This window comes from Osmerus eperlanus, unplaced genomic scaffold, assembly GCF_963692335.1.
Source record: "Osmerus eperlanus unplaced genomic scaffold, fOsmEpe2.1 SCAFFOLD_84, whole genome shotgun sequence".
Taxonomy (NCBI): Eukaryota; Metazoa; Chordata; class Actinopteri; order Osmeriformes; family Osmeridae; genus Osmerus; species Osmerus eperlanus.
Window position 1 is genome coordinate 2,267 of NW_026911817.1, and position 67,509 is coordinate 69,775.

The 67,509-nt window shown below is 49.2% G+C and overlaps 8 protein-coding genes across 14 annotated transcripts in view; 1 reads left to right on the plus strand and 7 right to left on the minus strand.

Annotated features, from left to right (window-relative positions):
* Positions 1-2,174: 2,174 nt before the first annotated feature.
* s100t (S100 calcium binding protein T) lies at positions 2,175-2,736 on the minus strand. Its single transcript, XM_062455975.1, has 2 exons — positions 2,552-2,736; positions 2,175-2,365 (listed from the first exon to the last, which is right to left on the minus strand). The coding sequence occupies exons 1-2, from the start codon at positions 2,711-2,713 to the stop codon at positions 2,204-2,206; spliced, it is 324 nt and encodes a 107-aa protein (XP_062311959.1). The 5' UTR covers positions 2,714-2,736; the 3' UTR covers positions 2,175-2,203.
* Positions 2,737-5,653: 2,917 nt separating this feature from the next.
* On the minus strand, positions 5,654-10,705 carry si:ch211-105c13.3 (uncharacterized protein LOC325758 homolog). Of its 2 annotated transcripts, none has more exons than XM_062455981.1 (4): positions 10,545-10,705; positions 9,400-9,474; positions 7,229-7,350; positions 5,654-6,391 (listed from the first exon to the last, which is right to left on the minus strand). In XM_062455981.1, exons 2-4 carry the CDS (start codon positions 9,422-9,424, stop codon positions 6,233-6,235), a joined length of 306 nt encoding a protein of 101 aa, XP_062311965.1. In that variant the 5' UTR covers positions 9,425-9,474; positions 10,545-10,705; the 3' UTR covers positions 5,654-6,232. The 2 variants fall into 2 exon arrangements, with proteins under 2 accessions (XP_062311965.1, XP_062311966.1); XM_062455982.1 differs by having other exon boundaries at positions 10,540-10,678.
* A 321-nt stretch (positions 10,706-11,026) lies between these two features.
* On the minus strand, positions 11,027-12,702 carry LOC134016633 (protein S100-A13-like). The gene is made up of 2 exons (XM_062455983.1): positions 12,558-12,702; positions 11,027-11,856 (listed from the first exon to the last, which is right to left on the minus strand). The coding sequence occupies exons 1-2, from the start codon at positions 12,687-12,689 to the stop codon at positions 11,722-11,724; spliced, it is 267 nt and encodes an 88-aa protein (XP_062311967.1). The 5' UTR covers positions 12,690-12,702; the 3' UTR covers positions 11,027-11,721.
* Positions 12,703-13,994: 1,292 nt separating this feature from the next.
* Positions 13,995-20,368, minus strand: LOC134016629 (toll-like receptor 12). The gene is made up of 14 exons (XM_062455976.1): positions 20,353-20,368; positions 20,020-20,244; positions 19,692-19,839; positions 18,965-19,290; positions 18,549-18,881; positions 17,854-18,070; positions 17,576-17,743; positions 17,045-17,353; positions 16,629-16,889; positions 16,203-16,391; positions 15,597-16,016; positions 15,300-15,508; positions 15,101-15,218; positions 13,995-14,676 (listed from the first exon to the last, which is right to left on the minus strand). The coding sequence occupies exons 1-14, from the start codon at positions 20,358-20,360 to the stop codon at positions 14,659-14,661; spliced, it is 2,949 nt and encodes a 982-aa protein (XP_062311960.1). The 5' UTR covers positions 20,361-20,368; the 3' UTR covers positions 13,995-14,658.
* Positions 20,369-20,761: 393 nt separating this feature from the next.
* On the minus strand, positions 20,762-31,607 carry pbxip1b (pre-B-cell leukemia homeobox interacting protein 1b). 4 transcript variants are annotated; one of them, XM_062455974.1, is made up of 12 exons: positions 31,453-31,607; positions 28,839-28,918; positions 28,300-28,387; positions 28,134-28,198; positions 27,471-28,035; positions 27,179-27,253; positions 26,270-26,506; positions 25,401-25,424; positions 24,501-24,553; positions 24,266-24,379; positions 24,040-24,130; positions 20,762-23,569 (listed from the first exon to the last, which is right to left on the minus strand). In XM_062455974.1, the coding sequence occupies exons 2-12, from the start codon at positions 28,890-28,892 to the stop codon at positions 22,146-22,148; spliced, it is 2,790 nt and encodes a 929-aa protein (XP_062311958.1). In that variant the 5' UTR covers positions 28,893-28,918; positions 31,453-31,607; the 3' UTR covers positions 20,762-22,145. The 4 variants fall into 4 exon arrangements, with proteins under 4 accessions (XP_062311958.1, XP_062311955.1, XP_062311957.1 ...); XM_062455971.1 differs by having other exon boundaries at positions 23,896-24,130; XM_062455973.1 differs by lacking the exon at positions 27,179-27,253 and having other exon boundaries at positions 23,896-24,130.
* A 700-nt stretch (positions 31,608-32,307) lies between these two features.
* Positions 32,308-33,300, minus strand: lenep (lens epithelial protein). Its single transcript, XM_062455969.1, has one exon. It carries the CDS (start codon positions 33,274-33,276, stop codon positions 32,632-32,634), a length of 645 nt encoding a protein of 214 aa, XP_062311953.1. The 5' UTR covers positions 33,277-33,300; the 3' UTR covers positions 32,308-32,631.
* Positions 33,301-36,086: 2,786 nt separating this feature from the next.
* On the minus strand, positions 36,087-45,978 carry shc1 (SHC (Src homology 2 domain containing) transforming protein 1). Its single transcript, XM_062455968.1, has 11 exons — positions 45,330-45,978; positions 44,715-44,785; positions 44,252-44,315; positions 42,662-42,781; positions 41,059-41,112; positions 40,029-40,080; positions 39,580-39,872; positions 37,984-38,041; positions 37,063-37,182; positions 36,603-36,877; positions 36,087-36,346 (listed from the first exon to the last, which is right to left on the minus strand). Exons 1-11 carry the CDS (start codon positions 45,870-45,872, stop codon positions 36,218-36,220), a joined length of 1,779 nt encoding a protein of 592 aa, XP_062311952.1. The 5' UTR covers positions 45,873-45,978; the 3' UTR covers positions 36,087-36,217.
* A 15,107-nt stretch (positions 45,979-61,085) lies between these two features.
* The window catches only part of flad1 (flavin adenine dinucleotide synthetase 1), a 6,455-nt gene continuing 31 nt past the window's right edge, over positions 61,086-67,509 (plus strand). The window contains exons 1-10 of one of the 3 annotated variants that reach the window (XM_062455978.1): positions 61,086-61,162; positions 61,784-61,963; positions 62,065-62,442; positions 62,749-62,862; positions 62,961-63,228; positions 63,525-63,672; positions 63,977-64,075; positions 65,082-65,271; positions 65,696-65,769; positions 67,030-67,509. The exon at positions 67,030-67,509 is cut by the window's right edge and continues 31 nt beyond it. In XM_062455978.1, coding sequence (XP_062311962.1) covers positions 61,790-61,963; positions 62,065-62,442; positions 62,749-62,862; positions 62,961-63,228; positions 63,525-63,672; positions 63,977-64,075; positions 65,082-65,271; positions 65,696-65,769; positions 67,030-67,165 — 1,581 coding nt within the window. In that variant the 5' untranslated portion in view covers positions 61,086-61,162; positions 61,784-61,789 and the 3' untranslated portion in view covers positions 67,166-67,509. Of the gene's footprint in view, positions 61,163-61,247; positions 61,400-61,783; positions 61,964-62,064; positions 62,443-62,748; positions 62,863-62,960; positions 63,229-63,524; positions 63,673-63,976; positions 64,076-65,081; positions 65,272-65,695; positions 65,770-67,029 lie in introns of those variants that run through there. The other 2 variants (XM_062455977.1, XM_062455980.1) reach the window with 2 other exon arrangements.

Consider the following 67,509-nt stretch of genomic DNA (forward strand, 5'->3'; position numbering starts at 1 on the left):
CCCCTCCAGATGAGAAGTAAGAGTGATCTCGCTCCAGTTCTGCTCTGCTCCATCCTGATCTGGGGCCGCTTCGTTCGTTTGTGGATTTCCCCTCTGGTGGTCTGAAGCCTGGCTGGGGGCTGGGGGCAGGGAGCAGGGGGCTGGGGGCAGGGGGCAGGGGGCTGGGGGCAGGGGGCTGGGGGCAGGGAGCAGGGGGCTGGGGGCAGGGAGCAGGGGGCTGTGGGCAGGGAGCAGGGGGCTGGGGGCTGGGGTAGGATGAGTCAGGCTCACCCAGGATCCCCTGGAGATCCCAGCTGGTGTGAGAAGCCCATCACAGACCTGAGAAACTGACAAGTGCAAGAGGGTTGTTGGTTGTTGGTTTGTTTCTCTTGCACCTATTCGCTATCCTGGACCCCCCTCCCCCTTCTCTCCCCCTATCCTGGACCCCCCTCCCCCTTCTCTCCCCCTATCCTGGACCCCCCTTCTCTCCCCCTATCCTGGACCCCCCTCCCCCTTCTCTCCCCCTATCCTGGACCCCACTCTGTTCCCATGAACATCTCATCCAGTCCAATAAAGGTTGTAGGTTCCGTTCAAGATTGTTTCTGCTGTGTTCTTCTGAAACAAACACACATACATGCATATTCTACACACACACACACACACACACACACACACACACACACACACACACACGCACACACACACACATGCATACACACATACACACACTCTCATTCTTTGTATTAGTTGGCATTGCACAGACTCCTCATTAAACCTCAGGAAAGAAAGAAACATTTCCTGTCTTTCTAATATTAATGCTGCTTAAATTCCCACACATTCCGCACTGTTAGTCTCTCCACAAAACAAACAGTTATGCAGCTCATACAGCTCATACAGCAGTCCAAGGTCAATTTTCTTCCACATTTCCAAGCTTTAAAGTCAACAGCCTGCAAAGGTTATCAGAAACCACCATGGCTGGCATTGTTTTGATTATTGTATATAGTTCCATTTTGGCTGTTCGTTGCATATTTTCTTATACAGAATTACTTTTTTTGTAGTAAAGCTTTCAGTAATAGTTATTTGGATAATATATATTAAAATTTGAATACATTTCACTGACAGTATTTAAAATCATTGGTTTATGTTTGGAGGATTAAGGATTAAGGATTAAAATATTTTAACTTAAAAAAACATGACAGTTCAAAGTAGGCCACTTAACAATAGGTGTAATAGGTGTTGACGACTACAGCAGCATAATAGCGACCAATCCCTGCACAGCCTCACTGATTCAAACCTGAGAGATGTGTCTGGCCGTTACTGCAAGGTAATGACCAGGTAATGTGAACATTTTGAATATCTTATATCCCTTTTTTTCTTTCATCATATATTTTTGTTCCCGGATAAAAAGTCCCGACCATGAAGACAGGAAGGTTTTTCCACAGTTTTCCTGGCAGTAATGCAGAGCTGTCGACCTCACGTCATCGTGTCTCTGTTCAGCGCCATCTAGTGGCCGAAGTATGTACTGTCAGCAGGGAACTTTAAAACACCTACGACAGTACAAGTGTCACTTGATCACTGGTCCGTCCCGAGTCTGACGTGCACTCAGGATGAGACAGTGGATAAGCAGCTGATCCTGGATCTGAACACGAGACCAACCAGGACACCAGCTCAGCGGTGCGCTCAGACCAGACACACCAGATCAAAACAGTCCTCAAACCAACGCTTGATTAAACGTCGTTTATTTTATCGAGGAGGAACAGTTTAACCACAAATGAAGAAAAAGAAGCTACAAAATGAATGAAAAGCAAGAGAGACATATTTTATATCGTATATTCACATGTTCAACAATGACTGTTATTGATGTTGATGTCAACTCCATATTTTCACTCTGGAATAATGACAGTTTGGTTTGATAAGACAGCCCACACAAATACACTACACACTAGTGTACTCTCCTCAGGTGTGTGTGTGAGTGTGCGTGTGAGTGAGTGTGTGTGTGTGGTGTTAGCAAGCCAAGGCAGGGCTCAAGGACAATATACTTCTCTCCATCTCACCCTCTCAACTTCTTCCATCGATGTGTTCAATATCGTGTGTGTGTGTGTGTTTGTGCTTGCTAGTGTGAGTGTGTGTGTTTGTGTGTGCTAGTGTGAGTGTGTGTGTGTGTGTGTGTGTGCTTGCTAGTATGTGTGTGTGTGTGTGTGCTTGCTAGTGTGAGTGTGTGTGTTCACTTCTTTGGTGCCTTATCGTTGTACTCTAGGAAGAAGTCGTTGCAGGCTACGGTCAGCGCTCCGACCAGGATGATGAACTCAGTGAAGTCCACCTCACCATCGTTGTTTGAGTCCAAGTCTCCCATCACCTTGTCCACTGCCTCTTTATCCTGGGCATTCTGTACACACACACACACACACACACCGTGCGTTAAGAGCTCATAACAGTATCAAATCTATCTTGTTTGTACTGCATGTGTGTGTGTGAAAAAGAGAGAGAAAGGGAAGGGGCGAGTGTGGGGACACGCGTGTGCATGTGTGTGTCGGTACGCGTGACTCAGATGAGCCAGGAGACGGCTGCTCACCCCGAGGTAGTTCCCCAGCTCCTGGGTCAGCATCTCCTTCAGCTCGGCTCGGCTCAGCGTGTATTTGTCCCCCTCGTTGCCGGAGTACTTGTGGAACGTCTGGATCATCAGCTGCATGGCGTTCTCCAGGGTGGACGTGTTCTCAGAGTTGGGCATCGACATGCTGCAGAACAGAAGAGACCATCACACACTAGCTGCTGTTATCTGTGTTGGCAGTGTGCAGGTGTATCTGGCCACTGCTCAGTCAACCTGCCCTCACACACACACCCTCACACACACATCCTCACACACACACACACACACACACACACACACACACACACACACACACACACACACACACACACACACACACACACCCTCACACACACACCCTCACACACACACACCCTCACACACACATACAGACACACAAACAGACACACATACATCCATGCACTAAGCTGTCTCCCAGTAAGAGTGTCTCCCAGTCACCGACACAAGGTCACCTCCTCATTCATCCACTAATGTTTCAGATGAGTAAGTTTGGTGGTGAAGCTGACCCCAGACCTGCTCTCCGCAGGGAAACAGGAGCAGACAGGATATGTGAGCTGATAAGACTGAAACTCTAAACTGGTGAAACCTCCAGACCAGTTCAGGGTGAGCTGGGAGGAGGAGGAGGAAGGGGAGGAGGGGGAGGAGGGGGAGGGGGGGAGGAGGAGGAGGGGGGGGGGAGGGGGAGGAGGAGGAAGGGGAGGAGGGGGAAAGGGCAACCCGAGCTGGCTTCTCCTGCTCCTCCCGGATGGACAGGAGACAGGTGTAACCCAGGAGACAGGTGTAACCCAGGAGACAGGTGTAACCCAGGAGACAGGTGTAACCCAGGAGAAAGGTGTAACCCCCTCCTCCCTCCTACCCCCCCGTCCACCTGCCTCATCTTGTCAGCAAGGTCTAGTCTCATTCTGTCTGATCACAGGAAGTCTCTGGAGGATCACAGTTAGAGGGTCACCGTGAACCTCCAGGAGGACCTCTGGATCTTCTGAGCAGGAGGAGAGAGGGGCGTGTAGGACAGAGGGACGTGGAGGAGAGAGGGGCGTGGAGGACAGAGGGATGTGGAGGAGAGAGGGGCGTGGAGGACAGAGAACTGAACGGGAGACATAAAGGCAGAGTGCAAAGAGCTGGAACATGCAGCTAAACAGACAACCTCCACACAGACAGAAAAATCAACAATCTTCTTGTAGCTCTAGAGAACCCACATCTGCGTAAAAGCTTCCGTTTGCTACAATTAGCAGCCATGGTGCTGTTTCTTTCATTCAGAGTAAGTCCAGCTCTGGATCTGATCAACATTCCACTACCCCCCCTCACCCTCCATCCCTCTGTCATCCTCTCTTTCTTACCTGAGCGGAGGACGAGTGCTGGTTGGCTGGGCTGCTAGGACAGAGAAACGACTAACAAAGACTGGTGCGGAGGACGAGACGAACAGCATCTTAAATACTTCTCTCTCTCCACCCACTCCCTCTCTCCCCTCCTCCTCCTCTCAGCATCCCTCCCTCTTTCCACCTGTTACTCCTCACCTCCCTCCCATCCCCCCCATCTCCTCTCCTCCATATCTGTTTACGCTGTGGACTTCTGCAACCCAGTTGACACCTCACCAACCCCCTCCCCCCCTCCCCCTCCGCACCAACGCTAACAATACTGGAACCTTGGTACAGGCCCTCCTAACTTGTTATTCACTTTTACAGTAGATGTGACAGAACAGTGTTTTAAAAGTCAACAAAGAGGAGATAGAGAGAAAATTAGATAATATATCAATTTCTTATTTAGGAGATATACCTTGGCTTTTGAGATAGAGGCACTCTCTGGTTTGGCAGGTTTGGCAATGTGTAAAATCCAGACTGTTCAGAATCATGGGTTCTAAAGTTGCCATGGAGCTCCTTAGCAACAAACAGGGAGAGGAGCTGAAAGAGGGGAGAGTCAAAGGGTCATTTTCTGTCCACCTATAAAGTTCACACTCTCGTTTGCAAGGCTTGTCCTGGCTACAACAGAGCACTGGTGCGTAGAACGTATCACTTACTCCGTCACACTGGAGCAGCCTGGCAGGACTGGGGCTGTATGTAGCATGTGTCAAAACACAGGAGAGGACGAGATCTGAGATGAACAGCAGGACACACATAGAACCTCCATGCATGCAGTGTTTGCCTGAATGTGCACGTGTGTGTGTGTCTGTGTTTGACCCTGTGAAAGGTAGGATCATACCTGATACAGTGTCACAGGGATTAGTGTTGGATTATCTGGATGAAGTCAACACGCACACACACACGCACACACGCGCACACACGCACACACACACACACACGCACGTCAGGCAAGCTCTCTTTCTCTCTCCCACACACACACACTAAATACAAACAGATAAAATAAGGAAACTGTTGGACAGAAGGAAAAACTACAACAAAAACATGGTAATAGGAAGGCAACACGGAAGCCGTCCTGCATGACAGACACAGACACACTGGCTGTGTCACATGACGCCTCTGTTAAGATGTACACAGTAACAGTATACAGTTATCTGCCAATACACCCAAGGAAGTTCTGAGTGCATCCCCTTGTTCATCTGCCCGGGGCTGGATATAGAGTATCAGTGTGGTGGTGTGTGTGTGTGTGTGTGTGTGTGTGTGGAGGGAGCCATGTGTATACTGTGTGTGTGTGTGTGTGTGTGTAGCATTGCAGTCGGCAGGTTCCAACAGAATGGGGAGTGTATGCATCAGTGTCTGGTTTCAATATGCTGATGTGTCCGAGTGATGTGGAGGGTGACCGTGGCACATGACCATATTCAGAGGCTCTGCTGGGAGGCCCTGGATACAGGGATCAGAGGGGGGGGGGGGGGGGGGGGGGCAGGTAGATGACAGGCTGGTTCACTCCTCCCAGGCCTGGCCTAGTCCTGAACTCAAAACAAGCCAATGGCTTAAAGGCTCTTAAGACAGAGATGTAATTTTGGAACCCGTTCAGTCAACTCTCTCCTCTAAGAACAAATCTTGAACTGGAAGAGAAAAATGTTACCTAATTTAAAGACCCTTTATCAATTTTTCATGTGTATGCTGTATAGAAATGGTCAAAACAGGTGGATCCGTTTTGTATATAAAAACTTTATTGTTCAATGTTTTTGAACAGTGACTGGTCTGCATACTGGTTGTATTGTGCTTCTTAGTGTAGACATTAGTGTGTCATGGATGACCCAGAACACACCTGCACAGGGATCAGAACACAATGGCTCTCCAAAGATGGCATGTTTGTGTAATACATGTGTTTTACAGGAAGTATATGAATATTATGTGTAGTGTATGTGTTTTACAGGAAGTGTATGAATATTATGTGTAGTGTATGTGTTTTACAGGAAGTGTATGAATATTCTGTGTAGTGTATGTGTTTTACAGGAAGTGTATGAATATTATGTGTAGTGTATGTGTTTTACAGGAAGTGTATGAATATTATGTGTAGTGTATGTGTTTTACAGGAAGTATATGAATATTATGTGTAGTGTATGTGTTTTACAGGAAGTGTATGAATATTATGTGTAGTGTATGTGTTTTACAGGAAGTATATGAATATTATGTGTAGTGTACTGAGCATTGGTTAGTTAGGCAGAGACTGACATGCACAGCAGGAGGGCTGTCTGACTCCACAGTGATGGATCCCCAAGACGGTCTAGGAAGCCACGTTGGCATTGTCTCCCATCCTTTGCTGGCTTAAGGTTTGGGCCAGGTAGCCAATCAGAGTGAGGTATTCCTTGAAGCTGACCTTCCCGTCACTGTTTTCGTCCAATCCCATTCGCATTTCCTTCAAAGCAGAGGAACTATTTGTACCCTGGGAGAAGAAGAGGGAGGGGAAGAGAGACAGAGATCAAACATGCAGCATCGATCTATAATATATGTTGTGTGAGGGATGTGTGAGGGATGTGAGAGGGATGTGAGCAGGGATGTGAGCAGGGATGTGAGCAGGGATGTGAGAAGGAATGTGATCAGGGATGTGAGCAGGGATGTGAGAAGGGATGTGAGCAGAGATGTGAGCAGGGATGTGAGAGGGGATGTGAGCAGGGATGTGAGAAGGAATGTGTGAGGGATGTGAGAGGGATGTGTGAGGGATGTGAGAAGGGATGTGAGCAGGGATGTGAGCAGGGATGTGAGCATGGATGTGAGAAGGGATGTGAGCAGGGATGTGAGAGGGATGTGAGAAGGGATGTGAGAAGGGATGTGAGAGGGATGTGAGCAGGGATGTGAGAAGGAATGTGAGAAGGGTTGTGAGCAGGGATGTGAGCAGGGATGTGAGAAGGGATGTGAGAAGGGATGTGAGCAGGGATGTGAGCAGGGATGTGAGCAGGGATGTGAGCAGGGATGTGATCAGGGATGTCAGAAGGGATGCGAGCAGGGATGTGATCAGGGATGTGAGCAGGGATGTGAGCAGGGATGTGAGCAGAGATGCGAGCAGGGATGCGAGCAGGGATGCGAGCAGGGATGCGAGCAGGGATGCGAGCAGGGATGTGAGCATGCATGATTATGATGTGAAAGACTTTCAGAACTCCAGAGCCACAGAAACCAGAGCACTTCTGAGGAGCAGGGAGGAGAGTGGGGCGAGAGAGGGAGGAGAGAGGGAGGAGAGAGGGGGAGAGAGCGGGGGGGAGAGAGGGGAGAGAGTGAGGCTCACAGCTAATATCTGGCCCAGCTGTTTCTTCACCAGGCCATCGAAGGCTTTGCCCCCCAGGGTGGCCTTTCCCCCGGTGGACTTAGCGAACGTGCCCACCACGGTCCTGATGGCTGACTCCATTTCTGCCGGAGGGAAAAGAGAGGTGGACCTCAGATGCTGCTAACCATTAATTAAGGACAGGTACAGTCGACGTCCAGAAAAACTCAAACTGAGGAGATCCCTCAGGGGAGGAGGGGATGATGTCGGAGGAGACCTAGCCCAAATGGACAGTAAGATAAACAGAGGGATGATGGAGGGATGAGGGAGGGTGTTTAAGGTAAACTGATGGAGGGATGGAGAGAGGAGGCCGGGGGAGACTGAGGGAAACACAATGGAATCTGTGACCTCTGGCGGGGGTTAGGGTTAGGGTTAGGGTAACCTAACCCTCTGTGGGAAGTAGAGAGCCAGGAGGTCCGGTTACCACGGCCACCACCTGCCTGTCACACTCTCTCAGCATGGTCAGGACACACAACAATAAAGCTGTGAGGTGACCATGTTAGTGCCCCTGGACATCCCAGCCCTCTGTTAATACGTGTCGTATATGGTGTCGAGTTTTAATAATAATCATTTATTTCTGTAGGAGGGACTTTTCAATTTACTGAGGATAATTTGAACCTGTGATCTCCTGATTTAGCACTGAGCTATACCCATCCCTGTTTCACAACAATGCTATGTTTGGTTTAGTTCTGGGTGAAGCCCTAATGATAAACAGTGAGCCTGTAGTTAACATGTGGGTGTGTCTTGCTGTTCTGGACGAGGTCAGGGTCACAATGAGGATGACGTATGGTGATGTCAAGGTAATTTTAGAGTAAGGTAAATCTCCCATCTGACACGAAGGCCAAACCTCAGTAGTCTCTCTCTCTCTCTCTCTCTCTCTCTCTCTCTCTCTCTCTCTCTCTCTCTCTCTCTCTCTCTCTCTCTCTCTCTCTCTCTCTCTCTCTCTCTCTCTCTCTCTCTCTCTCTCTCTCTCTCTCTCTCTCTCTCTCTCTCTCTCTCTCTCTCTCTCTCTCTCTCTCTCTCTCTCTCTCTCTCTCTCTCTCTCTCTCTCTCTCTCTCTCTCTCTCTCTCTCTCTCTCTCTCTCGCTCTCTCTCTCACACACACACGCCCCATTAGCACAGGTCTTGCATTAACCTAATTACTGGACATGCAGGAGCTGTGAGCCACGGATTCAGTTTCATATATAGCCCCCCCCTGTAACACACACATGTACACATGTAGAGAAGCAGACCCCCCCCTGTAACACACACATGTACACATGTAGAGAAGCAGACCCCCCCCTGTAACACACACATGTACACATGTAGAGAAGCAGACCCCCCCTGTAACACACACATGTACACATGTAGAGAAGCAGACCCCCCCCTACACACACACACACACACACGCCCTTTAAAAACAACACCTCATACACAGCACCTGTCATCATCAAGGTTCTCATGATTATTTGATGGGAAACACGACAGGTGTGTGTGTCAGGGTGTGGCCTTGTGGTACTACCGACAGGTGTGTGTGTCAGGGTGTGGCCTTGCTGGTACTACATCTAAATGATTGACAGTGACATGACTTCATTACTGTCTGTGCTGGTGACTGTGGAGATAAACAGGGGCTGTAATTAGCAGGAGGTGAAACCAAACCAGGCTTAGCTAAAACCAGGACAAGCCCACAGGCCACAAGGGGGCTTCCAGACAGAACCAGGACAGGAAGGAGGAGAGCTGAACTTTTGTCAAGGCTTAGGAGTCGTGAATTACTGTTGCATATAGAAAGCTTGGCTTTCGAGAAACAGAGAATATGTGAGTAGAGACCTAACAAGCATAGAGTCATCCATACCTAGAATGTTATTCAGGTACCAGTGGGTTTATGCAGAGTGCGAATTATACAATGACATTCGGGGGGTCAACTTCTTCTCCAGGGTGTGTATCAACCCCCCCTGACCTTTTACCTCTTTTGGGGGGGTCCAAGTCTTAATTAGGGGGGTCAGACCCCCCCAAACCCCCCCCCCCCCGTAATTCACACCCTGGGTTTTGTAAACCAGATAAATGAACAGTTAACCGTGTCCTATAGAACTTAATCAGGGGTTCAGTTGATCATGTGACCACAGGGAGCAGGTGGATGTGTGGAATTTGCATTTCACCTGTGGGTTTATTTTCAGCTGCCATGATCTCTTCACTGAACTGGAACACGTGGTCTTCTCCTGGGTAGTCTCTGCCTGCAAATACAAAGAACACAAAATAAGCATGAAATCGACTATTGGCAAAGCTGCCTATTTATATAAGACATATAATGATCTGCTACAGCTTTGTCAATGTCGACTTCCATTTAAAATGTGCCTCCATGACAGGGCCTTGATCGCACCTCGTCTTCAGGATACCACTCTTGGAATATGACCGCTATCCGGAGTAGGCCTAAGACAAATGTCAGTTGTGTTGCACTTCAGAGTCTTTGCCTCTCCTCTCCTACCGGGAATAATCTTGTTTCTCTGCTCACCTGGCCCACATATTATATCCAAGACTAATTTTTTGAAGGGGGCCCCTAGGGTCTAGCGGTGGAATGGTGAACTTCCAATCCTGCACTAGGTGTGACTGCCTCGCTTCCTCACTCTGCACCATCGTGCTCTAAAACCAACATATCTGTCATCGCCTGGAACAGCCGGGACAAGTCATTTCTCTCCCGTGCCATTAAATACACCTGGGCTGCCATTCGACTCGCGCTACCGGAGTCTTATCATGACTTTAATAATACATGCTGATAAGAGCGGTGAACGAGTCGCTGTACCGATTCCCGTGTTTTGACGCTAGCGGATTACCCTGAACGACTACCGGACTGCCTGCTGTGTTTCTTGTGTGAATGTGATCGGCGGGGGGGCGCGCCTGCGTCTCCTGGGTTTACATTTAGCCTAACTAATCCGTACGATTTGTAGAGTGGTCCCGAGGTAAGGCTGACATGGAGAACATTAATAAGTAAACGCGAGGACTCTGGTGTCTCCTGAAGTGTAAAGGGATTGAGGATTGGGTTACCGACAAGGACAACACGATACCTGCGACCAAAAGGCTAGGTAATCACAATAGAGTCGCCCGCAAGTTAGGCCTATTTAAAATTAATGACCTTTAGGAAGAAACTACCTATAACTGACACACATGCATATTAGTTTTGCAAAAAGAGCCATTTGTATCCATCACTACAAAGTTAGCAAATAAACTCAAGTGCGAGAGAAGAGAAGGTAGATCATTACACGAGTTGAGAACAATTGTTTTAAAAAAAAGTGGACAGTTACCTCACCTTAGTTAATAATAAAAAGTCACTAGTGTGCACAATATCAGCTTTCGTAGTAGATTTCTCCTCTCCCTTAAGAGCGCAGACTTGATAAACCAGCAAAATGATCTCGCTTCCGCTATTCGATTTCCTTCAGACAACTTTTTTTTGTCGTAGGGCGTGTGCGAGGGAAAGGAGGGGGGATGAACAACGTCTCTGGAATGGAGGCGCTGGCACCAGGGAAGTGTTTCAGCGACGTTACCAAAACTGCTCTGTTGTTGAGGAGTAAAAGACACACTTTACATGAATTAATGTCAAGACGGTGTCTGTTTTGTTTCTGTTGAGACAGCAGAAGAACGCAACATGCTACATTGCCCAGCATAGCCGAGTCGTCTAGTCTATCCACAGTGCTAGTGTAGGAGTGCCCTAACGGACAGGTGTCAACAAGTTTTAAGGTGTGTATGCATACAGGACACAAAGAGAGCATATTTAGCAGACTATCTCAGCCACACCCTGTTTATTCAAATAAAAACCATTCCAATCCTGGTTGGTACTCATGCCAACTGATTAATATAACAGGAGAGGCATGTTTCATACAAAGACATGTTAGTAAGAGTATCGACAGGTAAGAATTGAGTAACTTGATGAGAACACATCACACACAGGGACACACTGATCATACATGGACGTCTCTCCCACCATGCATGTTTCCAGCTCACAGCTCTCCTTCCACAGCCTCTTACAACACAAGCAGCCTGCTTTCCACTGGAGCCCAGAATACCTTCAGCTTACATACCAAGATTCTCTCTTTACACAGACAATGTTGTCAGTCCAACATTACACAACACTGGTCTTGTTAGTGTGTACCTGTGTGTGTGTGTGTTGTGAAATAGGATTAGTTCTAGTCTGGCTGGTTCGGTACAACGACAGTATTGTGTAAAGACAATTATTCTGTCAAAACAGGGAGGTAATTCTTGCTGAGAAGGAAAATGAGAAATGGTAGAAAAGAGAGAGAAAGCAAGACGAAGGGCGAGCGAGGACATTTAAACAGAGATCACAGCTTGACGATCCATCACACAGGATCCACCAGCATCTACAATGATTGTGAAAACCCCTTGTCGCTAATTAAGATGGTAATTAATCATCTAGAAAGGCACACAGCAAAGTGGAAACAAACGAAACAGAACGTGACCCTTCAGAGTGGTTATCTGCTGAAGCCTCCGTGCTGATTGGCTAGACGGCCAACGAGCTGCCAGAACTCCAGGAAGGTGAGTTCTCCATCATCGTTCTGATCCAGGGAGCTCATGAGCTGCTCGATCACGGCCGGGTCTCCAGAGTTCTGAGGAGGAGGAGAGACACACGGGCTGCATTTCAATACTCTATCACCGCTTCCTTCCTGCTGACTAACACCTACCACCAGAAGTAATGGTGGAGGTCAGTCAAGGTGAGTTACCACATGGCTAGAATCAGCTGGAGACAGTTGTCAGCTATTATGGTAATTATGTAAGAAAAGGAGGGCGCTTCACACTTGACAACCAAACCCAGGTAAGAGACTTTGGCAAGCAGAATGTGACATGGAGAAATACCGCTGTCATACATCTGTCTCCATCTAGTGTCCATGTTGAGGACTACAGCTTGACAGGCAAAACAACAGTTTGCAAACAGTTTGATGGGGAAACTGTAGCCTTCCGGCTTGGTCAGTGTGTCTAATACATTTACATTTAGTCATTTAGCAGACGCTCTTATCCAGAGCGACTTACAGTAAGTACAGGGACATTCCCCCAAGGCAAGTAGGGTGAAGTGCCTTGCCCAAGGACACAACGTCATTTGGCAGAGCCGGGAATCGAACCGGTAACCTTCAGATTACTAGCCCGACTCCCTAACCGCTCAGCCACCTGACTCCCTATATACGTTTACAGATGTATAGATTTAAGTGTAATTTGCTGGAGTCCCTACTGCCCGACACCCTCTGCCATGCACAGCAGCTAGCACTGCGTGCTTCCCTTCTAACTTAGCATCTCACTGTTTGTGGGTACTTACCTTGACCAAGTTGGGCAGCTGTGATGTGATAAGATTCTGTAGCTCTCCCTTGCTGAGGGTGTCTGTGGAGCCATCAGAGCCCCCGGCGAAGGCCTTGAACTGGGCCACAAGCACCGCAATGGCAGCCTCCATCTCAGAGACACACGACCAGGAGCAGGACCAGGAGCAGGACTAGGAGCAGGACCAGGAGCAGGACTAGGAGCAGGACCAGGGGAAGACCAGGAGCAGGACCAGGAGCAGGACCAGGGGAAGAGCAGGAGCAGGACCAGGGGAAGACCAGGGGAAGACCAGGAGCAGGACCGGAAGCAGGACCAGGAGCAGGACCAGGGGAAGACCAGAGGAAGACCAGGAGCAGGACAAGGACCAGGGGAAGACCAGGAGCAGGACCAGGGGAAGAGCAGGAGCAGGACCAGGGGAAGAGCAGGAGCAGGACCAGGGGAAGAGCAGGACCAGGGGAAGAGCAGGAGCAGGACCAGGGGAAGAGCAGGAGCAGGAGCAGGACAAGGACCAGGGGAAGAGCAGGAGCAGGACAAGGACCAGGGGAAGAGCAGGAGCAGGACAAGGACCAGGGGAAGAGCAGGAGCAGGACCAGGGGAAGAGCAGGAGCAGGACCAGGGGAAGACCAGGGGAAGACCAGGAGCAGGACCGGAAGCAGGACTAGGAGCAGGACCAGAGGAAGACCAGGAGCAGGACAAGGACCAGGGGAAGAGCAGGAGCAGGACCAGGGGAAGAGCAGGCACAACTGGAGCTGCTAGGAGGAACTACAGAAACACAACAGCATGTTACAGTTTTCACAAAGCATTTGAACTCCTGCTACTGTAGATACAACTTGCAGAGGGTGCTAGCATAGTAGGTCAGTGGTGGGATCATGTTCCTATTTCCAAAAGGGATGGAAGGATCCTGACCAGAGAAGACGAAGAAGAGCTCTAGGGAAGCATGGTTCTCACCTGGATGCTGTCTGAGAAGGGGACAATGTGGTGGGTCAGCTGGTCAGTCTCTCTCGTCCTTCACTCTCCCTTTCTTCTCTTATACCCTCCGTGTCCTCTCCGGCAGTGTGGAGGAGGGAGAGGAACGGAATCAATCATTCACCCCTTTTCTTCCTGTGTGCTCACTTTGAGCTTTTCAATGTTTCCTTGTCTGTTGTCATTTCCATGGTTAAGCTGGTGACAGTGTAAGCTAAGTTACCCTACTGAGAGAAACATTCAGACACGCACCAGTTGTTGTTCCATCATGTGATCCCTCTTTCTGAGGTTAAACTTAATTCTAACTTTCCTTCATAAAACATTTATTAATAGTTTGCAGTTAACTAAATCATTTTAAAACATTTATAAACATGCATTCATTGAAATAAAGATATTTACATAACCACAGTTTGAGATTCAAATCAAATTCCATCACTTGCAAAAAGTGACATGACAAAAAGACATGATAAGGCATGAAATTCTGCTTTAATGTTTGATACAGAAAACCTACCATTGAAATACTTGTTAAGATTTGCATAGGAAAAAAAACTAATGTCATCAGTCATATATTTTGCCCTTCAAAATCAAGCAGACTACAAAAATGTACAGAAGCTCAAGTAACACATCATCAGCAGCATGATAATGTGAGCTATAAGACTGAGTGGCTTATCCCCATCCTAATATTTCTCACACACACACGCGCGCGCACACACACCACGACTTTGCTGAATCCCTAAAGGCACAGCAGGCAGCGTTCCTGCCTCTCGCGTTCACACTCATAACTGTAAGCCATTATTCACACCAAACTGTGAGAATTAGGAAATATATATATTGCATTTAGAACCATTCTTAAATCACACAGAAATCTACCAAAACTAACAATTTTCTAACCAACACAATTTATTTCAAGTAGTAGCCAATAGTAGATTTGCAAGCACAACTGTTGTATGAGAGAAGCTTTGCCATGGGAAACATGGATGTGTTTCTGCAAGCGTGTGACTGAGTCAGAACCTTGTATAGCTGCACGTACTCTGCCCTGCCCACATGCAGAAGGTGATTTCTCAGGCCTAGAACAACATGTCGGATCTCTGAGAAACCATCTTCAGTTAACTGCAGATGACGTCAGTCAGGATGTGAGTTCAGGAGTGCGGCTGGTGCTGAAAAACAAACACGCGCTGTTCAAGACAACCAGATGAAAGCCTAAAACACAGTGAAACACAAATCAAATCGCAATGAACCAGGTAAATCCTAAAAAAGTCCTGTTTTGTGTTACGACATGACCTGTAGTACGCGGCGTTAGGTGCAGTGCTGTGTGCTTTGGATTTAAGCATGTCCCACAGTTACTCATTACATGGAAGTGGTGAGAGTGTGGAAAGATACAGTAGATGTCGGACAAATAAAGTATTGGAGGGAAGATATTTCCAGCCCTTGTCTTAAAGTTCTAGTAATAAATTTGCTCACATTAAATTTAGATAATGACACCGCAGTGGACTGAAAAGAGGAAACCTTAAATGGTCTCTTCCTCTTTTTGTTTCAAGAATATTTTACTAAGAAAAGGTGAGTCATCTGCCTGTGGCTCACCTTTTCATCAGAATCTCTCTCCGAGATGTTTCGGCGTAAGCGCTCCCAGAAGGTCACCCTCTCCATCTCATCTTCAGGCCAGTCCAGATATGTTCTGGTCCTCACCAGCTTGGCCAGTCTGCACCCAAAAACATGGAACAAAACCTGTAAACGTGGCAGTGTTTTAAATGTGTGTGTGAGTTTGGGGTGTGTGGCTCGCCTGTGGAAAGCAGAGAGCTCGAAGGGGGAGATGTGCTCCAGGAAGATGAGGATGAGCTTGTGGCTGTGCTCGGAGAGCAGGCGATGCGTGGCCATCTTCATCTCCAGGCTGCACCAATCGCTGCGCAGGTAGCGCCTGCTTAGCACGCACACCGTCCGCCTGCTGCTGTAGATGCTCTCAGCTATGTTGTCCACGATGCCCTTTCCCACCTGCGTGCAGCCGTGGAAGAGAGTGGTTATGTCTTTGAGAAATCTTAGAAGAGGACTCTTCCCCCTAAGAAGACACACTGGAGCTCACCTCAAAGTCTCGGTTGTGCAGACACAGTCGGATCTGGGGTTCTCCATCTCGCTCCAGCCTGGGGGCCATCTGTCCCATCACCCAGGCCTCATCCAAACTGCTGAAGGACACAAAGGCATCGTAGCGAACCTCCTCCTCCTCCACCCTCTCCTCTATTCCCCCTCGGTTCCCCCTCCTCTTCTTCCACCACCTCCGTCCCAGACGGCGCTCCACCCATCCTCGCAGGCGGAATAACAGAAGCATGCATGGCCAGCGGAGGAAGCGGTATCCAAACGCCAAAAGCAGGAAGATGACCGTGGCCATCGCCGTGGAGCTGTAAAACAGGAAGTCAACGTTGGTCTGGCAGAGGCGCTCCATAGTGGACAGGAAGTTGAGTCGCTGGTAGTGCCAGATACAGAGCTGGTGCTGCAGGGACACAACCTGTTAAAGGAATCAATCAGTCAAATAGAACCAGGACTACCTTACACACCTCACCTTACACAATTACCACCTGACAGTCAGTCAGAGATGGCAAAAAACAGAAACCTTTTTGTGTCGTGTCTTGAAAAATGTTTGTGAAAACCTTTTTTCTAAATGTTTTGTGAAAACCAGATGTGTTGAAAGTACCTGTACATGGGGGGATGTTTCAGCCCACTCCAGCAACCAGTTATTGGAGCATTCACAGCGGAAGTCAACGTAATCGAAGACAAGCGTGGAGAGAGAGACCAGCGGCTGGAAGGCGTCCTCCAGCAGAATCAGAGGACTCTCACTGTACAGCCTCAGCAGACGCAGAGACAACAGGTCCATAAACATGCTCTGGAGGAGGACAAGGAAGACAGGAAGCTTAGATGGAAAAATGGGTGGATGAGTGGAAGGTGGATGAGTGGAAGGTGGATGAGTGGAAGGTGGATGAGTGGAAGGTGGATGAGTGGATGAATGGAAGGTGGATGAATGGAAGGTGGGTGAATGGAAGGATTGATAGGTAGAGTGGATAGGCCAACAGACAGAAAGGACAGATGTCTTTTTTTTTTTTTTTTTTTTTTTTTGACATGCCTTGGTGAGGAAGTTGAATCTGCAGTTGATCAGTACAAGACTCCTGAGCTGGGTCAGGTTCCTGAAGATCCTGCTGGAGTCTGTGTGGTTGTTGAAGTTCAGGTTGGTCAGTTTGAGCCTCTTAAGCTTCCACAGCTGATTGATGGTAGAGTAGTTGATGAAAAACCTCTCAGGGTTTGCAGAGTAAACAAAAGACTCCAGGTTAGGGAAGTAGGGTGCCAGGAATTCATTAAGGCAGAGGAAGGTTGCTCCATCGCCCACCTTCATGGGAAGGACAATTAATTGATGACTAGAAGGGCACAATCAGTGGGCAAAAAACACAAACTATACAATAAAGTCCAAAGTGAAGGCAGTAGGCACACGTGACTTTTCTGTAAAGGCTGGATCTAAACCTTCAGGAAGAGGTGTGGACCCACCGTTAGCTCTCGGACTAAGGGGAACAAGTTGTTGGTACAGGTGCTAGAATGGACCTTCAGTTCCTTGCCTCGCAGCTCCAGGACCATGGGTACTTCCGGGGCAGTGATGTTGTTGACGTGCAGGTTGGTCCCTGGCCCTGCGTCGATGACGAGCCTGCGGAGCCTGGGTGGATAGGAGTAGAAGAGCATGCTGAGGTACACCTCGTAGATGATGTCGATCCTCCCCAGGGTCAGTTCCTGGAGGTGAGACTGCTTCTTGAACACTCCTTCCTCTATGGCCTCGAACTTGTTGTCCTCCAGATAAAGTACCTAGTCGCCACAAGAATCCACAGTAACACATTAGCTTTGGGGATGCAATAGAACAAGTGAACAGACTTGAGGGTTTAGGTTGGTTGAGGGGCAGTTCTATGGGCATATGTGAAGCCCTCTGTGACATGCTTGCATGTAAAAAGGGCTATACAAATACATTTGATTTGATTTGAACAGACAAGCACACATCCACACACAGACACAGGCCTTCTAATCCTTCACCTCCAGAGCAGGGAGTTCTTCAAAGTCATGTGGTCCCAGCTGGGTAAGCTTGTTGTCAGCCAGGCTGAGGAACCTGAGGCTGGGGATGCCGTTGAAGGCCCGCGGGGGCAGAGAGGTGATGCGGTTTTGGGTCAGGTCCAGTTTCTCCAAGAAAGGCATGCAGGAGAACTGGATATACATTCAGAAAGCGTTGATAAACAATAAATGATAAAACATTCAGTAAAACACGTACTGAAGTTCAGCTGAGCGGTGACATGGTTGGACGCGTGGAGGGTCACCTGTTCCGGACTGATCGCAGTCAGGTGGTTGTGTGATAGGATGAGAGAGGTGAGGTTCCACACAGCACCCCCACCGGCAGCGCAGAACGAGGCGTTGCTCAGCTTGATCAGTCTCAGAGTCAGGCCTTGGAGGTCTGCTGCTGAGGTCCAGAAGTCCAGATCCAGGTCTTGGACAGTGGAGGAGCTCACGGACAACTCTCTCAGCCCAGACCAGCACCTCCACACCCAAGATGAGCAGGGGACAATATGAGTCAGGATGCTAAGAACATTAGCCTGGATGCTAAGAACATTAGCCTGAATGCTAAGAACATTAGCCTGGATGCTAAGAACATTAGCCTGAATGCTAAGAACATTAGCCTGGATGCTAAGAACATTATCCTGGATGCTAAGAACATTATCCTGGATGCTAAGAACATTAGCCTGGATGCTAAGAACATTAGCCTGGATGCTAAGAACATTAGCCTGAATGCTAAGAACATTAGCCTGGATGCTAAGAACATTATCCTGGATGCTAAGAACATTATCCTGGATGCTAAGAACATTAGCCTGGATGCTAAGAACATTAACCTGTATGAACCATCTGCTCTTTACTAGCAGAAGCACAAATTGATGTACATCTTGTCATTTTGGTTTAAGGATGAAGATTGATCTACAGGGGATGTTTCTGAACATGTACATGTGTGTGGAACACCAACCTGCTCATGGCGTTGGCAGTGACGCCTGTGAATGTGACCCTGCCTACTTCTACAGACTCCACTCTGTGATGAGACACCTGTGAACACAGCTCAGCTAGGCTGAAGGAGAAGCTGGTGGCATCATCGTGGCTAAATAGCATCATCTTCTGCACCCTCCCAACACCAGACTTGCTGAGAAGCTCCAGGCCTCGGGTCTTTAAGCTCACAGAAAAACAGGACAGATTCTGGAACATCTCCAGCGGATTCGTTCCCACGTAGTCAACAGGGTTGTCCGTCAGATCTAGAGTGCGAATCCTGCTCAGGATCTCCATGGGCCAAGGATCTGATTTAGAGCTAGAGAAAGTGGGAGAGGGCTGCTTACATTGGCTGATTACAGTGACCACTGCAGTGACCACTGCATCACATCTTAACCTTACCTGGTTTCACAACCTTTGTACTGAATGTCTTTCACATTGTTGTATTGCAGAGATATCTTTTCCAGGTCCATCATCCCAGGGGGAAGCAGACAGAAGACGTCTCCCAGCTGAGTCACTCCCGCGTTGGAAACCTGCAGGCTCTGGAGCCCCAGCAGGGGACTCAGCAGGTCTGGGGGGGCCGAGGACAAACACACCTTCTTCAGGACAAGCTCCTCCAGACTGGCCAGGCCCTGGAAGAGCCCCTTCTCCAGGTTGGCATTCAGACAATCCCATGTGGAGGAGGCGTAAAAGTGCAGGATGCGGAGTTTGGACAGGCCAGAGAAGGCCTCCGCAGACACCTGAGGACATGCACCGTGATGCTCTGAATCTGGACATGCACCGTGATGCTCTGAATCTGGACATGCACCGTGATGCTCTGAATCTGGACATGCACCGTGATGCTCTGAATCTGGACATGCACCGTAATGCTCTGAATCTGGACATGCACCGTGATGCTCTGAATCTGGACATGCACCGTAATGCTCTGAATCTGGACATGCACCGTGATGCTCTGAATCTGGACATGCACCGTGATGCTCTGAATCTGGACATGCACCGTGATGCTCTGAATCTGGACATGCCTACACAACATCATCTAAAGGATGGAATGTAGCCAGTAGAACATGCATGTGAGCCATGTAGAGTGCTTGTGATGTGCAGTAGTTCTGGTGGAGCACACAGGAGAGGCTCCAGGAGTTACCTGTACCAGGTGATCACTGTCCACCTTCAGCATCACCAGGGAAGGGAGATGAGAGAAGGTGTTGGCAGGAAGGGATTTGGACATACTGTCCACACACAGCGAGCGTGTGTCTGGGAACACCTCTTTCAAATCTGACCTGAAGACACATACAGCAAATATAAAAACCATTATAAAAACGAATTATATATATTTTCTTACAAAGTGACAAAGAAAATGATTCAGGTTACTGAAGTCTTAATGGGTCTGAGACATACAGAGGCCATCCTACTACATACCCTTTTTCCCCTCGAACAAACGTAGGGGAACTTGTACCCACCTGAAGTCTGTGACACCGCTACACTCAGTATAGGAGCCCAGTCCTGGCTCCTGGTGACAAGATAAGGTCTTGACTTTGTCAGGCTGTACGTACACATCCTCCTCGTACGTGTCGCAGTGCTTACTGATCAGCGCCTCCGCACCCCGGCCCACACACACGGACAGCAACACACACACACTTACACACGGCCAGGGCACCCAACAAACACCAGCCATAGTAAGGGGCCTACATCACACACACAAGGACATTAAAAGAGTCGTTACTATTCGTCATCGCTTTGACACTATAATACTGATGCTCAACATCTGTTTGGATGATTGTGTGAGGACTCACCTCTTCATGTCTCTGTGACTCTGGCTGGATCTGTGTCTGGTCTGTGTGCATGAACATCCCCATACAAGCTGTAAATAGTACCCACCTCTCTCTAACACACTCACACAAATAGCTGAGGTCTAGATGACAACAGTAATGAACTAGCCGGAGGTGCTCGGTGGTCATTGGGATAAGGGGAACTGAGAACATGTGTTTATCATCTGCTCACCCAAGTGTTCAGCGGTACGATTAAAATAACTGATGCAGCCGGCCTGAGTAACAGTCAACAGGGTCGTTGGTGTCAACTTTCATATGTACAGCATGAAATAGTGTGTTTAGTTAAAACAAGATTCAAGACATAATATAAAGCAAATTCATTCTGAGACAAAGAATCTACTAAGAAAAAACTAAATGCAACACAAATTCCTCATCGGGACCAGCTGTATTTATTGAATTATTTGCATCATAAACATACTGAAATGAAACTCACCCAACATACAGTGTCATCTACACTCCTGCCACTACACCCATACTTAAATCAGCTTCAATGCCCTTTGAAGTAGTTTTCTATGTGGCCTTTTAAGGACTTTTCATATCAACCAGGCTTTAGGGTACTTTACCGACAAACATGCATGCGCAAATGTCTTGCATATGTGCCATGATGATCTTCTACATTAATGTTTGACATTTTAGTGTTTCATCAAATTCAGACAAAAAAAAAAATACACAAATGACAAATTATATTTCTAACAAACCAAACAATACAAAAAAATATTGTACCTTCACAGACATTTCTATATCTTTAAAGTACCGGTAATAAGTTAGCTACATTTCTTGTGTGTGGAGTTTCAGTGCACTACGTACACTGGAAACCTTTACAGTGCATGGATATAAAGACCTACCCTCATTATAAACATTTTATTAGCTCAATCTTTTCAGTAATAGTGACTCCTCTAGTACTGGGCTCCTTAAGTACAACAGACCATTAATGACAAACCACCTCTCGTCTAAACAACTTTAAGGATAAATAGGTTAACATGAGTCAAGCTAGAGAATGGTAAGCCTTGCTTGGTTAAGTAATGCAGTGCATGGTATCAAACTGAGGAAAAACACACTTTTTAATTGTACGTACCAGATGGAGAGATGTGTCTCCCAAGCCCATCTGGTCTCAGGCCCTGTCAGAAGTTCTTCTATGAAGAACCAGAACTTGACCATACAAGGTATAACTAAGGTTGAGGAAAACTGTTCTTCTATTCATGGGTTCATGACTTCAATGTGTGTGTGTGCATGTGTGTAACATGTAACATTACTAAAGCATCTGCTATACTGGCAACACGTGAAGAATGTTCCCTATTTGCCTACATCTAGTATACAAATGGCAGTGGTTATGGGAGTGGGCATGTGTGTAAGGACTTGTGTCAGGTCCCTAACAGGATGAATACGTTTCAGCTCTCACCTCTTCTCTGGTCCTGAACACTTCCCTAAGCCCTCCTGACTGGGCAGGTCTGTGAAGCTCCCTCAGAACAAACACACGTGAGCCTCTCCACTTCTCTCCTCCTGACTTCCCTAAGCCCTTCTGGAAGCCAGAATAAGACGTGTATTCTCCTTTAAGACATTCAAGCCTTCAAATGTAAATCTGCCTGCTGTGGTACCTGAGCTAATATGAAGCATGATGAAAAGAGAGGAGGAGAGGGAAGAAATAAGCAAAACAGTGTAGAGAAAGAATGGTGTGTGTGTGTGTGTAATCTGCATGTTCCCTCTGAGCGATGCGTCTCCTCCATCCTTCCTCCACACTTCCTGTTTCTCTCCATCCATCACCCGTGACCTCTTCCAGCCTCCTTCATCCTCTCGCCTCTCTTTTTCTCCACTTTCTCTCCTCCACCTGGCACTGCAAACTTCTTCATAGCCTCATCATCAAACCCATCCATCTCTTCCTCTATCCCCCCCTCTTCTTCATCCTCATCCTCATCCTCATCCTCCTCTCCATCCACCATATCTTCCAAGATTTCTCCCAGATCCTCCACAAAATCCCGGAAGCTCATCTGGTCGTGGGCGAACACTCCGTCCTTGAAGAATTCCGTGGCCAGCTTCCTCAGCTCTTCTCTCCTGGAGGCCTCCACCCCCACCCTCTCTGCCTTGGCCAGGTAACCCAGGAGAAGGGCCTCAAACTCTGGCAAGGGAACCGGGAGCAGCCCCTCAGCCTGGGCGCAGGTCTCCACTGAGGTGCACTTGGCTTGAGGGCTGGGGTTGTGCTGAAGGCGTTCTCGCTGCAGGAGCCAGTAGTTGGGTTGCTCCAGGGGGGGTCTGCGGTGGGTGGGAGGCGGGCTTTTCTCCCCAGGGCCGTGCCACAGCTCCTTCTTCCCTCCCTCTCTCTCTGTGAAGCCATGGTGGCTCTTCTCATGCTTGTCGTGTTTGTGCTCGTCTTTGCCTCTGTGGTGACTTCCTCCCTCCTGTCTCCAGGTCTCCCCCCGTCTCTCCTTCTTCCTGTCTCCCTCTCTGGACCCCTCCATCTCTTTCCCTTGCCAAGGTCTCGTCTCCTCACCCTTCCATTCTCTCCCGCCGTCTTTCTTTTTCCAATCTTTGTCGCCCTTCCACTGTTTTCTCTCTCCTTTGTCCTTGTGTCTTTTCCCCCAGTCCTTCTCGTGTCTCCACTCTTCCCCTCCCTTCCCCTCGTTCCCGTCAACATACCGTTTCCCTCCTTTCTTTTCTTTTTTCTCACTTTTGCCCTTCCACTCCTTCCCCTCACCCATGTTCTCGCCCTTCTTCCAGTCTTTTCTCTCACTCTTTCCTCTCCCTTCCTTCCTCTCCTCCCTGTTCTTCCATGGCTTCCCCTCATCCCCTCTGCTTTCTCTCTCTTTCTTCCACTCCCCTGTTTTCTCTTCTTTCCCTTTCCACTCTTTCTTCTCCATTTTCTTCCCGCCCTGACCGTCACTCTCCTTATCACGCTTTCCTTTTTTCCACTCATTTTCGGGTTTCCAGTCTTTTTTCCCACCTTCCCTCAGTTTTTTCTCCCCCTGCTCCTTCCATCCTTCCTTTCCTCGTTTTCCCTGCCCAGGCTCTTCCTTCTTCCACTCATTTCCTGCCATCCAGTCTTTCTTCTTCTTCTCCTTCCCCTCTCCCTCCCTCAAGGTCCTGACCTCCTCGTCTGCAGGCCTGTCTGTGTTCAGGCTGCTGTCCTCCACCGGGCCAGGGGAGGGCGCTGCAGCAGGAGAGCCTGGCGGTGAGGTGGTGTCACTGGCTGTGGAAGGAGAAGAGAACATCACTTACTCCAGAAAGAACCCATTGACAGAATGACTAAGAGAAAAGTAGGAAAGTGAGAGAGAAATGTTCCTTGTCAAGCTAACCCTTCATGCACTTTCCCACCACAGAAAATTCCTTGTTTGTGTGAACTTACATGGTGAATAAAGCCCTTTCTGATTGTCTTTCGTAACTATATAATCTCCCCTTTAAAAATCCATGGTTTCTCATGCAGTATTCCTGGTCTAGGCCACCGCACCATCAGTCCTCATCACTCCTCCTCCTCCTCCTCCCCTCCCTACCTCCTCCTCCTCCCTCTCTCAGTACCTGGGATGTTTTTTAGTTCAGTCACTGTGGCTCTGAGTCTTTCTACTTCTCTCTGTAGGGCGGGAACAGAGGCCAGGTCTCTCTTCATCTTCTCGTTCTCTTTCAGAAGCACAGGGAGAGACGACGTGTCTTTCTTCAGCCTACCATTCTCCTTCTCCACCTCCTCCCTCCTCACGCGCTCCTTCGCTCCCTCGGCTGCTTGTCCCTGGGCTACTTTTAGCTCCTCTTTCTGTGCCTGATTAAAAAGAACAGAGAGGACCCTGTGAGAATACTGCACATCCCCAGCGACATGCAGCGGACACACACACACACGCACACACACACGCACGCCTAAGCCCCATCAGCTATGCCCCTCTCTCCCTCGGGCTACCTGAAGTTGGGCTTGCAGCACGGACACGTGCAAGTTCTCTTCAGATGGTTTATTCAGGAGCTCTGGGTTGTCAACATCTACAGGCGGAGGAGGGACCTCAGGGTTCAACCATTCCTGTGATGACGACACACACACACACACACACACACACGTGTTGAGGGCGCAAAGGGAGGGGGAGGGAGGTAAGGGGACCAGACAGAAACAGGGTTAAAGGGGGAGGAGGGGAGCATCTTACATGTTTTCCGGTGACGTCTGCGTCTCTCATCTCTCTGACATCATACTCTCCCTCTGGGTGGAAAATCAGAAATTCATGTCACAGTACATCATCACAGTCTAGCCCTGGTTAGGGATCAACACAGACAAGCACCATTACACCCAATGAGGACCAAGCTAGACAACACAGGACACAGCTAGACAACACAGGACACATGTGGCAGGCTTGGTAGGACTTCACAGAAAATCCTTGGGCATCACATTCTGACACCCTGTCAGGACTTCCTGCTAAAAGCCCTTCTCACACATGCCTAAACTGTTTAAGCCACTTCAACACACACCCAACACCTGCACAAGGACACACCTCCACACACCACACACACCCAACACCTGCACAAGGACACACCTCCACACACCCAACACACACCCAACACCTGCACAAGGACACACCTCCACACACCAACACACACCCAACACCTGCACAAGGACACACCTCCACACACCAACACACACCCAACACCTGCACAAGGACACACCTCCACACACCACACACACACCACACACACCCAACACACACACCCAACACCTGCACAAGGACACACCTCCACACACCAACACACACCTCCACACACCCAATACCTGCACAAGGACACACCTCCACACACCAACACACACCCAACACCTGCACAAGGACACACCTTCACACACCAACAGAGCTAGAACGGGTGACAGAATCACAACCAAGTACAGAAGAAGAGTTGTGTTTGAGGTTTGCTGTCAAAGTGCAAAGTCACATCCAGAAGTGATCGGCATCAGTATCAGGCAGTATCAAACGCAAAACATCCTCATATGAGCGCACACACACACACATGCATGCAAATAGCTAGTAAAACACACACACACACACACACACACTACCTACCCTCATCCAGGTCCATGAAGACACCTGTAGGCATAATACACCTCAGTCTCAGACACGCCTTTATCTGGGACACCAAAAAACAGTGTTATCTAAACCTAACTCCCCATGCTGGAGTAATGCGTGCATCTATTCCATAAACCAGGTCAACAACTTCTGCTAGCTAGCAGTTACTTTAGTTCTCTTACACAAAATGTCGTTTTTTAAAATTTTTATAAGGTTTGTGTGATTTTCCCCAAAAAACAATTGGCTATGCACACAACAGTGATCCACCTTGACAGACTATTGCAAATAGATTACTTATTTTGATCAATCGGATTCCAGACCTAATATAGGCTATATGCACACCACAGTGTGTATTTCCAGATAAAATATAGGCTAGGTCTAGAACTTATGGTGAACTTAGAAACGTGACTTTTATTAACCAGAACAGGTTATGTTAACCCTTAGCTATTGCCCTCTTAGCCCTACACTTAGATTGTTCCGGCTTCTTGCTCTTTTTAAGTCGACAAACAACGTCAGACTATATTTTATCCGGAAATACATATCACTGTCGTGTGCTAATAGCCAATTTTAGGTCTGAAATCCGATGAATCAAAATAATAAATTTGCAATAGTCTGTCAAGGTTTACTGTCAGAGACACGTGGACACAGGTGAGCACAGGAGAGCACAGGTGAGCACAGGAGAGCACAGGAGAGCACAGGAGAGCACAGGAGAGCACAGGAGAGCACAGGAGAGCACAGGAGAGCACAGGAGAGCACAGGAGAGCACAGGAGAGCACAGGAGAGCACAGGTCATACAAGGGGCCACGCCCCATAGATACAGGAAGACATGGGGTTGACATGACGACTGTAACCGAGGCGTGGTCTACCTGAGAAGAAGATAGTTCCGAGACCTAGCAAGATGATGGCTCCCAGGATGCACTTGTTCAGAGAGAAGCCTGTCTCCTCCTCCTCCCTCTGAGGGAGACGGAGGTCTTCCTCCTCCTCTTCCTCATCCCTCCGTCCGATCCGCTCCAGGGCTGCCAGCAGAGAGCCCCTCCTCCTCCTCCTCACCTCAGACTCCTCCCTCCCGTCACCTGCCCACTCCTCCCAGACTCCAGATGGTACTGGGGGATCAAGAGGAAGAGTGAGAATCAGAGTTAAGGTATAACCGCCACCCCTCCTTCTCTCTCTTGCTCTTTAAAGGGATAGTTCACCCGTACTGAGAGGGCAGGGACTGGGTCGTAGTTCACCCGTACTGAGAGGGCAGGGACTAGGTCGTAGTTCACCCGTACTGAGAGGGCAGGGAATGGGTTGTTTAAAACTAAACATTCCGTCCTGTGTCTGGTTTTCATGTATTCATAAACCCAGTTAGAGGTGAAGTATCCCTTTGTCATGAACATCGAGACACACACACACACTTGCGGCTGTGTGTGTGGAGAGGGTGTATTAGCTGCAGTAGCTTTAGCAGTCCAGCTGACCTGGCCAGCACCTGTAGCACCTGACCTGGCCTCCACAAGCGCCACTCAACCAATAGAGAAAGGAGACGTCTAAACGAGCGCTAACCACTAACATTGGAGTCCGTCAGAACCCCCCCCCCCCAAAAACGGCCCTATCGGAGTATTTGGGAGCCCCCCTTTCCTGTGTTTAGTAAGGCTGGCCGCGATCGCAACACAGGTAAGAGAACACAAGCACCAACAGGCTAGAGGTCAAAGGTCGTCCTGTCAGCAGGAAGGACCCCCTCATCAGCAGGATACATGCAGCTTTACGCTTGTCACATCGTGCTGACATGCTCGTACCGGACACAGCCTGTCCTGCCAACTTCCTGGCCCAGATATGGAACAAGTCCCTGACCAGCTGGTCCACCAACTTCACTTCAAACACAAACATACACACCATTTAGTCTTCGACCACACACACACACACACACACACACACACACACACACACACACACACACACACAGTGTTATCCTGAGACTTGGGGAGCTTAAGAGGCACATACTGTACGATTAAAGGTGCTGTCCCTTCAGTGTGCCATACACACACATCACTCAGCTGTAACAGGGATGATTTGGTGTGATCTTCTCACCTGCCTGTTTCCCGTCCTCAGTCACCCTCTGAGACAGCTCAGACTCTTCCTCTTCCTGCCCAAGCTCCTCCCCGTTAAGCTGATGGACAGCTTCTCCTTCCTGTATGAGCTCCGCCTCTTCCTCTGCTCCCAGGGTCTCAGTGAGCAGGAATCCAGAGCCCTCTTCCGCAGACGGGCTGATATGGGTGTAGGATTCAGAGAACGAATCAGGGTCAGGGCTGGGAGGGGCTTGGCTCTCAGAGGAGCCTGCTAATTGGCTGGCAGTGTCGAGATCAGGGTTGGAGGGGACAGGGATTTCTAATGAGGAGGGAAGGTGGTCGTTGGTGACAGAGGTTGGGTCAGGGGTCATGTGGGAGTCGTGGGCAGGGTCAGGGTTTGTTACTTCTACAGAGGAAGAGGAGGGCACATCACCGACAGGGTTAGGGGTCAGGTTGGGGTCGTGGGCAGGGTCAGGGGCCAGGTTGGGGTCGTGGGCAGGGTCAGAGGTGTTGTGCTGCACATGAGAGATAGTATCCTCCACTCTCTCAAGATCTACTTCCTGTGATCCTGTCACTTCCTGTGGTGCCTGGACAAAGACAGGAAACGGGTATTATTCAGAATAGTTTTTTTTCTAGAAAAGCTATTCTAGACTGGGTGTGATTACAGGAAGTAGTGGTGCAGTACCTGCCAGCTCTCCTCAGACCTCTCCCTCTCCGCAGGCACAGCACCCTTCCCATCTCCCATCTCTCCTACGCACACACACACACAACACACAACACACACACACACACGCTGAAGATATACGCTTCCTGACAGCTGAGCTCACTGTGAGAGTTGTGGAGGTACATACCTGTAAGCTCCAATGTAGCAGGACCAAGTATGTCTGTATGGTTCTCTATTCCCTCTGCTACAGGCCTCAGGGTTTCAGCAACATTCTCCTAACACACACACACGGATGTAACCAATAATCAGGCAGAAATGTATACAAAAATAGGCTTATACAGGTACACTCTTGCACTTTTTGAGTTTCATGTTGTTTAATTGTAACTTGTTTAACTGCATGCTCTTATGGTTCTTCCCTTTGGCACTTATTTGGTTTTTCACAATGTATGCTTCATGTTTTGGCTGCTCGCAATGTTTGGGGCTATCTCGTTATGATCAGTGACCTATGCTCTTTTGTAAAGCTCTCTCTTGGAAGTCGCTTTGGATAAAAGCGTCTGCTAAATGCATAAATGTAAATGTTATACCTGCTTCTTATTTTGATTGGACTTAAAAAAAAAAAAAAAAAAAAAAAAGGTAGCATCACTTTAGAATTGAACTAGCTAGCCTCATGATGTCACTATCTAAGTTTGAGTTTTGCTTTGTTCTTGCTCATCCCCCAGACATTACCTCTGTTGCAAGGAGGGTCCAGCTGTTGCTGTTGGCACTGCTGCTGTCAGACATCGCCCCCTAGTGGCTCTGTCCAGCACCTGCAACACAGCAGCATTAACCTGGGTCTAAACACCCCACATCCAGACCCTGCTCCTGGTGGCGCCTCCAGAAAACCTGCAATCTGATTGGCTGAGAGAAGTGTTGGTAAGCATGGTGGACTAGGGGATCTTAACACTAATTTCACAGGAAGTAACAAATGGACACCAATAACTCACTGCTTCCAGGATGAGTATAGAGGTTACAGTGCAGGGGTGATTCAGCACAGGCCTATTGTACAGTGTCGTTTATCTCCATGTGCTACAGTCCTAGTCCTCATTCAGCCGTTCCAAGAAATGTACGTGCCCTGTTTGCACAGGCACTGCATTTGAATAGGCTTGTCTAGGACAGGCTTTCGCTGCTCACTAAGGTAAAACACGAGTGTGACTGTGTGTGTGTGTGTGTGTGTATGTGTGTGTGAGGGAGATACAGAAGATGCCTGCTGTGTGTGTGTGTGTACAGGAAGTAAACGTCCCCCGTGAGCATTCAGTCCTTCATTAGTAGTTGGGGTGTGTTTGTGGCCTGAGGCCACTCTGGTTCTTGACTGGCTGGGAAATGTTTTGGCAGAAACAGGGGTAACTAAGGCTGTACCCATTCTAGATCCAGAAGAGTTAGAGAGAATATTCTGCTAATAAGGGTTCTGGTTGGTAGGTAGGCTTACGGTTAGGGTTAGTTATGGTATTCCTGTTGAATGTATCGTAGATGAACTGACGCTAGTCACGTTAAGTCTTTGAAAAAACATTGAGTGTTGTACACCAACGATAATGTCTACTTATGCTGCGTTGCAACTCTACGAACCGGATGAAACACTAATGACCAGTGTCCCTTCTACCCAGTGTCCCTTCTACCCAGTGTCCCTTCTACCCAGTGTCCCTTCTACCCAGTGTCCCTTCTACCCAGTGTCCCTTCTACCCAGTGTCCCTTCTACCCAGTTTACGGCTGGAGCTGTGGTGCCAAAGGGTTCATGTCTAACTCACTGAAGCAACAAGAGACTAACAGAGCAGAGACTAACAGAGCAGAGACTAACAGAGCAGAGACTAACAGACCAGAGACTAACAGACCAGAGACTAACAGACCAGAGACTAACAGACCAGAGACTAACAGACCAGAGACTAACAGAGCAGAGACTAACAGACCAGAGACTAACAGACCAGAGACTAACAGACCAGAGACTAACAGAGCAGACACTAACAGAGCAGACACTAACAGAGCAGACACTAACAGAGCAGAGACTAACAGACCAGAGACTAACAGACCAGAGCCTGGTCCCTCACCTGACGCAACACACACACAAAGCATAAAGACTCCACATACTGAAAAACAATAAACTTCATCTGGATAAATGGATCTCTAACGTAGTTTGAAGTTAATCTACAAGACAGTGTGCACTAGCTTCTGTCCAATGAGAGTTGAGCTAACCATTACTTTCATGCCACTTCTGAAGTGTGGCTGTATAATGACACACTTCACTCCATAAACTAAATTCTCTTCCAGAACAGCAATTTAGGTCTTCTAAACGTGTTCTTCCCAGCGGAGGGCTGCTGTAATGTAGCCCTGGGCCCAAGGAGCATTGTGGAGTATATAGTGGAATGACTTAAAAATAGATACTAGCTATATATAGCACAGATGAGAAGACTAAGAGAGAGAAAGAGAGAGAAAGAGAGAGATGGTGTGCCAAGGCCTAATGGAACAGAAAATACGCAGACGTATTATAAACACAACTTTTAAGATGGCTTATAGACTACATAAGAAGTGAACCGCACAGTCACTGAACACACTAAAAGTAAGTCTTCCTTGCTTGAGAACATTTCTGGACTAAAAAGTAGGCTCGAGTTTATCCTACCTACTTCCATTAGTTTTGGCAGCCATACCGAGAAACTCACTGTTGACCTCTCAGCTCCACGAGCTGACAAATGTTCCACAGACAACCGCGAAGGTAGAACCCTTTTATTGTTCCTAATAAGTAACGATGGGCAATGTTCTTCTCAACTTGTATAAACTGCATTATACCGTAACGTGGTCATCGGTTTGTCATTTGTGCTTGAAGTCTACAATCTCTTTTTCTTCGAAGAGAAAATGACCTAAATTGGTCAGGATGGCGACTACAATGATGTCAGTATAGGCCTTTCTGTGTGAACTGAACTTCAAACTATATAATCACGGCTCATCACCTAATATGCATACTGTCTCAATATAACCCCTAGCCGGTATATACATGTTCCATGTTGACCAAAGAGGCGTGCGGCTGTTATCAGGATCTGAACTGTCATAACATCACACTACAATGGAAAAAATACAAACGGATGGAACAGCCTAAAACTGGAGAAAACCAGAAGCACAATACTGTCTAATTTTAAAACGGTATTTTAAGAAGGAAAAACCTGATAGTTTAGCCTACTTTTTGTAAACTAACGTCGCTTTGACCGGAAATAAGGAGAGTTTATGTCCAAGCGTGAGAAAACAACGAAGAAAGCGTTCAATGTGTCGTTATATTTGATGGCTTTGTTGCTACGTTGTAATGATGTGTAAAACTTACCTGAAGTTGCGTCTTTTCCTTCACGAATTCGCGATTGTTTGTCAACCACTTATCGCCAATTAAATGGATCTTTCCATTCCAGTCGCTTTCAATTCACACTAACAGCACGACCCACGCTCTCACTTCCAGCCTCGCGTCACTCACAGAGGTCCCGCCTCACTACGACTATCTCCACCAATACAAATGCGGTCCCGTGTTATTCAATTAAAACCTGCTGAATGAGTGACACACGCAGGTGACAGAGGTATGTATGTATGTATGTATATAGCCTATGTATATGGCCTATATGCCTACATAGGCAATGGGTTTCATGACAGAGTGACTTCAGCGATAGTTAACACTCAATTCCATAAGAAAATGCTGATTCAACCCATGCTGTAACGCAGTACGGGTTGAAGAGATCATATCACCAGCGGAAATACTTTTACACACAAATCGGTGGTCAGAGTCGAAGTTACTTTTACTGAACATAAGATTCACATGGTTATCATTATACACATTCTCACTTGAACGAAAAATTGCAATCAATTTAGTTATGAGAGCTCAATGCAACATGGAACATATTCAAACGTCAAACTTTTTTTTTATTGTTGTACCATAACAACCAGCTTTCAACTCATATTCTTCCTTGCTGATCTCAGATCTTTCCATCTCCACACCTCTTCTACCCAGTCAGCTGTGCAGTGCATCACAGCCAGGCCTGTTTGTCATTTGCACAGGTCTGGAACAGCAGAGAAGCCTGGAGAGATGCTGCTGGTCTCAGAAGGACTGTTCCTAGTTCAGTTCACTAAGTATACGTTGGGTAAACAGCCATCTCAGTACACAGAGAGCAGAGCTGAGCGTAGCTGGGTAAACAGCCGTCTCAGTACACAGAGAGCAGAGCTGAGCGTAGCTGGGTAAACAGCCGTCTCAGTACAGCTGTCAGTGCACTCTTCCTTCTCTAACCTCCAGATGACAGATGGGCAGCAGAGGTGAGGAGATGGTAAATCAAGGCTGAGCGCCCGCAGTGTCTTTCCGCAACGTCCATCAGTCCTCCGTCTTCAGTCCGAGAGGTGGAGCACTAACCTCAGCCTCCACACCGCCGGACAAACACGCCATGCCCACTGGGAGAAAAACAGGCCAAGCAGACTAGCAGAGTAACAAGTTGAAGGAGAACGCCCCTCTCTCTTCTCTCCTCTCTCAGTCCAGGATCTCTCTGATGCACCAGCAGCAGAGGAGGAAGTACAGGCACTCCTTGAAGGATTGGATGAAGCCGTAGGCGATGTTCCCTCCCAGGAAGTTCTTGCCTCGGCCGAGGCCCATGGCCATGTCACGAAGGTTCTGCCCGAACGAGGAGGGCATGGCCTGGGGGAGAGGGCGCTGGGGGTGCATGGTTCCGCTGGAGGACAGCTGGGAGATGGAGGGATGAGGAGAAGGTAGGGGCAGGTGTACAGGAGGAAGAGGAGAAGCAGGTATACTTGTTAGGAGAGGAAGTTCCAGATGAGATGGCTGGTGGAGAGGTGAAGGTCGGGGCTGGACTGGGTCTGTGCTCAGAGGAGGGCTCGTCCATTTATAACCTCCTATACAGGCACCATCACCATCACCAGGGGCTTCTCTCCACACTGCTGTTTCTCCAACCTTCTGCCCCCCCCACCCCTGTTCCTCTCTCAGGTGCTCAGAACCCCCAAGTTCCACCAGGTCATCAATCCTTCCACACAGATCTCCGGCCCTGCCGCTTGTTCCACTGCGGTCCCTTACTGGCTTTAACCCTCCAGCAGAACACACTAGTCCAGGCCTCCGTGTGTCTGTCTCAGGGGGTGAAAACATCCCCCCTCCCACTAGCATCCCTCCGCTATTGAAGCAGGAATGATCCAGTCCCGCTACTGGACACAGATGACGTTCAGCAGCAACACGGACGCTCCTCCCTACAGCACTGACATCACACGTGACTTACAGCTGGAGTTCTCTTTGTCCTGGTCCCTCTATTGTTGCTGTCTTCTGGTAAATCTGTTTGATGTGCTGCAGTGACCCTAACACAATCACGTGAACCTGTCTGCACTGGGCTGTGAGAGAAGTATGTTCTGTTTGGTATTAAAGAAGGTCAACTGAACCAATAAAACACAGGAGACCATAGTCAGATACAGAAACTGTATTTAAAACCAAACTCACCAACGTATTTATATAATGCAATCTTATATTTTCAGATACAGGTGTAAACAGACATATTTTCCCCATAAGAACAGAGTAGTCAAATAGAAACATAAAAAGTAAAAAGCAATATTTGTGCTAATTTAAAACAACCTTTGGCTTCAAAAACACAAATTAAAAAGTACAACAGCATCAACAACAACAATATAGAACATTTTAGAAAGGATTTCCATGCAACAAAGGCAACTGTGATGAACAATGATAATGCTAGAATGCTTTACTAATGATGTTGAGTCCAGCTGGGTCCTTTCATTTACACACACACATACAGATCACCTGAACTGAGTGTCTAATCAACCCAACTGTCCTTATAATGAGTGTGGACATGGGTGTGTGTGTACACAGATTATGGCATGAGGGTACCCATGTGTGTGAGATAAACCTGGTTGAGATTAAGGTTTAGGTTAACATATCCCTTGTTTTGACAGTTTGGTTTGAATTCTAAGCACACTGACGAGACCTGTTGGCTTTAGTTCCTACAATAATTTTCTATAATTTAGTTTTCTGGCTTTCACCATAGTGTCTGAAAAACAACTTTGACCTGAATTCCAGAAAACAAGAACCAAAATGAACCAATTGGGTTGGATGTTATTTACAGGTGGTGTGGATGACATCGAGCAACAAGGTAAGAATGTGCATCCGAGGAGCAGATTGCCATCACTGGACCGAGGTGAGAAGGTCCTTTTTGCAGAGTCTTTGTTGAGCTGAGAAGGTGTGTAAAGGTCCTGTTTGTCCACTGCATTTTTCTATATAAGTACATAAGGTGACTGCATCCAAGAAACAAGGCACAGTTAAAAGATTTAGAGAAAACAAACATCAAACAGTAGAGGAAGCAGGTGTGAAGGAGAGAGACCGACCCTCCAGCAGGAGAGAGCACATCACCTGTTGATGAGAGTTCGCTCAAACGCTTCATTCACACAACCAAAGCTCCCTGTCATCAATGTGTCCACACTTTCCATCCGTCTCTCTCTTTCCTGTTCTTAGAAAGTGGGTAGCCTTTCCCTGGGTGATCAGAACATACTATATTACGACTATACACATCACTATGACATACTGGGCAGCGCATTCTGGAGAGAATCCACTGCTTTGACTGATAACACACTTTAAAATATTTTCAGCTGGTCTCTGAGTGGGGTGTCCATCTTTCCTAGATGTCTCCTCACTTCCTCCTAACAGTCCATGCAGGGACAAGGCCATAGATTGTCAATGCAGAACCTTCTAGATACAACAGCCACTGAAAAGCGATAGAACGTTCTATCTAGATTGGTGTGTACGCGTTGGAAGTCAGCTGCGCTTTAAGATGACATCATTTTTGTATCAGCTTGGAACTCTAAGATGACATTGCACCACCACCCCCCTCCAGGAACCTCTCTAGTTACCCCCCACCCCTTAGTACGCAAGTGTACAGCATAGTCCTATTGTAAGCACATATTAATATAGATAAACAGATGTACAGTTGGCATTAACATTTGTCATTTCCAAGGCTTCCTCTGCCCCTGATAATCAAGTCCACCATCTTTGGCATGATGAGAGGAGCAGGAAGGGGGTGTAGGAGGGCAGGGGAGGGGTGGTGTGGTGTAGGAGGGGAGGGTGGGGGTGTAGGAGGGGAGGGTGGGGGTGTGTAGATGAGGAGGGATACAGCTCTCCAGCTGAGAGCACAGTCCTGATCCTGAGTGTCCAGTGAGAGCACGGGCTCATGCTACCTGGCAGACGACAGCTCCCTCCAGCACCTGCCTCTTGGGCGACAGGAGATAATGGTCATTGGCAAAGAACCTCCTGTTTTGCATACAGTGTCCTCCTTGACATTACCGGGTATCATTCCAGAGGTTAAAGTTCAAAAGGGGATTAGAGAGGAGGGACTGGAGGGGTAAAATTGCTCCTGATTGGATTAGATACAAAAAACATTTGTGCATATTCAACAGGAGGCCTGACCTCAAGAGTCGCGATTGGCCGTTGCTATTGTCCGATGACATCAAGTCTTTAAGATGAAGATCTCTTTGTTGTTCTTGTGATTGTGATCTGGCTTTGCTTTTTGGAGTGCTTCTGGGAAAGGAGAGCAGTGCTTCAGAGAACCAGTCCTTCTCCCAGTGTGGATCTTCTCCAGATCTCTGGTGAAGCTCTGCCACCTCTCTCCTGCTTGCATCGCTTCACAACGCAGATATTGGCATGATTTCATTAACAACAGTACTGAACTTTTTATTTTTTAACACGTAAAAAAATGTCATTGTGTTCCGTCTCCTCCCTGGTTCAGAGACAGAAGGAGAGATGAGGGATGGAGGATCACAGTGTGGCACAGGGGGGAGGTTAAGCAACAGCAACAAGCAGGTGATTTGGCAAAGAGACACGTGTATTTTGGCTTTCTCTGCAGTGGTGTGTGTGTGCGTGTGTGCGCGTGTGTGCGTGTGTGTGCGTGTGTGTGTGTGCGTGTGTGTGTGTGGTGTGTGTGTGTGTGTGTGTGCGTGTGTGTGGTGTGTGTGTGTGTGCGTGTGCGTGTGTGTGTGCGTGTGTGTGTGTGTGCGTGCGTGCGTGCGTGCGCGTGTGTGTGTGTGTGCGTGTGTGTGCGTGTGTGTGTGTGTGTTCAGGCCATGTGCTCCACAGGCTGTTGCAGACACACTTCACTCCCTGCTGACACGATGGGCAGTCTGTTGTCCATGTGGTAGCTGATCAGGTGGCTCACACTCTCAAAACGATGGTCTTTGGTACGAACCTGAGAGAGAGAGAGACAGAGAGAGGGAGAGAGAGAGGGAGAGAGAGAGAGAGGGAGAGAGAGAGAGAGACCGAGAGAGAAAGAGAGAGACAGAGATTAGTGTGTGAGAAAAAATGGTGAGAGAGAAAGAAAGTTAACACATACATGCACATACAGCTGACCAGTAACAAGAGCCTCGTTTATGAGTCATGTTCATAACCTACTGACTGAACTTCATCACCCCCTAACCTCCATCACCCCCTCAATTGTTACTCACCACTCCCTCAGGGTCCACCAGCAGCAGGTGTTTGGGCTGCCCCCCCTGCTGGCCGGTGAGGACGTACTGCCCCGGGGTGGTCCCTGACTCCCTCACCAGGAAGTCCCCGTCACGTCCCAGCAGCCTCTCTGCCTGCCGACGGCTCAGGCTCCCGTGGAACCAGGCCTCGTACTGAAGCTGCTCCACCAGAGGGGGCGCTGCAGACACGCAGCCTGCCACGCAGCCCGCCGCAGGGGCCCCGGGGCCCGCCACACCCAGGGCGTCGTCAAACGGCTCTGAGAGACACTTATACTTATTAGAGCAGAAATCATGTACATCAACAACAACAGAGCAGCTCAACATGAGGACAGACCTGAACATAGCACCTCCATGCTCTACATGTTACAAGGTACAGCACCCCCCACACAAAATAGGCGCTGGTTAGTATCACTATGGTAACCATCACCAGTGGAGAACTCACTCATGTCAAAAGCGTCTCTGTGAGCGTTCCCATTGGCTGCAGCTGCTAGGGGGCGGGGTTTGTCCACGTTGACGTACGAGGGATCGTCAAAAAGGTCCCTCCCTCCCTCCTTAGCTCCCACTGGAGGTCAGAGACAACAGTTTTACCACAACCTCCCCACACCACTCACACTGTCAGACAACAGCTTTAACACAACCTCTCCACACCACTCACACTGTCAGACAACAGCTTTAACACAACCTCTCCACACCACTCACACTGTCAGACAACAGCTTTAACACAACCTCTCCACACCACTCACACTGTCAGACAACAGCTTTAACACAACCTCCCCACACCACTCACACTGTCAGACAACAGCTTTAACACAACCTCTCCACACCACTCACACTGTCAGACAACAGCTTTAACACAACCTCTCCACACCCCTCACACTGTCAGACAACAGCTTTAACACAACCTCTCCACACCCCTCACAGACGCAGCAGCATCACGACAAACACGACTATGACATTTGCCTGCCAGTCCTGTCAGATTGTCTGATCAGTGAGATGTCGGGTGACAGACTGTTGATGATGAAGCTGACCTCAAACACCCCCGAGTTTGTTTCCTCAACACAATGCAGAGTAAGTGTGTGTGCGTGTGTGCGTGTGTGTGCGCGTGTTTCAGAGAGAACATTTCAAGGAGGCATCTGGCTCACTGAAGATTATGGATTTAGATGAGGGGGGATCTCAAATACATCCAAAGGCAGAGTAGAGGCAGTGTTGACTTGAAATAACCCTCACCTACACACTTACACAGACACACACAGTGTCAGAAGGGGAGACTCGATTGACAGACGAGGCAACAGACTATGAATCATCATGATTCATAGTCTGTGTGTGTGTGTGTGTGTGTGAGTGTGTGGAGGGAATGACTCACCTGGTAAGGGAGGCAGAGGCTGCTTGTGGATATCATTCTGACCTGGCTGTCCATAGGGCTGCAGAAACACACACACACACAGACAACTTGAGTGTAACTTAGTGTAACACACACAAAGTCCCTCATATATGGCCATGGGTGATCAATCTCTATATGTCTCTATTCTCAGTCCACATCGCTATCCCCCTTTGTCTCATCCATAACGTACCCTTTTCTCAAAACCTTTTTTCCCCACACACACAGTGAAAGGAGAACAGAGAAGCCCAAAACAGAGTAGATTAAAGCAGAGTACAATTGAGTACAGTAGAGTCCTCATCAAGTTCTCATCAATGATGCAACCTTTTTTATTTTAATTCTTAAAAAAAAAAAAAAAATCACATCCGGTGGAGTGAAACTTTTTTTCCAAAAGTATATTTGAAAAACTGATTAGACCAAAATCTTTCAAAAGGCTAATTTTTTTTCCGACAAACATTATGTCACTGATATGCTTCCATAGATGCTTTTTTTTTTTTTACCTTTTGAAAGATTTTGGTCTAAACTTTTTTAGAGGATCTGAATTTTACTGTTCAAATTTGAGCAACCTGAATTTCCGAACCTACATTTTTGGATCTGAAATTTTATTTTTTTACATTGAAATAAATTCATATTTTTAATTTTAAAGAGGTGAATTCAAAACCAACAATTGAATTTTAAATTTCAATATTAGGTATTCAATGCTTTTTTGAATTCAGAACAGGATGTCACTGACGATGTCTCTGTTCTCCTCTCTCCTCTCTCTGTGTGAAAATAACATCTACTTAAGTACAGTAACAAAGTATTTGTACTTTAACTGTACTTAAGTAACTGTAACTGGCTGGTTAGCAATGTCCCAGGATCAGAAGGAAGTGAGGTAACACTGTCCCAGGATCAGAAGGAAGTGAGGTAACACTGTCCCAGGATCAGAAGGAAGTGAGGTAACACTGTACCAGGATCAGAAGGAAGTGAGGTAACACTGTCCCAGGATCAGAAGGAAGTGAGGTAACACTGTCCCAGGATCAGAAGGAAGTGAGGTAACACTGTACCAGGATCAGAAGGAAGTGAGGTAACACTGTCCCAGGATCAGAAGGAAGTGAGGTAACACTGTCCCAGGATCAGAAGGAAGTGAGGTAACTGTACCAAGATCAGAAGGAAGTGAGGTAACACTGTACCAGGATCAGAAGGAAGTGAGGTAACACTGTACCAGGATCAGAAGGAAGTGAGGTAACACTGTACCAGGATCATAAGGAAGTGAGAAAACACTGTACCAGGATCAAAAGGAAGTGAGGTAACACTGTACCAGGATGAGAAGGAAGTGAGGTAACACTGTACCAGGATCACAACGAAGTGAAGTAACACTGTACCAGGATCACAACGAAGTGAAGTAACACTGTACCAGGATCAGAAGGAAGTGAGGTAGCACTGTCCGTGGATCACAAGGAAGTGAGGTGGGATTATAGACACAAAGGAGCTTTGATCAGCTCCATGGAGTTCCTGTCCTGTCATGTCTAAGATGAAGTGGCCCGTGTATCCTCTCTCACCCTGACCCTGTGTGTGTGTGTGTGTGTGTGCTTGTCTCACCAGCGTGGCCACTGGGCGGGTCCTCATGTCCACCAGCCCCCCTGGAGGCGGCTGCTTCCCAGGGAAGTTATTATAGTATGGCACCTCGGGGGGCTGGGGCACCTCGGGGGGCTGGGCCCCCTCCTCCTCCTCCTCCTCCCAAGCGGAGCCGTCGAACGGGGCCATCCGGTCGTGGGGGGTCACTAGTTTGGGGGGGTTCTTCAGGTACTGTTTGAAGCGCAGTTCGAAGGCCTGGCCGATGGTGCTAATGACCTCCTGGGCCAAGCCCTCGGGGCACTCCAAGATGTGACATGCTGGGGGACAGGAAGTAGGAAGTGGAGAGGGGGATAGACAACAGGGAGTGTTGAAAGTTGGAACCCCACTTTTACACCTTTTGGAAAATATTACAAAACGACTTAAATGATAAAAACACAGTGACGAAGAGAGAATGAAAGGCTGTTGAATGTCACCTCTCTGGTTGACAGGATCCTTGGCCACGTATGCTACGTACTCTGCTGTGTCCTGAGGGAGTGGGAGGAGAGAGGGAGGAGAGAGGGAGGAGAGAGGGAGGGAGGAGGAGGAGAGAGAGGAGGAGGGGGAGGAGAGAGGGAGGAGGGGGAGGAGAGAGAGAGAAGGGGGATGAGACAGGGAGGAGGGGGAGCAGAGAGGGAGGAGGGGGATGAGACAGGGAGGAAGGGGAGGAGAGAGGGAGGAGGGGGAGGAGAGAGAGGAGAGAGAGGAGAGAGGGAGGAGGGGAGGAGAAAAGGAGGAGGGGGAGGAGAGAGGGAGGAGGGGGAGGAGAGAGGGAGGAGGGGGATGAGAAAGGGAGGAGGGGGAGCAGAGAGGGAGGAAGGGGAGGAGAGAGGAAGGAGGGGGAGGAGAGAGAGGAGAGAGGGAGGAGGGGAGGAGAAAAGGAGGGGGAGGAGAGAGGGAGGAGGGGGAGGAGAGAGAGGAGAGAGGGGAGAGAGGGAGGAGGGGAGGAGAGAGGGGGAGGAGAGAGGGAGGAGGGGGAGGAGAGAGGGAGGAGGGGAGGAGAGAGGGAGGAGGGGGAGCAGAGAGGGAGGAGGGGAGGAGAGAGGGAGGAGGGGAGGAGAGAGGGAGGAGGGGGAGGAGAGAGGGAGGAGAGAGGGGAGGAGAGAGGGAGGAAAGTTCCCGGGAGTGGACACATGATGAAGGATGAAGGGAAAGGAGGTTGAAGTTGAAAGGGTGGGGGAGGAGAAGAGGAGGAAGGCGTTTAGTCAGAGGTCAGATCAGCCCATGATGAACGATGAGAGGAAGGAAAGGGAGAGCTGGGGAGGGGAACAAGCCAGGGATAGATGTGCTCACTCTGATAAGCACTGATAATGACAGGCTGAAGGACAGATCAGGCAGGGAGGAGAGAGGGCGGACCCAACACGGAGGCATTTTGATGGATGAGAGAGAGACGGAAAGACAGAGACAGAGAGAGAGAGAAAGAGAAGGAGGGAGGGAGAGACACGAGTTGTGTTGTGGGTGACTCACAGGGTCTCCTCCAGAGGCAAAAGATATGGACTGCATGTGATGATTGGCGATGATCTGTGGAGAGAGAAAGAGCGAAAGGATGAGAGAGAGAGGATGAGAGAGAGAGAGAGAGGATGAGAGAGAGAGAGAGAGATAGAGGATGAGAGAGAGAGAGGATGAGAGAGAGGTGTCAGCATGTGAGAGAGAGGATGGATAGCAGAGTTGAGATGGAGGGAGGAGGAGAGACCAGACACAGAGTGAGTTAACACACTGTTCTCCCTGCTGGGCAGCAGAGTTAAGCAGCTTGGACTTCCTCCACTGACAAAAAAACTACTAATGAGGGCAGCTGTAACACCAGTTTAGGAGTCTGCAATAACAAGCCAGGTTCAGATCGATAACATTAGCATTTGTTCAGGCTACTTGCACTGTGTGTGTGTGTGTAAACAGTCAGTCACAGGAGTCAGGTGGCTGAGCGGTGAGGGAGTCGGGCTAGTAATCTGAAGGTTGCCAGTTCGATTCCCGGCCAAATGACGTTGTGTCCTTGGGCAAGGCACTTAACCCTACTTGCCTCGGGGAGAATGCTAAATGACTAAATGTAAATGTAAACAGTGTGTTTGTGTGTTTATCTTCCCACAGTAATCAGTAGGCAATTAAGGTCAACTGGCTAAAGGCCGATATATGCTTCTGCGTTTTTCGAAAAACAGACACATGGGAACGCCCTCGTCTCCGTGGAACGCCCTCTATGAGCTCTCCGTCAGCCCTCGGAGAGCCCCGGAGAGCTCGACGTGCACCTCCTGAATTTTCTAACTATCCGTCGTAATTTCGGAGAGCGACGGAGAGCTACGGAGACCCCCTTGGCTGTGATTGGTCAGTATTAAGAACCGCTTGCGTCAGGGGCGGGGTTGCCGTGATAAACAGGACTAACAGAATCCTTTGACCGCCATTGCTGTAAGTTTTCACAATTCATATTTCAGCTAAACAGTACATGTAAATCAGCATCTGAATTAAAATGTGACGAGAAATGGGCTGTGTAGTTGCTGAAAATGTGCATATTTTATTGATGAAACGGCTCATTTGTAAATTTGCTCCAACTTCTCGATAACCTAGGTAAATAAACACTCCACGACAACTTACAAAAAACCGTTGCACCACCTACTCTTCTGGCGGTGAATTGTTTTCAGCACCCACAGCCTACGGAGAACCATAAACGAAGTCTATCCGTCCGTATCCGTGCGCCCGTCCATCCGTAAACGGAGACGCAGAAGCATATTTCGGCCTTAACTGGGGGGACCGGAGCTCAGAGGGGTCGTGTCTGAGCGCGTGCAGAGCCCCAGGTGCTGTCTGAGCGCGTGCAGAGCCCCAGGTGCTGTCTGAGCGCGTGCAGAGCCCCAGGTGCTGTCTGAGCGCGTGCAGAGCCCCAGGTGCTGTCTGAGCGCGTGCAGAGCCCCAGGTGCTGTCTGAGCGCGTGCAGAGCCCCAGGTGCTGTCTGAGCGCGTGCAGAGCCCCAGGTGCTGTCTGAGCGCGTGCAGAGCCCCAGGTGCTGTCTGAGCGCGTGCAGAGCCCCAGGTGCTGTCTGAGCGCGTGCAGAGCCCCAGGTGCTGTCTGAGCGCGTGCTGTTTCCTACCTGTTTGCAGTCGGACGCCAGCAGGTTGAGGCTGCTGGTTGACACTGTCAGGGTGATGGTCATGCCTGCAAACTGGAGGTTACTCTTCCCTAGGATGGATGACAGGCAGCGAGGAGAGGGCTGGACAAGAGACAGAGAGAGAGAGAGAGAGAGAGAGAGAGAGAGACAGAGAGACAGAGAGACAGAGAGACAGAGAGACAGAGAGACAGAGAGACAGAGAGAGAGAGAGAGAGAGAGAGAGAGAGAGAGAGAGAGAGAGAGAGAGAGAGAGAGAGAGAGAGAGAGAGAGAGAGAGAAAGAGAGAGAGAGAGATGGATAAAGAAAGGTGGAGAGAGAGAGACGAGGTGTGTGAGACAGAATGGTTGGCGTGTGTGCTGCAGTAGAAATGTGTGTGGGTGTTGTGGATGAATGTCTGGGCTGTGTGGGTGTGGGACAGCTGCTGGGAGAAACTGATCCAGTCCGACCAGGCTGCACCAACCATGACCAACACCCCAGGAGCAAAGCCAACACTACCCCCACACTGGCATGGCTAGCACAGGGTCCTGCCAGCTCCCTCCTGCCAGCTCCCTCCTGCCTGCCTCCCCCCCACCACCCCTCCTAACCTCCTCCTCCCCTCCTTCTCCTCCTCCTCCTCCCCTCCCCTCCTTCTCCTCCTCCTCCTCCCCCCTCCTCCTCCTGCCCTGCCCTCATCCCCTCCTCCCCCCCTCCTCCTCCTGCCCTGCCCTCATCCCCTCCTCCCTTTCTCCTCCCCTGCCCTCCTCCCCTCCTCCTCCCCTCCCCTCCTTCTCCTCCTCCTCCTCCCCTGCCCTCCTCTCTTTAACACTGTGGAAGCCTCCCAGCATCCATGCACAGAAACAGAGACATTTTAACAAAAAGATCATTATACCGACAAACTTTCAAACTCCATCTGGAAAATGCCTGTAGCAGTCTATTCCAGTCAATAGTTTAGCCTGCTCCAGTCCAGATATGTCTGCCAAACCCAGGGTGGAAACAGCCTGCCAGGCTGGCTTTGTCCACCTGCTTTATGGGGTGTCTGACACTCCTATTAACCAGATCCAAGTCAAACAGTCTGGAGAGGCAGCTGTCTGCCCTGCCCTGCCTCCACCCCCTCCTCCACCTCACCTCCACCCCCTCCTCCACCCCTCCTGTCTCTGGGAGAGACGGATGTCAAGAGGGACAGAGAGTGTATATGTTGATTATGCTCATTACCTGAGAGCAGCTGACTGATCACAGTGTATGGACAATCATCTGAAGTGAGTCTGTGTGTGTGTGTGTGTGTGTGTGCGCGTGCTTACTGATCATCTAGAGTGGACCATCCAGCTAAATCTAGTTTCTCTCCAGTACCAAGAGCCCCTTCCATTGGCAGACACTTAACACATAAATAAATAATGCTGCTGTGTGTGTGCGTGTGTGTGTGTGTGCAGTTTGTGTGTGTCTGCGCGTGTGTCTGTGTGTGCAGTGTGTGTGCGTGTGCAGTGTGTGTCTGTGTGTGATGTGTGTGTGTCTGTGTGTGCAGTGTGTGCAGTGTGTGTGTGCGTGTGCAGTGTGTGTCTGTGTGTGTGTGTGTGCGTGTGTGCGTACTCTTTGTACCTTTCTCCTGCGTTGAGCTCCTTTAGCTCCAGGCACTGCATCACACACCACGGAGATGGCCTCTCTGAAACAACACACACACACACACACTCATCACCTGGTCTGTGGAACATGCTCTCACATGAAAACACACCATTTCCTGGATTTCCCACTTGTGTAGCAGATTAGATACGATCTGGCATCATGTGACTACAGAGTTTATTGTCTCCGGGAAGAACACTTCTGAGCCACGGACACAAACATCGCTACGGAAACCAGACGAAAACCACCAAGATTCCAGAAGATTCTAATTTAGGGTCTGGGAGTGTAGCAGCTGGCTGCAGCAACACATGCTCCTTAAACAGAGAAAGAGAGAGGGAGAGAGAGAGTGCCCAGCAGAGGGAGCTGTTCCTGTGTGTGCCCAGCAGAGGGAGCTGTTCCTGCGTGTGCCCAGCAGAGGGAGCTGTTCTGGGAACAGGCTTACCTGGTGACCTGAGTCCTGGTGCTGAAGTCCAGCGCCCTCATCGACTGCAGGACCTCCACGCAGCCCATGTACTGCACAGGAAACAGGAAGGAGCACATGTTAATGAAGGAGGGCTGAGGAATGGAGGGGGAGGGGGCAGACTGAAGACAATAGATGGCAGAGAGAGATGTTCAATCAATGACAGAGAGACAGAGAGACAGAGACAGAGAGACATAGACAGAGAGACAGAGAGACATAGACAGAGAGACAGAGAGACAGAGACAGAGAGACATAGACAGAGAGACAGAGAGACATAGAGACATAGACAGAGAGACATAGACAGAGAGACATAGACAGAGAGACAGAGAGACATAGACAGAGAAACAGAGAGACATAGACAGAGAAACAGAGAGACATAGACAGAGAGACAGAGAGACATAGACAGAGAGACATAGACAGAGAGACAGAGGCAGAGAGAGAGGCAGACAAACGCGACGCTGGGAAGACAATGATAGCTACGGACAGACAAGAGAAACACAGTGGATCAGAGAGCCAAGAACACAAAGACACATTCTGCACCGAGACAGGACTGATCAAAGCAAAAGGTATAGTGTGGACACACACACACACACTCACCCGTACGGTGTAGGAGACCCCGGAGGTGCTGACCAGGCTGTCAGAGTGCAGCCAGCCACGGGTGGGCTTGTTGACGAAGGAGCCATGTCTGGTCCACTCATCCCCCCCCAGCTGCCCCCCTTCCACCCGCGCCCGCCTGGACGCCCCTCCCAGCCGGTTCATGTCCTGCAGGGGGGGGCGAGGGGGTGGAGAGGGGGGAATTAGAGAGGGAAGGGGAGGAGGGGAACTGGACCATGACCTCTCACCCCTAGGGGTCAGGACAGAGGACTGAGCCTGCCGAGGCCTGCTGGAGGCCTTCAGGCCTGGGAGCAGAGTGGCAGAAACACCCAGTCGGAGGGCTCCCATACTGGGGAAGAAGGAGCAGAGAGTGGTGGGGCTGTCCTCAGTCGGCCGTGGGGAGGAGGGGGGTAAGATTGGCGTGAGAGAGGAGGAGGAGAGGGAGGAGGGTAACCCTGGTGGGGTGAGAGGGGAGGTGGGGTCCTCTGTTGAGCTTAGAGATTCACTCCGAAAGTGAGTGTACTTTGTTTGAGGAACGAACGCCATGACTGCTCAGTAACAAGTCCACACAGGTCGCTCAAATTCAGTCTGAACAGCAAATGCTTTTACTCAATGTTGAAAGTCTCTCCGTGAAAAAAACACAGTCTGGTCTTTGTTTCTCTCTCAGCTTGAGTGTGTTGGTCTGCTCCCCGCCAGGCCTTCATCCCGGGCAGACGAGCAGGAACGCAGCCCCCGACAGCTCCGCCCAGCGGAGAACCACGGACAGCAGAGAGGAACAGCAGAACATCACACAGGGTTCTCTCCCTCCAACACGGAACACAGATGGAAGAGTCTCAGTTTCCTTTTCAGTACTTTCAGTACTCTCGTTTTTTGCTCATTTCCTCGAAAGGACTCGCTCACCAAGATACATATAACTGTCTGGAGCACCAGATAACATCAACACAAGTGATTGTCTGTACACCCTCTCTCGTTCTCACACACACACACACACACACACACAGGTGTAGCCTACTCACTGCATCAAGAGACCTCACGCCGCATGTATTAGCAAGTGTTAGAGCATAACCCTTCCTTAACCCCTAGGCTTTGAATCTGTGTGTGTGTATATGTGTGTGTGTATATGTGTGTGTATATGTGTGTGTGTATATATGTGTGTGTATATGTGTGTGTGTATATATGTGTGTGTATATGTGTGTGTGTATATATGTGTGTGTATATGTGTGTGTGTATATATGTGTGTGTATATGTGTGTGTGTATATGTGTGTGTATATGTGTGTGTGTATATGTGTGTGTGTATATGTGTGTGTATATGTGTGTGTATATGTGTGTGTGTATATGTGCTGTAGCTCACTCTGGCAGCTCTCTCCTGACACAAGCTCATAAAAATCCTATTAGCTTCCAAGGAGGCTATGAGTAGGGCGATGCCACCCCCACACCCAGCCACACACCAACGCAGCTCAGATGGGTCAATACCACACACACACACACACACACACACACACACACACACACACACTACAGTTATACTGAAGAGGAGCTATACAGAAATAGATTCTTGGTAGGAGACACAGTCTCTCTCATTCACCCTCGTCTGTACTTTCACTGGCCGTTGTGTACTTTTATCACTCCCTCTCTCTCTTTCTCCAGACGGTTTCCTGTCCCCTCTGGAGAGCCCTTGTTCTCTCTCTCTCCGCCTCCCCCTCTCCTCTCTTCCTCCAGATCACCTCTGGGATCGTCTCTCTCCCACTCTCTGAGCTCTTGTCTTCCTTCTCCCTGTCTCCTCTCCTCTCCTGGAAGCCCTCTCTCTTCCTCCACACTGTGTACTCTGCCTGCCTCTGCCGCTCCAGTGCCTCCGCCCTCTCTCGCTCCACCACCTCCTCCCTCCTCTTCCAGATGATCTCTCTCTCCCCCTCTCCCCCTCCCTCGTCTCCCCGCCCGTTCTCCAGGCTGTCCCGTGTACGAGTGCCTCAGCCTTTTACAGAGTCTCTCTTTCTCTCCGCCTGTCCCTATCTGCACCTACAGGCTACTCATAGTAACCTAATTAGACAGCAGAAGATAAGAGCAGAATGGTAGGATCTCCCAGGCTGGGCCTGTTGTGGCAGTAACGCCCTGCTCTCCGGTATGGCTGTCTAGGTCAGAAGGGATCGAGTATAAAGCACCGTTGAATCAGAAAAATCAGTAAAGGTTGAGTCTGAGATTCTTTGTCCGATACAGTGACACACACTGCAGAAGCACGCTGGTGATGTAACAGTGGAGAATGTAGGTCATTGGCTGATGACGACCACTGGTGGGGTTGTTGTGACGGTAATGAGACCTGATTGGTCCAACTCCCAGGTAGGGATCCCTGAATGGTACTGGAGGCTCATTTGAGGCTCTGTGAACTCAATCACCCAGAACACTCTACACCTCTATTCTCACTCGCTCCCTCTCTTTCTCTTATCTCCTTATCAACGCTGACAACAGTCTGATTTCAAGACGAGCTGACAGGTTACCTGAGAGAAGAACAGAAACAGTCTGATATGGGCCAGCTTCTTTACCTCTCAGGGCAGGACTTCCAAAGTAGCAGTTAGCACCAGTCGCAGGTCAGCATTCAGGTCCAAACACCGCAGCATCGTTCAAGCACCCTTTCAAGAAACCCTCTCAAGGTAGGATGTTCATTTGGCACCAAATGTTTGACAGTTTTATATCAAAGAAAGGTAAACTTCTAAACACACCAGTGAAAACTTGAGCGACACCCACAGTTAACACCGCAGCTGTTGGTGGTTCAGAGCGCTAAAGTCTCAACATGCCTGGGACGATGTATGCCAGCACATGAACACCGCCTACACAAGTCTAGCACCACAGATGGATTGTCTACCAAGTCCCCCACCACGGCAGCTAGCTAGCTAGCTAGCTAGTCATCCGCCTCCTTTCAGCCACAGCAAAGACGCCCCTGTGGCCAGGCTGACAGGCCTAGCGAAGACAGCCAGCGTCTTCAAGCAGACAGCCAGCGTCTTCAAGCAGACAGCCAGCGTCTTCAAGCAGACAGCCAGCGTCTTCAAGCAGACAGCCAGCGTCTTCAAGCAGACAGATGAAACACTACCTGGCTATGAATGTCTCAACAATGTAATTGCCGAGAGTGGCGATTCGCGTCAGGTCCACAACGACTTCAGGTAACACAGATCAGGAACAACAACGTTCACACGAGACACAAACGTCGATAAGAAAACGGGCTCAACGAACGGTAAAGGTCAAGAGAGCCTGTCTGTCAATAAGTAACAGAAACAAACAAATGTTAGTGTGCAACCATGCAAGGGCAACTTTTTCGGGATAGGACACAGTGTTGGTCTGACGAGAGCAGAAACTCAAGACCCTCGACCAGAGGAGCGATCCTGAGTCTACAAGTCACAGGTAAAAAACCTAAACACATCCATAAATATGCACCTTAACATGAACAAGAAACACGACTAGCAAACAAGTCCTACTTAGAAGTACACTGTTACACAGCGGAACTGAGTGATATGTAGGTCACGTGTGCCATGTAAATCCTAGCACACTGGTAGGCTGATAGCTAGTGCGGATGGCTGCTTCCGCTATTACTGCATCGCACGAGCCAGACAGAGGGAGAGACGGACACCTCACCTCAGTTTACCTAGGCTGTGTTCACCGAGGCTGTGTTCAGATCTGACCCTCCAGGTCTCACACACACAGCACACACACACACTAATCAGTCCTCCTCACACGTGGCGAATCAGCACCTAAGACCATAGAACACACAAACACACTTGCGCACGTCCAAGTTTTTAACGGCATCGGGGGGACGAACAGAAAAACAAACTTTACAAGTCTCCCGTCTGTCTGCCCGTTTGTCTCTAACCGTGACGACAGCTGCAGCCGCGGCCGGTTGCTATGGCAACAGACATTTAAAAGAGAAGCCTGCGGAGGATCTATATTCAGAACTCCTGACAACAGCAGAAACCTTCAGACAAAGAGATAACTGCTTCCACGAACCGGAGCTCAGTGGGATTAAATCATAGAACATCAAGCAGGCTGGCTGAAATGAGCAACTCCTCAAAATATCAATAACCTTCAGGAAATGATCAAAGTTTGGTCCTCGTCGCGCCAGCTATAAAACCCAATCAATGTTGACATCCCGTGTCGATTAACTCGCCCGCCACTATGGAGCGCGGAGAATTGCTTCAGAGACACATACTTCTGCGTAACCTGTCACAAAACAATGTTGAAATACATGACTTATAACTCATAGCTAACATAGGCTACAACATGGATGTTTAAGACATTTGCATAACAGAACCAGAACAGTTATGTATAGTAATTAAGAACAAACATCAACTAAGAACATGTGAAATGTTGTCTTATAGAAAAAGGAAAATAAATACAATTCTGAGAAAAACATCTACAATCCCAAAATCTTTTTTTCTTTAGAAAAGAAAACGTAAAGTCTATTTCTTCAAAACTCCTTTGTGAAAAAGGATGAATGAATGAAGAATGAGTAGAAAAGCTAAAGCAGTCTCTTGAGGGCGAACAGCAGAGTTGATTATCCAGGAAGGGCAGAGTAGGACTCCTCATTCACATCATCACCATGCTTATGTCTCAACACCAGAACTGTTCCTTCCTCTCTCTGTCTCTCTGTCTCTCTGTCTCTCTGTCTCTCTGTCTCTCTGTCTCTCTGTCTCTCTCTCTCTCTGTCCACTCCCTTAAAAGCACGCTCCTTCTTGGATCCCCTCTTCCACTCGTTTGAATTTCAAAGTCATTATCAGGTCCTCAAATTCTCCATCTCGTCTCTCCTGTGTTTGTCCTCCTCTTCCTCCTCTTTCTCTCAGCAGGCAGTGAAAGGACAGAATGGCAGGGCTGAACAATGGCTCTCCTTCATTGTGTTCCTCTCCTCCTCTCGTTTTGCTCCCTCTCCCCTTCCCTCCACCTCTGTCTGTGTGACACGAGCACGCTGTCCTCCCCTCCTTCCTGTCTGGCTCGTGATGCTGCTTTCCTCCCTCTCTCCCTCTCTTTCCCTGGCTCTGCCTCACTCGCTCTCTCCCCCCCAATCTCTTCCTGGCTCTCCCTCTCTCGCTTTCCCTCTCTCGCTTTCCCTCTCTCGCTCACACAAGCATGTTACTGCTGCTTTCCCCTTTCCCTCTTTCCCCTCCCCTCCCCTCCCTCTCCTCCGCTCCTCTTCCCTCCCCTCCCCTCCTCTTCCCACCCTCCCTCCCCTCCCTCCTTCCCCTCCCCTCCGCTGCAGCCTCAATCATTTAACAGTATATGCATCGCTCTGTGCGCTCACACACGTTAATGCACACAGTCCATGGGGATGGGGGAAGAGAGGGAGGAAGAGGGGGGGGGGTAAAAGGGAGCAGAGGGGGGGAGAAAGCAGTCCATGTAGGCTGCCCAGAAGCTCCTCCCTTATTCCTGTTTAGTAACCTGAGAAACAAGGAGAGGGAGAGAGGAAAGGAGGATAGAGACAGACAGAGGAAGCAGGGGAGGGATGGGGGAGGGAGGGAGGGGGGGGGTCTTTTCCTTCCTCCCCCCTCCCCCTCCCTCCCTCCAGACCTACACAGATGAAGTCTGGTTGGAGGACATTGTGAATAACCTTGATGCAAATGGAGAAATAAGGACGTCTGCCATTCATACAGCACACAGCCACCGCTCGATCAACTCAGCAAGCTGATGGGGAAAATGGGTAATAATACAATAACAATAGAAAACTTAATTAGAGCCAGATTGTGTTTCTTAGTGACCAACAGACCCAAGCTGACCCCGTGGAGGAGAGAGAGAGAGGAACCTTGTACCCGTGTGGGATCCACCGGAGGAACAACAGACGGGGAACCCAGAGAGAACCTCCCAGTGAGGCTTAAACACCCAACAGAACAGGGGTCCACAGAGGACCACTGTATGAGGTTCTAACACCAGCCCCTAACCACACACACACACACACATCAGCCCCTAACCAGAGACACACACACACATCAGCCCCTAACCAGAGACACACACACACATCAGCCCCTAACCAGAGACACACACACACATCAGCCCCTAACCAGAGACACACACACACATCAGCCCCTAACCAGAGACACACACACACAGTGACACAGGGGTGCTCGGTGGCTTGGTCTACATCCTGAAGTACTAACCAGAGGGAGCATGACTGTGTGGTAGTATCTAACAGGGTAGGAGGGGCTGGTAGTATCTAACAGGGTAGGATGGGCTGGTAGTATCTAACAAGGTAGGATGGGCTGGTAGTATCTAACAGGGTAGGATGGGCTGGTAGTATCTAACAGGGTAGGATGGACTGGTAGTATCTAACAGGGTAGGATGGACTGGTAGTATCTAACAGGGTAGGATGGGCTGGTAGTATCTAACAGGGTAGGATGGGCTGGTAGTATCTAACAAGGTAGGATGGGCTGGTAGTATCTAACAGGGTAGGATGGGCTGGTAGTATCTAACAGGGTAGGATGGGCTGGTAGTATCTAACAAGGTAGGATGGGCTGGTAGTATCTAACAGGGTAGGATGGGCTGGTAGTATCTAACAAGGTAGGATGGGCTGGTAGTATCTAACAGGGTAGGATGGGCTGGTAGTATCTAACAAGGTAGGATGGGCTGGTAGTATCTAACAGGGTAGGATGGGCTGGTAGTATCTAACAGGGTAGGATGGGCTGGTAGTATCTAACAGGGTAGGATGGGCTGGTAGTATCTAACAGGGTAGGATGGGCTGGTAGTATCTAACAGGGTAGGATGGACTGGTAGTATCTAACAGGGTAGGATGGACTGGTAGTATCTAACAGGGTAGGATGGACTGGTAGTATATAACAGGGTAGGAGGGGCTGGTAGTATCTAACAGGGTAGGATGGGCTGGTAGTATCTAACAGGGTAGGATGGGCTGGTAGTATCTAACAGGGTAGGATGGGCTGGTAGTATCTAACAGGGTAGGATGGGCTGGTAGTATCTAACAGGGTAGGATGGACTGGTAGTATCTAACAGGGTAGGATGGACTGGTAGTATCTAACAGGGTAGGATGGACTGGTAGTATCTAACAGGGTAGGATGGACTGGTAGTATCTAACAGGGTAGGATGGACTGGTAGTATCTAACAGGGTAGGATGGGCTGGTAGTATCTAACAGGGTAGGATGGGCTGGTAGTATCTAACAGGGTAGGATGGGCTGGTAGTATCTAACAGGGTAGGAGGGGCTGGTAGTATCTAACAGGGTAGGATGGGCTGGTAGTATCTAACAGGGTAGGATGGGCTGGTAGTATCTAACAGGGTAGGAGGGGCTGGTAGTATCTAACAGGGTAGGATGGGCTGGTAGTATCTAACAGGGTAGGATGGGCTGGTAGTATCTAACAGGGTAGGATGGACTGGTAGTATCTAACAGGGTAGGATGGACTGGTAGTATCTAACAGGGTAGGAGGGGCTGGTAGTATCTAACAGGGTAGGAGGGGCTGGTAGTATCTAACAGGGTAGGATGGGCTGGTAGTATCTAACAGGGTAGGATGGACTGGTAGTATCTAACAGGGTAGGATGGGCTGTTAGTATCTAACAGGGTAGGATGGACTGGTAGTATCTAACAGGGTAGGAGGGGCTGGTAGTATCTAACAGGGTAGGAGGGGCTGGTAGTATCTAACAGGGTAGGATGGACTGGTAGTATCTAACAGGGTAGGATGGGCTGGTAGTATCTAACAGGGTAGGATGGGCTGGTAGTATCTAACAGGGTAGGATGGGCTGTTAGTATCTAACAGGGTAGGATGGGCTGGTAGTATCTAACAGGGTAGGATAGACTGGTAGTATTTAACAGGGTAGGATGGACTGGTAGTATCTAACAGGGTAGGATAGACTGCTAGTATATAACAGGGTAGGAGGGGCTGGTAGTATCTAACAGGGTAGGATGGGCTGGTAGTATCTAACAGGGTAGGATGGGCTGGTAGTATCTAACAGGGTAGGATGGGCTGGTAGTATATAACAGGGTAGGATGGACTGGTAGTATCTAACAGGGTAGGATGGACTGGTAGTATCTAACAGGGTAGGATGGGCTGGTAGTATATAACAGGGTAGGATGGACTGGTAGTATCTAACAGGGTAGGAGGGGCTGGTAGTATCTAACAGGGTAGGATGGGCTGGTAGTATCTAACAGGGTAGGAGGGGCTGGTAGTATCTAACAGGGTAGGATGGGCTGGTAGTATATAACAGGGTAGGAGGGGCTGGTAGTATCTAACAGGGTAGGATGGGCTGGTAGTATATAACAGGGTAGGAGGGGCTGGTAGTATATAACAGGGTAGGATGGGCTGGTAGTATCTAACAGGGTAGGATGGACTGGTAGTATCTAACAGGGTAGGATGGGCTGGTAGTATCTAACAGGGTAGGGATGGGCTGGTAGTATCTAACAGGGTAGGATGGGCTGGTAGTATCTAACAGGGTAGGGATGGACTGGTAGTATCTAACAGGGTAGGATGGGCTGGTAGTATCTAACAGGGTAGGATGGGCTGGTAGTATCTAACAGGGTAGGATGGGCTGGTAGTATCTAACAGGGTAGGATGGGCTGGTAGTATCTAACAGGGTAGGATAGACTGGTAGTATTTAACAGGGTAGGATGGGCTGGTAGTATCTAACAGGGTAGGATGGACTGGTAGTATCTAACAGGGTAGGATGGACTGGTAGTATCTAACAGGGTAGGAGGGGCTGGTAGTATCTAACAGGGTAGGAGGGGCTGGTAGTATCTAACAGGGTAGGATGGGCTGGTAGTATCTAACAGGGTAGGATGGACTGGTAGTATCTAACAGGGTAGGATGGGCTGTTAGTATCTAACAGGGTAGGATGGACTGGTAGTATCTAACAGGGTAGGAGGGGCTGGTAGTATCTAACAGGGTAGGAGGGGCTGGTAGTATCTAACAGGGTAGGATGGACTGGTAGTATCTAACAGGGTAGGATGGGCTGGTAGTATCTAACAGGGTAGGATGGGCTGGTAGTATCTAACAGGGTAGGATGGGCTGTTAGTATCTAACAGGGTAGGATGGGCTGGTAGTATCTAACAGGGTAGGATAGACTGGTAGTATTTAACAGGGTAGGATGGACTGGTAGTATCTAACAGGGTAGGATAGACTGCTAGTATATAACAGGGTAGGAGGGGCTGGTAGTATCTAACAGGGTAGGATGGGCTGGTAGTATCTAACAGGGTAGGATGGGCTGGTAGTATCTAACAGGGTAGGATGGGCTGGTAGTATATAACAGGGTAGGATGGACTGGTAGTATCTAACAGGGTAGGATGGACTGGTAGTATCTAACAGGGTAGGATGGGCTGGTAGTATATAACAGGGTAGGATGGACTGGTAGTATCTAACAGGGTAGGAGGGGCTGGTAGTATCTAACAGGGTAGGATGGGCTGGTAGTATCTAACAGGGTAGGAGGGGCTGGTAGTATCTAACAGGGTAGGATGGGCTGGTAGTATATAACAGGGTAGGAGGGGCTGGTAGTATCTAACAGGGTAGGATGGGCTGGTAGTATATAACAGGGTAGGAGGGGCTGGTAGTATATAACAGGGTAGGATGGGCTGGTAGTATCTAACAGGGTAGGATGGACTGGTAGTATCTAACAGGGTAGGATGGGCTGGTAGTATCTAACAGGGTAGGGATGGGCTGGTAGTATCTAACAGGGTAGGATGGGCTGGTAGTATCTAACAGGGTAGGGATGGACTGGTAGTATCTAACAGGGTAGGATGGGCTGGTAGTATCTAACAGGGTAGGATGGGCTGGTAGTATCTAACAGGGTAGGATGGGCTGGTAGTATCTAACAGGGTAGGATGGGCTGGTAGTATCTAACAGGGTAGGATAGACTGGTAGTATTTAACAGGGTAGGATGGGCTGGTAGTATCTAACAGGGTAGGATGGACTGGTAGTATCTAACAGGGTAGGGATGGACTGGTAGTATCTAACAGGGTAGGATGGACTGGTAGTATCTAACAGGGTAGGATGGGCTGGTAGTATCTAACAGGGTAGGATGGGCTGGTAGTATCTAACAAGGTAGGATGGGCTGGTAGTATCTAACAGGGTAGGATGGGCTGGTAGTATCTAACAGGGTAGGATGGGCTGGTAGTATCTAACAGGGTAGGATAGACTGGTAGTATTTAACAGGGTAGGATGGGCTGGTAGTATCTAACAGGGTAGGATGGACTGGTAGTATCTAACAGGGTAGGATGGGCTGGTAGTATCTAACAGGGTAGGATGGACTGGTAGTATCTAACAGGGTAGGATGGGCTGGTAGTATCTAACAGGGTAGGATGGACTGGTAGTATCTAACAGGGTAGGATGGGCTGGTAGTATCTAACAGGGCAGGAGGGGCTGGCAAACAGGAAGTATTGACTTAACATGCAGGTTAAGTGAAGCAGCGAGTGCCCCACATTGCTGAGTGCAGTGTTGAGTGTTATCTAAAGTTCTTACCACATATTCCATTGGACAACCCTCAGCCTGCCTGTAACCCTAAAAACACCAAAGCGCAGATCAACACACTTAGTCAATGACTGAGCGTTGTACATAATCACACAGCCAATCACCGAAAGGGTTCCTGTCGCCCTCGCCAACTTGGCTCCCAGGCTCAGCTGTGGAGAAAGTCATGTGACGTGTGTGTGTTCGAGTCTCAGGTGCTTACACAGACCTGTGTGTGTGTGTGTTCGAGGCTCAGGTGCTTACACAGACCTGTGTGTGTGTGTGTGTTCGAGGCTCAGGTGCTTACACAGACCTGTGTGTGTAATGTGTATGCATGTGCACCATCTGCCAGTGTTTGAAAGACACACTGGAATGATAGGAATGATTTCCCAGTGCTGTGTGTCAGTCTCAACTTGCCCAGTGTGTAATAGTATCTGATCTGGCCAGTCCTCGGGACAGAGCATATAATCATGTCTTAATAATAGGGTCTTTTATTTTGCAGACGCTTTTCTCCAAAGCTATGTACAGAGAGGGATTTGATCATGCAACCTCATGATCTGCAGTCAAATGCTCTAACCACTGAGCTACACCTATCCCCCACAAGTGAACCTATGTTTGCTGCTGTCCTATTACTCAAGACACACACCCAGTGCTGTAGATAAATACGGTCTGTAGGCTAAGTGAACCTGTATAACAATCAAGTCAGACCAAACGTGATGGGTCCAGAAATAGAGTGAATTCAATTGGGGTTAAATCAATGTGATTAGTGGGTGATCCTGGACATTAGCAGTGCAGCCTCTTCAACCGTTTACCAAGCTCTCAGCAAACATGTGAGCTGGCTATTTTGGGTTTCTCTCAGTCTCTCTCCCTTCCTGTTCCAACTACCACAGCCCCTCTTCCTCCACTTCTCTCTTGTTCCTGTCCTTTAGTCTCTTCATCATTCTCCTATTTCTCTACGCTACACGTTCCTCGAGCTCACTCCCCTCTCTCCATCTCACCACCCCTCTGGTTACATGAACAGACCTGCAGGTAACCCAGGAACCACGCAGGGTTAGTCACTAGGGGCCGCTGGCTAGCCGTGTTCTCCCCTGCTCGCTGAGGAAATCAATCCAGTTCCTCTCTTAACAGAGGAACTAGATTGTTCTGTGCAGTTCTCATCCACTTTCCCCCTACAGGTACAGTCAGGGACAGAGGTAAACATGAACTCTACAGGGGTCAGGGCCTGTTCTCTTACTGACCATACGGCAGAGGGCCGGGGAAAGGTTAAACTCAGTAAAACCAGCTTCTAGGATCTATGACCTCTCTCTGACCTCTCCACACACAGTTCAACCATCCTCCAGGCATAGAACGGTTCCTTCTTCTGGTGTACCATAACGTGGTGAATGAAGGGGCCTCTGTCAGCACCATACTAACAGGCATAGCTGCCACTTACAAGGTTCCACTTACAGAACCTAAGCAATATCTATTATAGCTGTAAAAATGTACATGTAAAGCTGCACCAGTTTAAGACATTATGGATCGTGGCTAATTCATGCTAGCACATGGTTTACTGCAAAGCTACTCGAAGATTACTAACCTGCTTATTAGCTATAGCTGCACTCATCCTCATGGGTTTATAAATACCAAATAGCTTGATTGTGCATCTGACTTGTTCCATGATACGCAGAGCCTGCTCAATGCACAGCGTGTTCCCTGCCAGGCAGGAAGTGAAAACGAGCTCAGCCTGTGTTTTCTTGTGTTGTAAGACCCGGTCAAGTCAACCACGCAGCAGGACCAAGATAACTACCACTGCCGGCTGCTTCCGCTGCAACAACAGAAAGACACTAACCAACACACCCACACACACCAGCACGAAGAGTTTCGCTAAGGCCCAAGAGCGCATATAATCCTATAATCACAGATCCCACTCAAACTGCTTTTTCTTAGTATTTCTGATTTGTGATCATCAGAGATACAAGCCTGTCTGAGGGCTTTATGAGTGACATACACTCCTGTCCCTCCAGACTTACTTACTCTGCTGGTGACAGATAAGGTTGGAATCAAATTGGGCAAACCGGATTTTGATTGAGAGGGTTTGAGTTTGAGGGAATTGCTGTGTGCCAGATTGAGAGAGGAGCTCTGGTTTGATGGATAGATTGATTTATTAATCAGTTGTGCGTGTGTGTTGTGTGTCCTTACAAAGCGTGTGTGTGTGTTGTGTGTCCTTACAAATCCACCTCTTGCAGCATTCAGAGACCATCCTTATTCTTCTCATCAACTTCCCCACCAGAGCAGATAACATCCCAATATGGCCATACAGCATGTCACTGTGACGTGTATGAGGAGTGCGAGGGCCTGATAGGGACGCTGGCTCGTCAGAGTTCATTCCCTTCAGAGAAGTCATTATCCTTCAGACCCCTAGCTCTGCACTTTCATCCATACTTCTATCCCTCCATCCCTCTATCCATGCACTGTGCCGGGAAACACAATGTAGGATTTCTCTCTCTCACCCAGAAGCCCCACCTTCTGGTCTCCCTGTTTACCTGAGCACACCTGTTGTCACCTGCAGTCACTGCTATGCCTCTCAGCTTCTAACCAGGCTGTGCTCTTTCCTTCCCTCCTGTACCACAAGGATCAACCTGTCTTTTGACGTGTTGATGACAACTAGGCCTCTGATGCAGAGTGACTGTTCAACAACATTCCATCTTTTGAATTGACCGTTGCCAGTTTATGTGAGTGCAATTGAAGTTGTGCTTCTCTTTTATCTGCTTCCTTGTTGCTTAGAAACAGCTCAACTGAAACCTGCAGAACCCTTTGTTTGGCATTATGTCTGCAACTATGTCTGTAACTGTGTCTGTAACTGTGTCTGTCTGGCATCGTGTCTGTAACTGTGTCTGTAACTGTGTCTGTAACTATGTCTGTAACTGTGTCTGTAACTGTGTCTGTCTGACATCGTGTCAGTAACTGTGTCTGTCTGGCATTTTGTCAGTAACTGTGTCTGTCTGGCATCGTGTCCGTAACTGTGTCTGTCTGGCATCGTGTCAGTAACTGTGTCTGCCTGGCATTGTGTCTGTCACTGTCTGTAACTATGTCTGTCTGGCATCGTGTCTGTAACTGTGTCTGTCTGGTATTGTGTCTGTAACTGTGTCTTTAATGGTGCCTGTCTGTAACTGTGTCTGTAACTATGTCTGTCTGGCATCGTGTCAGTAACTGTGTCTGTAACTGTGTCTGTAACTGTGTCTGTCTGTAACTGTGTCTGTAACTGTGTCTGTCTGGTATTGTGTCTGTAACTGTGTCTGTAAATGTGTGTCTGTAACTGTAACTGTCTGGCATTGTGTCTGTAACTGTGTCTGTCTGGCATTGTGTCTGTAACTGTGTCTGTCTGGTATTGTGTCTATAACTGTGTCTTTAATGGTGTCTGTCTGTAACTGTGTCTGTAACTATGTCTGTCTGGCATTGTGTCAGTAACTGTGTCTGTAACTGTGTCTGTCTGGTACCGTGTCTGTAACTGTGTCTGTCTGGTATTGTGTCTGTAACTGTGTCTGTAATGGTGTCTGTAACTGTAACTGTGTCTGTAACTGTGTCTGTAACTGTGACTGTAACTGTGTCTGTCTGGCATTGTGTCTGTAGCTGTGTCTGTCTGGCATTGTGTCTGTAGCTGTGTCTGTCTGGCATTGTGTCTGTAACTGTGTCTGTCTGGCATTGTGTCTGTAACTGTGTCTGTCTGGCATTGTGTCTGTAGCTGTGTCTGTCTGGCATTGTGTCTGTAGCTGTGTCTGTCTGGCATTGTGTCTGTAACTGTGTGTCTGGCATTGTGTCTGTGTGGCAATTGTCTATCAAGTGTCTGTTTAGAGGGCCTGCACACCCCTTCAAACCAAATCTGCCTCATTAATCAGTAACTACAGTGTAGGTTCCACATACAGAGATCCAAGAGTCGTTTACCACTGGGGATTCACTGCCACTGCTTGTTCAATATTCACTTAGTAGCCTTTAGCAAATGGCCAATTACTAGTTTGACTTTTAGAGGCAATAGTCTGTGGTGAATCCTCTCGTACACACAGGGTACAACTGGGAATAGAGAGTCACCGTAAAGTGTTCAGCTTATGCTACTTTGTTTATAGATAGTTTCCCTATTTAATTGGACGGACTTTATGACTTGTGCTGTCCAAAACAGTTAAACACTGCGAATCTGCTGAAGTCGTATTCTGCAGTACGACAGCGCACAGTTGATTGTGTGCGGGCCTGTAACCCACCATCAACGTTCACGTAAACTTAGTTACTTGATACATTGTGCCGTCTCGGCTATGATAGCCAGGCAACAACTGATACGGTGGAACACGATGAGTTTCCCCAAACTGACGTCACACTTATTTACTTAGTTGGCCAACACAGTTCATTTTCTAATAAGAACATAGACTACACAATAATACAATCCAACTGTCCTGTGGTGACACGTTCCGTGCACATCCCAGACCATGCCCCAAAAGGATTCAGCTTTTACGAAGAACTTACCAGCTCTCGTCCTCCAGTTCCTGCCGTCCCTATTCCAGTCGAAAAGCTATTATTTGTCCCGTAAGTTTTATTTAGCCTACATATAGCCTACTAGAACAAGTTCGAAGGTTCAGCTCGGTCGCTACCTTTTAGTATTCACATGAACTTAATAAGTAATGGGGCTGAAACTTTTCTTTCTTTTCCCTTCCTCTACTCCCCCCGCCGCCCCCTTTCTACGTCCACGAAAGAAGCCACTTCCGCGAACAAATGGCAGCGTCATCTGGCCTCTGCCGCTAGACGCAGTTCGCACCTGGCCTGTGAGCTCATTGCTCGACAGTCAAAGATTGTGGGGAAAAAGGAAAAGATTCCCACAAATTACATGCTACTAAATCGATGTAAATTTTTAGTTAGACGTGTTTAGCATGTTAGCCTATGGCATTACATATGTTATTATATTAGCGTATTTTTAAAGCAAACTGAGAAAAAGACTTTATTTGACATGTGATACAGTTTTATACAGAACAGAAGGCATAAATAAATTAATGGCATTCTACTTTAACGGAACACTGTCCTCTGCTGGTAAGAGAGGGAAGGAGCGCAAGAGAGAGGAGATACAGAGAATTGTGCTTTTCTCCGTAACTCAAACAGCAACAAAAACATATGTGACATCAATAATACTAAATTATAATAATGCTGTCTCTAACACTGCCAAACAACACTGCACCACCACCGGACAAGGATACATTCTGGGGTTCAATTTTAGTGCGACACAACACCCATACTGTACTTCCGCCTTGTAAAACGCGTGGTGATACGACCCGCCTTCTGTAATCTCATTGGTTCCCTGCATTCTGAAGTAGCCCTTTGCAGTATGTTATTGGTTGGGCTGTGTTCTTCTGCGTGTGAGTGACATTCGCTTCATTAACGAATACAGAACGAGGACATATGCGATCCCGGGGTAAGCGTTTTGTTGACTATCAACTCGTTATCAAATCATTCATAGTTGCCACCTAAAGTAGCCTTGGTATCTTCTTTGACAGCTCTATTGAAAGGGCGTAACCCAGCAATATATTTCATATCAAATGTAGCTAGCTAGCTAGCCCATAGTCAGATTTAAGCAACACTGTCATGTTCAAGGGAGGAAGCAGAAAAAGCCGGGTTTCTTGACCCTGACGAAATGGAGTCTGGGCTAAAGGTGATCAATAACTGCCTTACAGCTTGTCAGCGCAATATATTGTAGTAGCCCGACAGAAATACTTCCCCTCCTAGATCAGTTACGTGCTAACTGCAGCCACCAGCGTGTTATAGTGAGGTAAAAAATTGCAATGAATTATGTTGAATACAGAAATCAACTCGTAAGAGCAATTTATATAAATCGGCTGACACACACGTAAACAGACACAATGCACACGTGCTTAGGGTTTGCTGGACAGGGTAAATCTACCAAGTTCGTCTAATATTGCTCATTAACCACATTATCAAGCTTAAACATCCATGTTTACACTGCAGCATGCTCCTCTCTCTCTCTCTCTCTCTCTCTCTCTCTCTCTCTCTCTCTCTCTCCTCTGTGGTCCTGCAGCTCTGGATGCTGCTGTCCCTTCCCAGACTGAGTAGAGCAGTGGTGCGCGTGAGGAGAGTGGCGGCTCAGGTCACCAAGGCAACCATGTCTCAGAACCACAGGGACTGCAGTGTCTCAGCCCAGGCTGAGGGGGGCGCTACCACCGCGGCCATCCTCATCATCGGAGATGAGATACTGAAGGTGTGACCAGAGTGCAATGTGTCACTCGCTTTGTACAAGATTAACCCTATCCTGTGGGTTTGACTTCTCTCTCTCTCTCTCTGTTTCTCACTCTCTCTCAGGGTCACACAGTGGACACTAACAGTGCCTTCCTGTCTCGGGCGTTGAGGAAGCTGGGCGTGTGTGTGGAGCGAATCACCGTCATCCCCGACCAGCAGGAGGCGATCGCCAAGGAGGTGTCTCTCCTCTCGGCCCAGTACACGCACCTCCTCACCTCTGGGGGCATCGGCCCCACCCACGACGACGTCACCTTCGAGAGCGTTGCCATGGCGTTCCAGGAGGAGCTGTACCTGCACCCAGAGCTGAGACAGCTGGTACAGGAGTTCTTCGGGGTGGTGGATGAAGACAGCCCCGCCATGAAGCTGGCCAGGGTCCCTCGCTCCTCCAGACTCAACTATGGGACTGATCCTCAGACTGGGAAGCTCTTACGCTACCCGCTGGTAGGTGCCTCTGCATTACCATCACAGCTGATTGATGGAGCAGCAGTTTTATTGAGAGCGACGTACAAATAGTGGATGTAGAAAGTAGAGCAGGAGATGAAGGATCAGAAGTGTAGTTCTGACTGTATTTCACACCGTACACTTGGATTACATACATGTATGAAATACATACCATATATGGTGTTCTACAACTAGGTTTCATATATTCATGACTCGGTAATTAGCCTATCATCATCCACTGTGTGAGCCACAACTTCATCATTCTGAGATGATGTCATATCCTGGTCCTTCTTCCTGTCTTCCAAGGTTAGTGTGCGTAACGTCTATATCTTCCCCGGAATTCCGTCTCTGCTGGAGAGGGCCTTTAAGGGTCTGGAGCACCTGTTTGCTGGCTCAGGGACCGTCTTTCACACACACGAGGTGAAACTATACCTATGAATTGAATCTCATCTAAAATCCCTGGGTCCAGCAGCCCCCAGCTGTAGGACACATCTGACCCCGTGACGTTTGTGCTGCAGGTGTTTGTGGATGCAGATGAGACTCAGATTGCTCCGGTTCTGACCAAGCTGCAGATGGGCCTGGGTCGGAAGGTGGCTCTGGGCTCCTACCCTGACTGGCTGAGTAACTACCACCGGGTCAAGCTGGTGCTGGACTCAGACAGCCAGGAGGAGGTGAACCAGGCCCGGGTCAAGCTGCTGGACGAGCTGCCTAAGGGAAGCGTGGTGCCGCTGGTCACAGACCCGGTGTCCATCGCTACCGAGGAGGTGTATACCCTGGCCAAGAGTGGTGAGAGATGGAGGAGGGAGAAGGGAGGGAGGGGGCGAGGGAGGGATAGAATGAAGGTTGTTAAATAAGCTTTTTGTACCTTCAATCATTTATGGCTTTCAAAAATGGCTGGCTTTGTGTCACCATATTTTATGCTCACCTTTTAGAATGCACATGCTGAAAATGTACATGGTTTTGGTCACGCAAATGAGGGTTTCAGGCCCTGGGAACAGATATTGAAATCAAATTGTCAAAAGGTGTTTGAACCCTGTATGATAGCTTCCTATTTCGAGCCCCACCTGTGTGATCTCCTACAGGTACCCCGCTGGGTGACAAGGTGGCATCTGCCCTGAAGACCATAGAGAGCGCTCTGGAGCAGTACTCCTCAGACGAGGTCTGTGTTGGGTTCAACGGAGGCAAGGACTGCACAGCACTGCTGCACTTGTACCACGCAGCACTGAAACGGTGAGCCAGAGGTTGTCTCAGGGAAAGGGACTGAAGGAGGACAGGAGGAGAGAGATATGGAAACAAAGAAGTCTGTCCCTGTACTTACTGTAAGTCGCTCTGGATAAGAGCGTCTGCTAAATGACTACATGTAAAGAGGAGTGATGTTGGTAGATGTTGGTAGCTGCGACAGAGTTCTCCTCTTCCTCAGTGTTCTGTCCATAGCTTGAGAGCGGACAGTGTGAGTAAGAATGTTCTCTTTCTCTCTCTCTCTCTCACTCTCACTCTCTCTCACTCTCACTCACTCACTCGCTCACTCACTCAGGCGGTACCCAGACGGGAAAGACAAGGTGAAGGCACTCTACATTCGCATTGTCTCTCCGTTCCCAGAGATGGAGAGATTTCTCCAAGACACCATCAAAAGGTGAGCTATCCCTCCATCCATCCCTCCCTCCAGCCTGACCTCCCTCCCTCCAGCCTGACCTCCCTCCAGCCTGACCTCCATCCCTCCAGCCTGACCTCCCTCCCTCCAGCCTGACCTCCATCCCTCCAGCCTGACCTCCATCCCTCCAGCCTGACCTCCCTACCTCCAGCCTGACCTCCATCCCTCCACACCTCCCTCCCTCCAGCCTGACCTCCCTCCCTCCAGCCTGACCTCCCTCCATCCAGCCTGACCTCCCTCCCTCCAGCCTGACCTCCCTCCCTCCAGCCTGACCTCCCTCCCTCCAGCCTGACCTCCATCCCTCCAGCCTGACCTCCCTCCCTCCAGCCTGACCTCCATCCCTCCACACCTCCCTCCCTCCAGCCTGACCTCCCTCCAGCCTGACCTCCCTCCCTCCAGCCTGACCTCCCTCCCTCCAGCCTGACCTCCCTCCCTCCAGCCTGACCTCCCTCACTCCAGCCTGACCTCCCTCCCTCCAGCCTGACCTCCCTCCCTCCAGCCTGACCTCCATCCCTCCAGCCTGACCTCCCTCCCTCCAGCCTGACCTCCCTCCATCCAGCCTGACCTCCCTCCCTCCAGCCTGACCTCCCTCCCTCCAGCCTGACCTCCCTCCCTCCAGCCTGACCTCCCTCCCTCCAGCCTGACCTCCCTCCCTCCAGCCTGACCTCCCTCCCTCCAGCCTGACCTCCATCCCTCCAGCCTGACCTCCCTCCCTCCAGCCTGACCTCCATCCCTCCAGCCTGACCTCCATCCCTCCAGCCTGACCTCCATCCCTCCACACCTCCCTCCCTCCAGCCTGACCTCCATCCCTCCACACCTCCCTCCCTCCAGCCTGACCTCCATCCCTCCACACCTCCCTCCCTCCAGCCTGACCTCCATCCCTCTCAGCTGGGGCTCGTTATCTAGCAAGGCTCCTCCCTCAGTCTCTGCAGTATTACTATCAATATTATGAGAAAACAGCTCAGTATTTAGCACCTGTTCTCTGTAGATACGACCTGGACTTGTTTTCAGTGGAGGGCAGTATTCGGCAGGCTCTGAGTGAGGTGCAGGAGAGGAGAGCGGAGCTGAGAGCCGTCCTGATGGGGACCCGGAGGACTGACCCCTACTCCCACACCCTGACCCCCATGTGCCTCACCGACCCTGGCTGGCCCCCCTACATGAGGGTGAACCCTCTACTGGTGAGATAGCATACATTTACATTTAGTCATTTAGCAGACGCTCTTATCCAGAGCGACTTACAGTAAGTACAGGGACATTCCCCCGAGGCAAGTAGGGTGAAGTGCCTTGCCCAAGGACACAACGCCATTTTTCATGGCCGGGAATCGAACCGGCAACCTTCTGATTACTAGACCGATTCCCTAACCACTCATTCCCTAACCACTCAGCCACCTGACTCCCAAGCATACACACGCACACACGAACGCATCCCAGTTGTGTCAACCTCCTTTGCTGTGTTCGTATTCTGCTAATGGGATTTGTAATATTTATATCTGTTCCCCATCTCCTTATTCTCTAACCCTTTCTTTTTTGTCTCTCTGTGTCTCTCTCTGTGTCTCTCTCTGTGTGTCTCTCTGTGTGTCTCTCTGTGTGTCTCTCTGTCAGGACTGGACGTATCATGACATCTGGTCGTTCCTGAGGACTCTCTATGTACCATACTGTATTCTCTATGATAAAGGGTAAGATCCCTCTGATGCCAGGGCTCCATGTAGCAGGGCTCCATGTAGCAGGGCTCCATGTAGCAGGGCTCCATGTAGCAGGGCTCCATGTAGCAGGGCTCCATGTAGCAGGGCTCCATGTAGCAGGGCTCCATGTAGCAGGGCTCCATGTACCAGGGCTCCATGGAGCAGGGCTCCATGTAGCAGGGCTCCATGTAGCAGGGCTCCATGTACCAGGGCTCCATGTAGCAGGGCTCCATGTAGCAGGGCTCCATGTAGCAGGGCTCCATGTACCAGGGCTCCATGTAGCAGGGCTCCATGTAGCAGCTCTGTGGGTGTCACTAGAGGAAGTGAGGTCACTAAAGTGAGAGTACAGTGTTTTTTTGTTCTGCTCTGTGTGGTGACCTTATTAACCTGGTTCAAAATGTGCATCTGCTACCTTCACTACCATCCTGTCCCTGCTACCTTCACTACCATCCTGTCCCTGCTACCTTCACTACCATCCTGTCCCTGCTACCTTCACTACCATCCTGTCCCTGCTACCTTCACTACCATCCTGTCCCTGCTACCTTCACTACCATCCTGTCCCTGCTACCTTCACTACCATCCTGTCCCTGCTACCTTCACTACCATCCTGTCCCTGCTACCTTCACTACCATCCTGTCCCTGCTACCTTCACTACCATCCTGTCCCTGCTACCTTCACTACCATCCTGTCCCTGCTACCTTCACTACCATCCTGTCCCTGCTACCTTCACTACCATCCTGTCCCTGCTACCTTCACTACCATCCTGTCCCTGCTACCTTCACTACCATCCTGTCCCTGCTACCTTCACTACCATCCTGTCCCTGCTACCTTCACTACCATCCTGTCCCTGCTACCTTCACTACCATCCTGTCCCTGCTACCTTCACTACCATCCTGTCCCTGCTACCTTCACTACCATCCTGTCCCTGCTACCTTCACTACCATCCTGTCCCTGCTACCTTCACTACCATCCTGTCCCTGCTACCTTCACTACCATCCTGTCCCTGCTACCTTCACTACCATCCTGTCCCTGCTACCTTCACTACCATCCTGTCCCTGCTACCTTCACTACCATCCTGTCCCTGCTACCTTCACTACCATCCTGTCCCTGCTACCTTCACTACCATCCTGTCCCTGCTACCTTCACTACCATCCTGTCCCTGCTACCTTCCCTACCATCCTGTCCCTGCTACCTTCACTACCATCCTGTCCCTGCGTTGTCTTCCTGTAACCCTGCCTGTCTGTCTCCTGACAGCTACACGTCTCTGGGCAGCATGGACAACACCTGCAGAAACTCCTCCCTCCAGGTGCTGGATGCCAGGGGCGTGGCCCACTACAAGCCCGCCTACCAGCTGGAGAACGAGGACGAGGAACGCAACTCCCGTGCGTGAACAGGATATGATGTCACTTCCTGGAGCGGAGCTCTGAGACGGCGGTACCCCGTGTGCATGGATGGGCTTCACCTCCACTGATGATCTGGAAATGAACCAATCACAACACCAAGCTGAGAAACCCAGAGAGGCAGTGAGTCCTGTGCCCGGACACAGCAAAGGGTCACGAGGAGACAGGAGGGGAGAGAAATCATTCTCTGAGCGGACTGACAGAAGGCTGTGTGTGTGTCTGTGTGTGAATCTATGAGTGTTAGTACGTGCCTGAATGTTAGCGAGTGTGTGTGTGTGTGAATCTGTGAGTGTTAGTGTGTGTGTGCCTCAGTGTAAAGGTCAAATCCTGTGGT

Excerpts from the sequence above, each read along its gene's own strand:
- LOC134016633 (XM_062455983.1), bottom strand. The coding sequence starts at position 12,689 with ATGGAGGCTGCCATTGCGGTGCTTGTGGCCCAGTTCAAGGCCTTCGCC. Across the intron at positions 11,857-12,557 it reads AGCTGCCCAACTTGGTCAAG|AACTCTGGAGACCCGGCCGT; the intron begins GTAAGTACCCAC and ends CCTCCTCCTCAG.
- LOC134016629 (XM_062455976.1), bottom strand. Across the intron at positions 18,882-18,964 it reads TACAAAGGTTGTGAAACCAG|CTCTAAATCAGATCCTTGGC; the intron begins GTAAGGTTAAGA and ends CACTTTCTCTAG. Across the intron at positions 17,744-17,853 it reads CTGCGATCAGTCCGGAACAG|TTCTCCTGCATGCCTTTCTT; the intron begins GTGACCCTCCAC and ends ATGTATATCCAG.
- shc1 (XM_062455968.1), bottom strand. The coding sequence starts at position 45,872 with ATGGCGTTCGTTCCTCAAACAAAGTACACTCACTTTCGGAGTGAATCT. Across the intron at positions 42,782-44,251 it reads GAGCTCAACGCAGGAGAAAG|CCCTCTCCTCGCTGCCTGTC; the intron begins GTACAAAGAGTA and ends TCTCTTGTCCAG. Across the intron at positions 38,042-39,579 it reads CCCGCCCAGTGGCCACGCTG|CCCTATGGACAGCCAGGTCA; the intron begins GTGAGACAAGCA and ends GTGTTTCTGCAG.
- lenep (XM_062455969.1), bottom strand. The coding sequence starts at position 33,276 with ATGCTAGTGGGAGGGGGGATGTTTTCACCCCCTGAGACAGACACACGG.
- si:ch211-105c13.3 (XM_062455981.1), bottom strand. The coding sequence starts at position 9,424 with ATGGCAGCTGAAAATAAACCCACAG. Across the intron at positions 7,351-9,399 it reads AGCTGAAAATAAACCCACAG|AAATGGAGTCAGCCATCAGG; the intron begins GTGAAATGCAAA and ends TCCCTCCGGCAG. Across the intron at positions 6,392-7,228 it reads AGCTGGGCCAGATATTAGCT|GGTACAAATAGTTCCTCTGC; the intron begins GTGAGCCTCACT and ends TTCTTCTCCCAG.
- s100t (XM_062455975.1), bottom strand. The coding sequence starts at position 2,713 with ATGTCGATGCCCAACTCTGAGAACACGTCCACCCTGGAGAACGCCATG. Across the intron at positions 2,366-2,551 it reads AGCTGGGGAACTACCTCGGG|AATGCCCAGGATAAAGAGGC; the intron begins GTGAGCAGCCGT and ends GTGTGTGTACAG.
- pbxip1b (XM_062455971.1), bottom strand. The coding sequence starts at position 28,892 with ATGTCTGACAGCAGCAGTGCCAACAGCAACAGCTGGACCCTCCTTGCA. Across the intron at positions 28,199-28,299 it reads TGCTACATTGGAGCTTACAG|GAGAGATGGGAGATGGGAAG; the intron begins GTATGTACCTCC and ends GTGTGTGCGTAG. Across the intron at positions 27,254-27,470 it reads TGAGGACGGGAAACAGGCAG|TGAAGTTGGTGGACCAGCTG; the intron begins GTGAGAAGATCA and ends TTGTGTTTGAAG.